General features: G+C 36.9%; 1 pseudogene; it reads left to right on the forward strand.

Moving 5' to 3' along the window:
• Window positions 1-30,990: 30,990 nt before the first annotated feature.
• LOC149840164 (geraniol 8-hydroxylase pseudogene) lies at window positions 30,991-33,397 on the forward strand (annotated as a pseudogene).
• The last annotated feature ends 38,692 nt before the right edge of the window (window positions 33,398-72,089 follow it).

Here is a 72,089-nt window from a genome sequence, read left to right on the forward strand (position 1 = left end):
TGATAATTATCGTCATCAATATATTTATTATTTATAATCTATTGATGACGATAATTATCATTGTCAATATGTTGCCAATACACTACAAGAAATCTGCGGATTAGCGACGGACGCTATCTGACGATAATCTGTCGCTAATCTGTTTAGCGACGAATTGGCGATGACTTAGCGATGGATAGCATTCATTGCAATTTCTTGGTCACTAATTAGCGACAAAACTGATCTGTCGCTACTTCTATTACTAATTCGTGATGGATTAGCGAATGTCATGATCCATCGCTAATCCGTCGCTAAATAAGGACTGATTTGATTTTGTGATAGATATATATTTGTCGATAATTCGTCACTAAAATTTCATGATGGATACGTTTCTATTGCTAAATTCTGTTGCCAATTTATCGATATATTAGCGACGGATTACATTTCATCGCAAATTATTGGCTGATTCAGTTTTTGAGAGAGATTAATATCCGTCCCTAATCCATTGCTACATTCATGATGGATATTAGCGACGGATAATATCCGCAGCTAATCCATCACAAAATTTTTAAAAAATAAAAAAAATGTATTTGAAATATAAACATCGAAAAAAAATTTCTCGTTATACAACTTATATAACCTGTGTATAAAAACAAAGTACACATAAAAAAGACATATACAAAGCAGATGAAACCAATTTAGCACAAACTATAAGTGAAACACATTTAACAACCCACTATAATCCTCGCCAAGTTCTAATTAGTTACAAGTAAATATACACAAAGAGTTTAGTTTAAAACAAGTACGCGAAACAAATTCAACACATGAATATATTCATCGCCAAGATTTGGAGCATCATCCTCTTCATTGTTTCGATCTGTCCCTTCATCCATGCCTCTATCAGATCCTCTACACTGATCATCTCCAGCATCCTATAAGAGAACCGAAATGTTAGTATTGATAAACAAAATATAATAAAATAAGTTATATGCAATGTACCTAATCTAAGGCAATCAAAGTAGCACAGTTGAATGACACATAGACTAGGAATAAAGTGAAAGACATTAATATAATTCACATATGTATTCTAAGGCTGACAAAAAAAATTCATAGTGATTCAATCATGCAGATATGTGTTCTAAGGTTGTCAAAAAAATGTCATAGTGATTCAAGCATGCATATATGGTTTATAAGGTTATCAAATAAATGTGTTATGTATCACAATCATGCATATATGTGTTATAAGGCAGTAAAAAAACTTTTATAATGATTCAATCATGCATATATGTGTTTTAAGGCAGTCAAAAAACTTTTATAGTGATGAAATCATGCTTATATGTGTTCTAAGGTTGTCAACAAACTTTCATAGTAATTAAATCATGCATATATGTGTTATAAGGCAGTCAAAAAACTTTCATAGTGATGAAATCATGCTTATATGTATTCTAAGGTTGTCAAAAAACTTTCATAGTAATTCAATCATGCATATATGTGTTATAAAGCAATAAAAAAACTTTCATAGTGATGAAATCATGCTTATATATGTTCTAAGGTTGTCAAAAAACTTTCATAGTAATTCAAGCATGCATATAAGTGTTATAAGGTAGTAAAAAAACTTTTATAGTGATGAAATCATGTTTATGTGTGTTCTAAGGTTGTCAAAAACTTTTATAGTAATTAAATCATGCATATATGTGTTATAAGGCAGTCAAAAAACTTTTATAGTGATGAAATCATGCATATATGTGTTATAAGGCAGTAAAAAAAATCACAGTGATGAAATCATGCTTATATGTGTTCTAAGGTTGTCAAAAAACTTTCATAGTGATTCAATCATGCATATATGTGTTATAATGCAGTCAAAAAACTTTTATAGTGATGAAATCATGCTTGTATTTATTCTAAGGTTGTCAAAAAACTTTCATAGTGATTCAATCATGCAAATATATGTTATAATGCAGTAAAAAAACTTTCATAGTGATAAAATCATGCTTATATGTGTTTAAAGGTTGTCAAAAAACTTTCATAGTGATTCAATCATGCATATATGTGTTTTAAGGCATTCAAAAAGCTTTCATAGTGATGAAATGATGCTTATATGTGTTTTAAGATTGTCAAAAAACTTTCATAGTAATTCAATCATGTATATATATGTTATAAGGCGGTCAAAAAACTTTCATAGTGATGAAATCATGCTTATATGTGTTCTAAGATTGTAAAAAAACTTTCATAGTAATTCAATCATGCATATTGGTGTTATAAGGCAGTGAAAAAACTTTCATAGTGATGAAATCATGTTTATATGTGTTCTAAGGTTGCCAAAAAACTTTCATAGTAATTCAATCATGCATGTATGTGTTATAAAGCAGTCAAAAAACTTTCATAGTGATAAAATCATGTTTATATGTATTCTAAGGTTGTCAAAACACTTTCATAGTAATTAAATCATGCATATATGTATTATAAGGCAGTCAAAAAACTTTCATAGTGATGAAATCATGTTTATATGTGTTCTAAGGTTGTAAAAAAACTTTCATAGTAATTAAATCATGCATATATGTGTTATAAGGCGGTCAAAAAACTTTCATAGTGATGAAATCATGCTTATATGTGTTCTAAAGTTTTCAAAAAACTTTTATAGTAATTCAATCATGCATATATGTGTTATAAGGCAGTCAAAAAGCTTTCATAGTGATGAAATCATGTTTATGTGTTCTAAGGTTGTCAAAAAACTTTCATAGTGATTCAATCATACATATATGTATTATAAGGCAGTAAAAAAACTTTCATAGTGATGAAATCATGCTTATATATGTTCTAAGGTTGGCAAAAAACTTTCATAGTAATTCAATCATGCATATGTGTTATAATTCAGTAAAAAAACTTTAATAGTGATGAAATCATGCTTATATGTGTTCTAAGGTTGTCAAAAAAATTTCATAGTAATTCAATCATGCATATATGTGTTATAAAGTTGTCAAAAATTTTATAGTGATTCAATCATGCATACATGTGTTCTAATATTAACAATAAAAATTTATTGTAATTCAATCATTCATACCTAACGAGCACCAGAGCTCATGTTGAATGCAGATGAAGTTCTTCTGTCCCGAAAAAAGTTGCACAATTCATTATGGACAAGGTTGGGAATGACTTCATGTAAAAAGTCACACATTGTGTCCTGGAGAAGCTGGCGTACACCATCCCAAGAAACAACAAGGTCAATCGAATGGTGGGAGTTGATGCTGGCGAGAGAACTCTGAGAGCCCTGACTGCTGGAGGCAACGACTGGTGTAGTCTTCATGTTACTTCCAAACCCAAACACACGACCCTTTTTAGGTTCACCGCTTGTAGTCACCCATGCTGCATGATCAAAAGACAGATGTTGAGTGGAGTCATCGCCATATCGCTCTACCATCTGCTGCTCATATGACTCCTACAAAGTAATGATTACAGTATAAATTAATAATTAAGAATTATAATATTTATAACAATGTAATTCATGGTAACTTGTATATTATAATATTTATTAATACAATAAATACATACCGTTGTCGCTCTTGCCTTCTCTGATACAAACTCTTCCGTGCTCTTACATTTATGTGTTTCAACAAATGCATCTTTGTAAGGCACAATGCCTCTTTTTTCGGCTTCTTGCAAGGTTAACTAATGAAAAAATTAATTAGAAAGTATGTAAAAATACTTATAAATTTGACATATATACATTGATGAGTTACCATTTTCTTTTGGTGGCTCCCAAAAGTCCTACAACCACCTGTGTGTAGATGGGCATCAGGCATCTTCACTCGATTTTGTGTAGCCTTTGCTGAGCAGTTTCAAAATTTATGGCTTGCCCACTTGTCGCACATTGCATCTGAATAATCTGTTCTGATAGTAGAAGGGCCATGGTGGCCCTTCCACTACAGTGGATCATCTATCCCACCAGCTTCTTTTATTGCTACATTCTTTATATTGTAAAGCATGTCGGCAAATCGATTGACAACCACCTTTTGCCACAGTAACCTCGCGTCCTGCTCCTCCTTCGCAGCCGCGAAGCGATTCGAAGCCTATAAATAATTTCAGAAAGTTAGTGCACATGACTATAACAAAAAATTAAATATGAAATACATTAGCTATAAACAATTATATACCATGAATGAAGACCATAATCTTTTCAACACCTCCTTCAGGTTGTCTTTCTATTGAGCAACCGGTCCTGGTTGATGCTGAAGTAGTGACTTCCTAATTTTTCATATTACTTCTTGTAGCTCAAACCTCGCGCTGCAAATGAATTGGTATACATTAACAATCGACTATCGATATATACTATTTATAAGATAAGTATTGGACAAGTGACAATATAATACTTATGGTTGACTATCGATATACACTATTTGAATGAGTCATCGCGTGTCAGACTAAGAAGACTCTACATCCGGCATTGTCTCATGATGTGTATGACTAGCTAGTGTAAGTGGGTCATGTGCAGACAAAACATCCTCTATAGAACAATGATATAGAAATTCACATAATACACATATAAACTAATCAACTGTATATTTATTTAAATGATATACCTATTGAAGTATTACGTGAAGATGAAGGCTGATACCGACTATCACTGAGTTGGGATCCTATAAAGATGATTAACAAGTAATAATTTTTATATCAACATATAAGCAAAAATATAATGAATTCTTATATTTAAATATAACACAAAGACATCTACCTAATGATGTCCCACGACCTTCACTTCGTCCTCGACCACTGGGTGCTCGACCACTGTGACCTTCATGAACCATATTCTAACAAATAAAAATGTTATTTGGATCAGTTATATAACTCTTGATTTTAGAATGGACATGACATATGCATGAAATATAAAGATTTAAAGGTCCTACATGAATCCGTTTTATAACTATATATGAATTGTGCATTTACATGCTAAGTATGCATGTAATATAACATGATATGCAATTCCATGAACATAGATACATAATCAAATAAAAAATAACTTCATGCAAGCATGCATATAGTCACATCAAATATTGCAATACATTCAAATCATTCATATCATAACAATGTCAAACATATACCTGTAGCAAACACACTTCAATATCCCGCTAACTACAACCATGACTAGCATGGTCTCCAAAATACAAATATAAAAGCATATGAGAAAGTGATGTTGTATGTATTACAAGATATATTTTACTAGCTCAAGTATGCTTTCTCATCACTTGCTTGACTTTTATATTCTTCTTCTTCCACCTCCTCTTCGTCTTCTTCTTCATTGGGCGCCCATTCACTTGGTATATCATTTGGATCACATTCTTCCATACGTGTGTCATCAGACAATGAAGATGTGACATACAAACCATGTGTGACATCATGACCATAAAAGGAGTCATACATATCATCTGATTAATAGTAATTACCCTCTTCAGCAATCTTGTCGTTCTGTAACTGATCATACTCGGGGTATTGTTTAGACTTCACCTTGCAAACCGCCCATCATTCATTTCTATCTAACTTCCTTGTATTCGAATATAAAGTATAGTAAACTTGTTGAGCTTGCAAGGCTAATATGAATGGTTTATATGTTTCAAACCTTGATTTATGATTCACCTCTACAATGCCTGATGCTTTGTTGACTCTTGTTGCTGTGGGATCAAACCAATGACACTTGAATAAAGTTACCATGTTATTTATGCCTAAGTCAACTCTATTATTTCTTGAATAACACCATAGTAGTCAAGTTCATTTTCACCATAAGTACTACCCTTGACACACACGCCACTATTTATCGTTGAGTTGTTTACACCGTATACTACAAGAAAAATGCATATTAGCAACAGATGCTATCCATCGCAAAATCTGTTGCTAACGTGTTTAACGATGGATTAGCAATGGATAGTGTCTGTCGCATAATCCTAGTCGCTAAACTGTGATAGAATTTATCTGTCATCAATCCGTCACTAATTAGCGATGGCTTAGCAGCGGATCATGTTCAGCGTTAATCCATCGTTAAATAGAGAGTGATTTGGTTATGCGATGGAATTTAATCCATCGCTAATCCGTAATGAGGGATACATATTTGTCGCTAATCTCCATCGCCAAACTACAAAAATAAGAACATATGAGAAAGTGATGTGGTATATATTACAAGATGTATTTCACTAGCTCGAGTATGCTTCCTCATCACTTGTTTGACTTTCATATTCTTCTTTTTCTTCCTCCTCCTCTTCGTCTTCTTTTTCATTGGGCATCCATTCACTTGGTATATAATTTGGATCACATTCTTTTATACGTGTGCCATCAGACAATGAAGATGTGACATGCAAACCATGTGTGACATCGTGATCATAAGAGAAGTCATTCATATTATTTGATTGATAGTAATCACCATCTTCAACAATCTTGTCTTCCTGTAACTGATCATACTCGAGGTATAGTTTAGACTTCACCTTGCAAACCGTCTACCATTCATTTCTATCTGACTTTCTTGTGTTCAGATATGAAGCATAATAAAGTTGTTGAGCTTGAGATGCTAATATGAATGGTTCATATGTTCCAAACCTTAATTTATGATTCACCTCTACAATGCTTGAGGCTTTGTCCACTCTTGTTGTTGTGGGATCAAACCAATGACACTTTGAATAAAGTTATCCTATTATTTAAACCTAAGTAAGTCAACTTTATTATTTCTTCAATAACACCGTAGTAGTCAAGTTCATTTTCACCGTAACTGCTACCCTTGACACACACACACTACTATTCATCATTGACTTGTTTACACCACAGTTTTTTGTATGGAATCGATAACCATTTACGATGTATCCATTGTAACATTGCACAACTTTGGTCGGACCATTTTGTAAATCACATATTCCTTGGTCATTAACATCACCATGGTGGACGTACAAACATAAACAATGACTGTAAATACGACCAATTAAGTAACATATTATTGTTTACATGGAAAGAATACATGTCATCGTCCTTACCAACTCTTTCAACCATGCCATAAACTTATTTTCACATTCTTTTTGTAATTCTGAATCAGTTAGATATGGAAGTTCTCTTCGCAACTCCAGATCAATTTGTCTGCATTTAACAAATAATTATATTACCAAAACATGTACGTAAAAAACTAAGTGTAACATATTATGTATACTTACTCGATGTAGGGGTCGATCTTTGAGCAATTAAAAATGATATAGATTTGTGATGCGTATTGCTCTCGATCTTCTGAGAGTCTTGATCGGCAACTGCCAAAGACTTTCCCAAGTAGTTTAAATATCAATAGTTTGTCAGTCACAATAACTTGTTTTCCATCATCATTACGAGGTGGGCAAGTGTAACATGTTAGAATGTGAGGCTCAAAGTACATATATGAGAAATTTAAAATTTCTTCTAAAGTGTATGCCTCATAAATTAAACCCTTTACTCTTGCTTTATTCTGAACCTTTTTTTTTATGTCAAATATGTATCTGTCAATAATATACATCTCGTAATACAATAAATTCAAATTAGCATTACGGAGAAAAATATAAAATAAATTTTAGCTTTTAAATGGGTACATCCACCGATATTGCACAAGACCACCAACCCTAAGTTCATATGGAAAGTGTATGATCACATGTTTCATAACATCGAAAAATATTAGAGGAAATATTTTCTCTAGCTGACAAGTAGTAGTGACGACAGAATCCTCAAGATTCTTTACCTCAACTACTAAAACTTCTAATGCACACACTGTTCTTAAAAATTGACTCAACTCGGATAATACCCCCCATATAAGTTTGTCTAACAAATCATAAAATGCTAGAGGAATCAACCATTGCATGATAACATGACAATCATGGTTCTTCAACCTATACAATTGGCCCTCGTCTATCTTCACAGTCCGAGCAATGTTAAAGACGTATCCATCCAGAAATCTCAATTGTCTCAACCACTGACATTCCTGCTTTACTTGATTTGGTTCAAGTATGTACCTTGCCTTTGGTTTCAATAATTTGCCATTGTACTCTTGGAATTCCAATTCTGATCTTTTATATATTACTTTTAAATCCATACGGGCCTTCGGATTATCCTTTATTTTCCCTTTGACATTCATTACCGTATTGAACACATTATCAAACACATTTTTCTCCATATGCATCACATCCAAATTATGTCATATTAATAAGGTCGGCCAATATGGTAGTTCCTAAAATATAGATTTCTTTGTCCAATTGTGATCCTTCCCAAATCCAAGGAAGAGCCTCGCACTACAGGCATCTATCAGTCTGTATGAAAAGTATCACAATCGTCTTAAAATCTCTATTCCCGACAACCGTACAGGTGGACCTTCTATTTCAACTGTGCCTGCTCGAAACACATTCCTTTGTTGTCGAAACGCATGAACACTGGGTAGAAATCGACAATGACAATCAAACTAACACGACTTCCTTCCATGCATCAATCTAAAAGATTTTATATCCTCCATGCAGTACGATCATGCCAACCTCTCATATGTGCTCTAACTAGATAACATACCATATGCAGGAAAGTCACTAATTATCCATAGAACAACAATCTTCATATTGAAGTTTTGTTTTTTGTGGGCATCGTACGTGAGAATACTGTCATTCCATAGTATTTTCAGTTCATTAATCAATGACCTTAAATATACATCAAGATTTTGGCCTGAAGAAGTCAGACCAGGGATCAATAGAGACAAGAAAAGATTTTGACACTTCATACACAAGCTTGGAGGAAGGTTGTATGGGGTGACAAATATCGGCCAACACAAGTATGGGGTTGATCTACCCCCAAATGGATTAAATTCATCTGTACATAAACCGAGCTTAACATTTCTCACTTCCATTGCAAAGTTCTGATGAGTATGATCAAAGTGCCTCCAAGCTTCTTCGTCAACAAGATGTGTGATCTTGTCTTCATCATATCAAACTTTATTTGCATGCCATATCACGTGTTTAGCTATCCTCGAAGATATATACAGTTGTTGCAATCTAGGGGTAAGAGAAAAGTGGCGGAGTGACTTGTATGATACTTCTTTTGACCTCGTGCTACCATTGCCCCTTGTCTTTGGCTTGAACCGAGGATGCCCACATGATAGATATGATCTGCTATTTTCTTGATCTTTGAAATACAACATGCAGTGATTTGGACAAACATCTATCTTTTGATATCTCATACCTAAAGCGTTTACCATAACCTTCTCACAGTAGAGATTTTCTGGCAATTTCTCATCTTTGGGCAATATAGTCTTCACAATAGAGCACAGACAGTCAAAACATGATTGACTCAAATTATACTCTGACTTCAAATTCAATAGTTGAAGAACTGCATACAAGATAGTATGACTCTCGCAACCATTCCACAGTGGCTCATCTGCATTTCTAAGTCATAAAATCTACTAGCTGCATCGTTTGTTGGTTCTTCCTCTACCCTAGTTGGTACATCACTAGGTCCTATAGCAGAACCTTTTACTGGTCCTGCGGCATCAAATATCAAATCCATATATAGATTATCGTGCACCACATCCACCCATGTGTCAAAATTATTCTAAAATTCTTCACCATGAATAGTCCAATTCTTATAACCACTAACAAAACCCTTCATGTATAGGTGATGTCTACCGCCATGAGGTTCTATAAATCAATTGTTCTTACACATCGTTCTTACACATTGTGCAGAGACATCTGATCCGGCCGGTGGGATCCATTGTACTAACACTTGCCATTGCGAATTTAATAAAACTGACAACGCCATCCATATATTCATGCGACACCTCATTATCAACTATCCTACGGTACATCCATTCACAGTTTGCAGCCATTTTGTCCTATAATGTTATGGATATTATCATCACCAGTTAAAAGAGAATCATAATAATGCTATGATGAAAAAAATATCTAATTAATCTATTAATTCTTGTTTGGTGATTGTTTGTGAGCAATTTTTTTGTTTCAGTTAATGCATAAATTTTCTTCTCCTCTATACCATAAACATGCTTAACATAAAATGCAATTTCATGAACTTTTATGCATGCATTGATAATTCAATATTTTTGTGTGTAACACCATCACATCATACTTATACACATCACGAGGATATTTAGAAATATGAAATTGCATTCCATAAAATGATACTTTCATTTAAAGCATATTTTCATGATATAGTTTCACATGGAAGGCATAATCAAATAGAAAATAATATTGCAATACATTGCATAATTTCACATGCAAACATAGATACAATTACATCAAACATTGTAATACATTCAAATCATTCATATCAAAACAATGTCAAACATGTACCTGCAACAAACACACTCCAATATCCCACTAACTACTACCATGCCTAGCATGTAATCCGAACTCCAAAATAAGAACACTTCTATTTTCATATATTAAAATCATGCTCAACATGATCTCCAAACTCCATCAAAGAAGTCCTAGTTATCCACAACTAAGTGAGTGTATGAACAGAAAAATGTTGCATCCAAGAAATTAAATAACATGTGATGCGCGTGCATCACTTACTCACCACAGATATTTACCCAATTTGCATTTTGCTTGTTTATTTTCGCATAGCATTTCAAGCCGCATGCAATGCTTAGCATTAAGGACCACATATTTTACTCTCTTATGCACCTGCAATGCACATTACTCTTGCCCGCCAAAGACAAAGACACAAGAAAGTACCAACCCGGTCGAGCAAACACAACGACAAGGGGCAGATCCCCCTGCCGTTGTTGCTTAAACAAGGGCAGGGGAGGGAGCCCCTACCAGAAAGTACCAGTGGCAGGGGTGCGGGGCCCCTTGCTAGCCGAGCAAACACAACGGCAGGGGGGGAGGATCCCTCTACCGCTATTGCTTAAACAAGTGCAGGGGGGCTCCGCCCCCTGCAAGCAGATCCCCCTACCACTGGAAAATACCCGTAGTAGGGAGCTCTCGCCCCTGCCGGTCGAGAAAACAAAATGGCAGGGGGGCAGATCCTCCTGCCACCCTTGCTTAAATAAGGGCAGGGGGGGCTCCACCCCCTGCTAAAAAATACCAGCGGCAGGGGGGAGGATCCCCTGCCACCCTTGCTTAAACAAGGTTAAGGGGGCAGCCCCCTTGCTGGAAAATACCAGCGGCAGGCGGGGCGGATCCCCTGTCGCCCTTGCTTAAACAAGGGCAGGGGGGTCTGCCCCTCTGCTGGAAAATAACAGCGGCAGGGGGGCGAATCCTCTGCCGCCCTTGCTTAAACAAGGGCAGGGGGTCCGCCCCCGTACAGGAAAATAACAACGGCAGGGGGGGGGATCCCCTACCACTCTTGCTTAAACAAGGGCAGGGGGTCCGCCCCCTTTCCAAAAAATAGCAGCGACAAGGGGGCCAGATCCCCTACCAGAAAATATCAGTGGCAGGGGGCGAGTCCTCTACTGACAAGTTAGAAAGAGGGACAAAGGGGAAGCACAGGTACGGGAGGCGAGCTCACTGGAATACTTTCCTATCAGTGGGTCATCGGAGAGCAGGGGCAGAAGGCAAAAGGGCAGGGGCGGAGATGGTCGGGGCAGTCACCGAAGAGCAACACAAGGGTGGTCAATGGAAGAGTAGGTGCAGAGATCATTGGGGCAGTCGTTGGATAGTGGGAGGTGGATGTGGTGGTCGCCGGATAGTGAGAGGTGGACGGGGCGGTCGCCGAAGAGCGGGAGGTGGCTAGGGCTGTCATCAGAGAGCGATAGGTGGTCGAGGTGAGCAGCACAGGGGCGATCAACAGAATAGAGAGTGCAGAGAGGGTCGGGGCGGTCACCGGAGAAAGGGTGGTGGCCGGGGCGAGCAGCGCAGATGTGTGTGTGTGTGTGTGTGTGTGTGAGAGAGAGAGAGAGAGAGAGAGAGAGAGAGAGAGAGAGAGAGAGAGAGAGAGAGAGAGAGAGAGAGAGAGAGAGCAAACACAATTTCGTGCCCTAGATGGGCATTTTACATAAAAAATTAGTGACAAATTCACGACAAAATAATTTCATCACCAACACCGATGCTAAATAGCGACAAAATAATATCTGTTGCTACGCCATCGCTAAGTTCTAACATATTTTGCGATTGAATAATATCCGTCGCTAAGTAGCAATAGATTAGCGATGGATATTATTCCGTCGCTAATCCCACAACTAATTCCAAATTTTGGGATGGCTCATTCTCTCTTGCTAATCCATCACAAAATTATGATGAATTATTTCGGTCACAAATTTCTGTCGCTAATAGACATTTTTCTTGTAGTGGTAGTCTTTTGAATGGAATCAATAACCATTTATGATATACACATTTTAACATTGCACAACTTTGGTCAGACCATTTTGTAAATCACATATTCCTTGATCATTAACATCACCATGGCGGACCTACATGTATAAACAATGACTGTAATCATGACCAATTAAGTAACATATTGTTGTTATCCGAAAAGAATGCATGTCATCATCCTTACCAACTCTTCAGACCATGCCCCAAACTTATTTTCACGTTCTTTCTCTACTTCTGAATTAGTGAGATGTGAAAGTTCTCTTCGCAACTCCAGATCAAATCATCTGCACTTAACAAATATTTATATTACCGAACCATGTACGCATGCATAGAACTTAGTGTTACATATTAAGTATATTTACTTGATATAGGGGTCGATCGTTGAGCAATTAAAAATGATATAGATTTATACTGCGTCATGCTCTCGATCTTCCAAGAGTCTTGACCGACAACTGCCAAAGGCATGCCCAAGTGGTTTAAATATCGATAGTTTGTCAGTCATAGTAAATTATTCTCCATCATCATTACGAGGTGGGAAAGTGTAACGTGTTGGAATGTGAGGTTCAAAGTACATAGATGAGAAATTTGAAATCTCTTCTAAAGTGTATGCCTCAAAAATTGAACCCTCCACTCTTGCTTTATTCTGAACCTTTTTTTTGAGGTTAAACATGCATCTGTCAATAAATTCCCAATAACATTAGAGAGAAAAGTATAAATAAAAATATACCTTTTAAATGGGTACATCCACCAATATTGCATAGGACCACCAACCCTAAGTTCATATGACAAATGTATGATCACATGTTTCATAACATCGATAATAGCTGGCGGAAATATCTTCTCTATTTGACAAATAATAGTGGCGACAGAATCCTCGAGATTCTTTACCTCAGTTACAACAACTTTTGCTGCACACATTGTTCTAAAAAATCTTCTCAACTCGAATAATACCCCTATATAGGTTTGTCTAACATATAAATGAATGCTAGGGGAATCAACCATTGCATAATGACAAGACAATCATGGCTCTTTAACCCATATAATTGTCCATCATCTATCTTCACAACCCGAGCAATGTTAGAGATGTATCCATCCAAAAATCTCAATTGTCTTAACCACTGGCATACCTGCTTTACTTTATTTGGTCTAAGTATGTACCTTGTCTTTGGTTTCAATAATTTGCCATTGTACTCTTGGAGTTTCAATTTTGGTATTTTACATATTACTTTTAAATCCATACGAGCCTTCAGATTATCCTTCATTTCCCCTTTGACATTCATTATTGTATTGAACACATTATCAAACACATTTTTCTCCGCATGCATCATATCCAAATTATGTCATATCAATAAGGTCGAACAATATGGTAGTTCCCAAAATATAGATTTCTTTGTCCAATTGTGATCCTTCCCAAATCCAAGGAAGGGCCTCGCACTACGAGCATATGTCAGTCCATATGAAAAGTATCACAATCATCTTAAAATCTCTATGCTCGACAACCGTGCAGGTGACCCTTCTATTTCAATTGTGCCTACTCGAAACACATTCCTTTGTCATCGGAATACATGATTGCTGGGTAGAAATCGACAATGACAATCAAACCAACATTGCTTCCTTCCATGCGTCAATCTAAAAGATTTTGTATCCTCCATGCAGTACGAACATGCCAACATCCCATGTATGCTCCAACCAAATAACATACCATATGTAGGGAAGTCACTAATTGTCCATAGAATAACAACCTTTATATTGAAGTTTTATTTTTTGTGGGCATCGTATGTGAGAATACTGTCATTCCATAGTATTTTCAGTTCATTAATCAATGACCTTAAATATATATCAAGATTTTGGCCTGAAGAAGTCAGACCAGGGATCAATAGAGACAAGAAAAGATTTTGACACTTCATACACAAGCTTGGAGAAAGGTTGTATGGGGTGGCAAATATCGACCAACACAAGTATGGGGTTGATCTACCCCCAAATGGATTAAATTCATCTGTACATAAACCCATTCTAACATTTCTCACTTCCATTGCAAAGTTCTGATGAGTATGATCAATGTGCCTTCAAGCTTCCGCGTTAACAGGATGTGTGATCTTGTCTTCGTCATATCGAATTTTATTTGCATACCATATCATGTGTTTAGTTATCCTCGAAGATATATACAATCATTGTAATCTAGGGGTAAGAGGAAAGTAGCAAAGTGACTTGTATGACACTTCTTTTGACCTCGTGCAACCATGCCCCTTGTCTTTGGCTTGAACCGAGGATGCCCACATGACGAACATGAGCTGCTATTTTCTTGTTCTTTGAAATACAACATGCAGTGATTTGGATAAACATCTATCTTTTGATACCTCATACCTAAAACGTTGACCATAACCTTTGCACGATAGAGATTTTCTGGCAATTTCTCATCTTTGGGCAACATAGTCTTCACAATAGAGCACAAACGGTCAAAACATGATTAACTCAAATTATACTCTGACTTCAAATTTAGTAGTTGAAGAACTGCAAACAAGATAGTGTGACTCTCACAACCATTTCACAGTGGCTCAACAGCATCTCTAAGTAAGTCATAAAATCTACTAGCTGCATTGTTTGCTGCTTCTTTCTCTACTCGAGTTAGTACACCACTAGGACCCATAGCAGAACCGCGACATCAAATATCAAATTCACATATGGATTATCGTGCACCACATCCAGCCGTACATCAAAATTGTTTCAAAATTCTTTACCATAAAATATATAATTCTGATAACCACTCACAAAACCCTTCATGTATAGGTGATGTCTAACGCCATGAGGTTCTACAAATCGATTATTCTTACACATCGTGCAGGGGCACCTGATCCGACCAATGGGATCCACTGTACTGACACTTGCTGTTGCAAATTCAATAAAACGGTCAACACCATCCATATATTCAAGCAATACCTTATTATCAACTATCCTATGGTACATCCATTCATGATTTATAGTCATTTTATCTTATAATGTTATAGATATTATCTTCACTAGTTAAAAGAGAATCATAATAATGCATTGATGAAAAAATATCAAATTTATCATGCATTGTTAGTAGATATAGTGATTTGATATATATATATATATATATATATATATATATATATATATATATATATATTACAAAGATATTTAGAAAGATGAAATCACATTCATAACACGATACATTCAATTTAAGTATGTTTTCATAATACAATTTCACATGAAGAGCATAATTAATTCAAAAATAACTTTATGCAAACATGGATACAGTCACGTCAAATATTATAATACATTCAATCATTCATATCGCAATAATGTCAAATATGTACCTGCAGCAAACACACTTCAATATCCTGCTAACTACTACCATGACTAGCATGGACTCTGAACTACAAAAATAAGACCACTTCTATTTCCATACATTCAAGTCATGCTCAGCATGATCTCCGAACTCCAGCAAAGCAGTCCTAGATATCCGCAACTAAGTGAGTGTGTGAACAGAAAAGTGTTGCATCCAAGAAAGTAAATAACATGTGATGCACTTGTATCACTTACTCACCACGGGTATTTACCCGATTCACATGCTTTTGCCTTTGCATTTTTTCTTATTTCTTTTTGCATTGCATTTTTAGCTGCATGCAATGCTTAGTACTAAGCATCGCACAATTAGCTCAGCTACGTACCTGTAAAGCACAAATATACAATACAATACAATACAAAATGATCTACTCATCCCTCTCACAAGGAGAGAATGCTACAACTGCACACACACATAACGACCAACTTATCATCACCCGAACATACCTTCATGATTCGCAGATACAGGTCAGAGGCGCGACAAGATGGATGGAGCTCGACTGGTACACGATCGCTCACCGCTATTCCTACATGAACAAGGGCAGAAAAGAAAAAGAAGAAAAAAAAACACAAAGAAGAGCCAATGGGGAATCTGGTACCGACCGATAAGAACCGCGACAGTGGAGGGCCTTCGATTCAGCACTTGTCAGGGAGATGAAGTGAGTCCCAATGACCGCGACAGTGCAGGGTGGAGAAAAGAAAGAAGGGGAAGAAAAGGAGGGATGGGAGGTCAGCGATGGCGCCGCTCTAGTGGTCTGCGGATGAGGAAGGAAGGAGGTGAGGAATCAGGGAGGGGGAGGAAGAAGCGAAGGTCGACGATGGCACTGCTCCGGTGACCTGCGGACGGGGAAGGAAAGATTTGAGGAGAGGACTTGGGGAGGGAGAGGAAGAAGAGGATGTCGGCAATGGTGCTGCTTCAGTGGCCTGCAGATGGGGGAAGGAAGGAGGTGAGGAGAGGACTCGGGAAGGGGGAGCAAGAAGAGGAGGTCGGCGATGGCATCGCTCTGGCGGCCTGCGTATAGGAAAGGAAGGAGGTGAGGAGAGGACTCGGGGAGGGGGAGGAAGAAGAGGAGGTCGGCACACGGCGGTGGTTGGCGGTGGCACACGGTGTTGGTCGGCAGTGACACACTACCGCTATTCCCTCACGCAGTCACTGTTCGTCACCCGAGTTCTGATTACAATATATAAGAAGGATCTTTTAAGGCTTGAAAATCAATGACTTAGATTTTTTGTAAACATGAAGCATAAAAAATCACATTTCTTGATTTGATTACGATGATCTAATAGTCGATTCCAAGCAAATGCACTACACCAAATACATCTGCAGGGTTAGATTTGCAAAATAAACTATGAAAATATTGGTTCATTCTAGTTTACATGTTTTGTTTGTTTATGTATTACAACTTCCTTTAATCCAGGGTAACTAAAATATGTAAACCAGTCAAATATGTAAACTAGCAAGCACCGTGATTTTCATAGTTTTTTTTTTTAATTTTATCGTACAAATACAATCTAAATAGACTCTTGGATCATCCGATTATGATGTATAAGAAGAAACTTTTAAGGCTTGAAAATCAATGACAAAATTTTGTAAACATGCAATCATAAAAAAACACATTTCTTGACCGATTACAATGACCCAATAGTAGATTCCAAGCAAACAGACCATGCCAAATGCATCAATTTGCAAAATTGATGATTTGGACTATCATTATTATTAATCTAAAATCGATGATAATTATTATCATCATTATTAATCTAAAACTGACAATAATTATCATCGTCAATATACTGATTAACTAGTTTAAACTAAAACCGACCATAATTATCATCATTAATGTATCTAAAATCGATGATAATTATCCCATTTAATATTGATCTAAAATCGATGATAATTATTGTCATCAATATGCTGATTAACTAGTTTAATCTGAAACTAATGATAATTATTGTCAATAATATAACTAAAATTGATGATAATTATCATCATCATTATTAATTTAAAATCGATGAAAATCATCGTCATCTATATGAATCTAATGCAACGATAATTATTATCGCACTTAATAAAGAACAGATAATAAATATTGTCGTTGATGTTAAAATTTCATTTTTTCCTAAATCTTTTTGCAGGAGGGCTCGCTTCTTTTCATTTTCTCTATTTTTCTTTTCACTTTTTCCTAATTTTCATTCTTCCCTCTTTATCTCCCTACCCCTTTCTCCCTTTTTTGTTTCCTCCTCGATGGTTGCAACTATGAGCATTGGCTCTTCGTCATGAAGTTCTCAAAGAACCCGGAGCCCTTCAAGGATGAGATAATTGCCACCTACGTCAAAACCCTAGCCATCATCGTCAGAAGGTACTATCTTTTTGTTATTCTTGGCTTTCCCTTCTTTCAGTTTCTTTGATTTCTTGTTCTGAAGGAGATACTTTTTCTTTTATTCTTTTTTTTTTTTGAATCTGGGGGTTAATTAGCGAGGCGGAGGCAATGAATAAGATCTACTCTGTGTGCATGACAACATGTACCAAAGTTGTTTTTTCTTTGTATAAAGTTTGGAATTATGAGAAAAAACACTGTGGTAAGTTTTTTTTTTAATGCTCGCACACTTGTGTAAAGAGAATCAGAGTTGTACTTTATAAGAAAGAGATAAAAACTTTTTGTTATCTCTTTAGTGCTATATCCATGCATTCTTTCTAGAATATTTTGTTCCCACTGCATCATTCTTGTAAATGGGGTATTATATTGTTGTCACTTGTTATTTTATCAAATTTATGCATTGTTTACGACTAAAGTTCCTCTTTTATGTGTTTCTAGCTTTGCAAGGCATTGGAGTCCTTGCACCATTACTAGGAAGAACTAGAGATCATCAACCATTCTTTTAAAGTAGGTGAACATATTTAGCCTGTTGAGAACAAAGAGAAACTTAGATCACTCAGTGCTTGTAAGTTTCCTGCTTCAAATTTCTTTGTTTTTAGCATCATTTTTTTATTACTGACTTAGAGGATGAATTAGGCTAGGCAATTTGAAGTACCATTTGTCCTCTAGTTGTTCATCTTTAATCTTTTGTAGGGACTACTAGTACTTGCATCTCTCTCACTCATATGGCTGCATTTGATGTGCTGAAATTTTTTATTTTCTAGTTCTACTATTTAGGTTGAGCAAATATAAAATGTTCTGTTATGCAAACATAAGATGTTTGTGTTTGAGGATATAGTGCATATTCTTATATTTTACTAATTATCACTTCTTATTATGCATTATTAAAATTGTTGTAATGATTGTTGTTATGGACAATTTTCAATTATATGTATGATTATTTGAATTAAATGAAACTTCTAAAATAATAGGAAAATTTGAAATTTGAATTGAAGTTTGAAGTATTCTGTAATAGTAGAGTTTGAATTATCCTATTTTTCTATAAAATTGAAGTGTTCTGTAATAATTGAAAGTGTTTTGTAATAATCGAAGAGCAATTTCTATAAGAACAAGAAAATTTACATGATTCCATGCAAATTTCCCAAGAATTAAGCAACTTTCCATATAACTATGCAAAATTTCTATGAAAAATTGCATGATTCCATACACATTTCATTCTAATTGAGCAAATTTTTATCAAACTATACAGAAGTTCTATATAAATTTGCATGATTCCATGCGATTTTCCTTCTAATTATATGAATTTCTATTAAACTATGTAAAAGTTCAATGCAAATTCAAACGATTCCATGAGATTTTTCTTCGAATTCTGTGAAGTTTCATCAAACTATACAGAAGTTCATACAAATTTGCATGATTCCATGCAATTTTTTTTCTAATTGATTAAATTTTCATCAAGCTATGCAAAAGTTCTATACAAATTTTTACGATTTTATGTAATTTTCCTTCTAATTGAACAAATTTTCATCAAACTAAGTAAAGGTTCTGTGCAAATTTACACGATTCTATGCAGTTTTCCTGATAATTGTGTGAATTTTCATCAAACTATGCAGAAGTTCTATGCAAATTCACAAAATTCCATGTGATTTTTCTTGTAATTGATCAAATTCTTATTAAAATATAATTAAAAAAAGAGACTTTTATGATGATTTTTATCATTGGCTATATCAAAGTTAATAACGATAATATTTATCTTTGGTTTTCTTAATATAATTGATGATATTTATCGTTGGCTATTTGAACATATATAACTTCAATATACATACGACAATAATTATCGCTGAGTTTAATCTATACCTGGCGATATTTATCATCGGCTTAAAATAATACAGACGATGATATTTATCATAAGATATTTTTGAATATATGTCTTTTAATATAAATTCAACGATATTTATCATCGAATTTAATTACTATTATTGACTATATTTTTCATTTGCTATTTGAATATATATGATTTTTTAATACCTTTATGATGATAATTATCATCGACTTTTAATATATAACCAATGATATTTATCGTCAACTTTCAACAATATAGGTGACAATATTTATCATCGGCCTTAGTTAGTATAGCCGACAATAAATATCATCACCTTTAATTACTATTATTGGTGATATTCTATAGCCAACTGTTTTATACCAACTATAATATATCGACAAATTTATTTTTAGATACACGATGATATATAAATATCATCGAAAATAGTGATATAAATGACCATAAAGGGTTCACGATACAGGCGATAATATTTATTGTCGTTTATGTTATTGGCTACCATAAATCATATATTGCCAAAGATAAATATCATTGGTAATGACCTCTTTTTTCTTATAGTGTAGAAATAAGGGATGTGATGGGTGAAGGTCCTTGAATCTAAACCCAAATCCATTACCCATTTTATTTTCTAGATCCAAATAGAGATCCAAACACAATTTAATTTTAATTTGGATTGCATCCGCTCTCATTCCAATCAAGTATGTTGATCCATTTGGGTCTCTTATATCCAAATAAGGATCGAAACACATTGATTTAAAAATACCATTTCGGGTGGGTTGACTCATGTGGATCCATTAAGATCCAAACCCAAATAACTTTTGGATTTATTTGATCCGATGTATTCCACTTGGATATTCTGAATTCAGAATTTTGTAAGTGGGTTTTGATCGGATCTTTATTAAGATCCAAACCCGAATACTTCTTTCAATTTCGTAAATCCAAATTAATACTTAGATAACTTTTGGATTTATTGGATTCAATGTATTCCACTTGGATATTCTGAATTCAGAATTTTGTAAGTGGGTTTTGATTAGATCTTTATTAAGATCCAAACCCAAATACCTTTTTCAATCTTGTAAATCCAAATAAATACTTAGATAACTTAGATTTATTCTCTCTTAAATCCTTAAACAAATTATTTAATTATAAATTAAATATAATCGATGAATAATAGCTAACTAATTAGCCTAAAAATGGAAAATTAAATTAAATACCAAAATATTTTCCTTTTTTATTATATCAAAATTCCAAAAATTTAGCGGGTATTACAAATCCTCTCTTTCGAATATCAACTACAACCTTGTCTAGTAATAATTTCTACCAACGGGGGCTTCAATTGTTTGGTAGGAACTCTTAGTGCACTCCACCATGTGTTGGGACATCGCAAGTTCAAAACCCAAAGGTACCCTATCTTGCCTATCAAAATAATAATAATAATAATAATAATATCCACTTTAGGTTATTTGCATGCACTCTCATTGTTCTCTTGTGACCAACTTTGTACAATTGTGTCTAGAGTTTGTTTTGCTTTGGTTGAGTCATGATGTAAGTGTTGAGTCACTTGTAACTTTCACTAAGCCACCCTTGCACTTTTGTTCAGGTTGATCAATACCCTAAAGGGTTAGCTTGTAGATCTGAACTGTAATAAGCCCACAGGCAAAATTGTGAATGAATGCAAATGTGTTGAGATTTCTTTGTTCACCCTCAATGTGATTACTTTCAAGTGATTGCATTTTCTTTCCCTCTTTTCTCTTTCGCTCTCTTGCACTCTCTAACATCAAAGCTTTTATAGTGGCAAGCGAGAGACCATAAGGCTTGCGACGGTAAAGAATGATTGTCGTGCTGCACTGACCTATTGAATAAATAGGCCCGTGATAAGTGATACCAGAGCCCGTTTGTGAGCTAGAGAAGGAACTCCAGAGTTAGTGTCAAGAGACGCACCGACACACTGCAATTTGTGAGCAAGACATCGTGGCATCCTAATACAACTAGGTAAGGCAGTTGCCGAAACCGAGGAGATGGGTTTACCTCAGAGCCATGAGCAGATGGCCGAGACTGTCAATAGACTGGTGGCTGATGTGACTGCATGAAGAAGCAATTTCATACATATTTGAGTCATTCAGAGGATTGGACAATGAGGTGAATAGCTTATGAGAGCAGGTGAACTTGCTGATGGGACAAATTACTTTACTGACTACGATAGTAACCACCCTGCAGACTAAAGTAGGAGAGATTTAGTTAAAGAATTGCACTTTGTAGCGGATGGTGACCTTAAATGGAAAAAATGGTGATAGGCCATCAAAGATAGATGTGCCGAGGCCAACGAAGTTCAATGGTTCAAGGGATAACAAGGCCATAGAAAACTTTCTGTTCCAAGTGGATGATTACTTGGACATTTAGAATATATTGGCTGAGGACCTCAGAGTGAAGGTTGCAACAACTCTGCTCGGTGTAGATGCTATAGCCTGGTGGAGACAGACATGAAAAGAGGGCATTGCATAATTGATACCTTTGAAGCCTTAAAAAATGAGCTACACAACTACTTTGTTCCAAAGAATGCACAGAGGCAAGCTTATCAAATGTGGCAGAACTTAAGCACACTGGATCGTTGCAAGACTATGTCAGAACATTCTGGAAGCTCATGCTAGATGTACCTAATATGTCAGATAAAGACAAATTCAACTAATTTATTGTAGGGCTATAACCATGGGCACAATCCAAAGTAGAAAAGAGCAATCCCAAGACTTTGAAAGATGCGTATGTGACAATCAAATGCCTAGTGGATACTCAGCGCAAGACCTTCACTCTATCAACCAACGTCAAGAAGAAGCCTGGCCATGGAGTCAAGAAAGAAGATCGACATGACAACAAGGGTGAAGCATCGACCCAACACCATTTCAACAAAAAAACAGAATTACAAGAAGTACAATAATAATGCAATAAAGGCTGGGTTGTAACTTGTTGGTTTTGTGGTGATAGACATATCGCAAGGCAATGTCCTAAGTACCTCATGAAAGACGATGAGCAATCCAATGTAGTGCAGGCAGAAAGTAGCGACACTGAGGTCATGCAACTAAGGATAAGAGTTATGCAATCGATCAACACAGTAAAAAGTTGTGCAGTTAAAAGCATATCAGTTAGCAAAGAACTCATGTATCTAGAAGTCATTAAAAATGAAAAGTCTACTACGAAAATGGTAGACTCTGGGGCCACACATCACTTTATCTCATGGGAAGAGACAAAGCGGTTGGGCTTGAAGCCCAAGCCAAAGCAGAGGACTATCAAGATGGTAAACTTTGAGGCTAAGCCCATCCATAGGGAAGCAAGGGATGTACTTATCCAAATTAGGAGTTGGATCGTCAAAGCCAACTTCTCAGTGGTGACCCTAGACAATTTTTGAATGATTTTGGATATGAAGTTTCTTCGCAGCTAGAATGCAATGCTGCTGCCAAAGTTTAACTCATTGACGATCATGGGGCACAACTCTTCACACACGGTGCAATGCCTTACTTTTGAAGGCAATTCTTTAATTCTACTGCCATGCAATTAAAGAAGGGTGTCAAGCGAGGAGAGCAAACATTCCTAGTGGTCGTGCACACAGAAGACGAGAAGGTGGAAGCAACAGTGCCACCGACCCTTGCCCCACTGTTGGCGGAGTTTCGAGTAGTGATACCCTCAAAACTACCAAAGCATTTGTCGTCGATACGCGAGGTCGACCATAATATAGAGTTGACCCCAGGGGCAAAGCCCTCTACCATGGTCTCTTATCACATGGGACCAATTGAATTAAATGAGTTGCACAGGCGACTAGATGAGATGTTAGAAACATGCATTGTTCATCCTTCGAAAGTACCCTTTGGTGCCCCTATACTCTTTCAGGTGAAACATGATGGTTACAAAAGGCTGTGTGGATTACCATGCATTAAACAAGGTCACAGTAAAAAAAAAAGTATCCGTTGCCACTAATAGCGGGCTTATTCGATCAGCTTGGCAGTATATGTGTCTTTTTGAAGCCAGATTTGCGATCGGGTTACTGGAAAGTGAGGATTGCAGATGGCGATGGGCCCAAGATAACTTATATCACTCGCTATGGTGTTTACGAATTCTTAGTGATGCTATTTGAGTTGACTAATGCTCTGGTCACCTTCACGACATTAATGAACAAGATCTTCTACCCCTACTTAGACAAGTTTGTGGTAGTCTATTTTGATGACATCATGATCTATAGTAGCAGCATAGAGAAACATATCGCGCACTTGCGAATAATGTTTAAGGGATAATGACCTCTGTGTCAAGCGAGAGAAGTGTCTCTTTGGCCAAAAGGAGATAAGCTTCCTTGGCTACATCGTGGGAATTGGTTTGCTGTGCATAGATGGGCAGAAGATAAGCTTCATTCATGAATGGAGTCTGCCAACCAAAGTGCCAGAGTTGCGGTCATTCCTTGGCTTGGCAAACTGCTATCAATGGTTCATCAAGGGCTACTCCCTCATTGCTGCACCCCTCACAGATTTGCTGAAGAAGAATCAGGTATGACTTTGGATAGGAGCTTGCCAAGATGCCTTTGATGGCTTGAAGAAGGCCTTGGTGAGGGAACCAATGTTGCGGTTGTTGGACCCCACAAGCGCCTTTGAATTCCACACAGATGCTTCAAAATTTTCTATCGGCAGAGTTATTACGCAGGAGGGTCATCCGATTGCTTACGAGAGTCGAAAGTTAAAATATACAGAGTGGCGCTACACTGTGCACGAGCATGAGATGACAATCATCGTGCACTACCTCAAGACCTGGTGACACTATCATCTAGGTGCCCAGTTCGTTATCAAGACAGACAATGTCACCACGAGCTATTTCCAAATGCAAAAGAAGCTGACGTCCAAGCAAGCTCGATGGTAAATGTTTCTGGCTGAGAAAGACTAACGTTGTTGCTAATGCCCTGAGTCGCAAGGCAGAACTGGTGGTTGTGCAAGTAGAGCCTTATGAAGTTTACTTTGAGGGTGCATTGATGGACCACATTCGTGAAAGAATGCAGCAGGTCCCGATGACCCAACACCTTATCTTTCTGGCACAAGCGAAAAAGACTCGACGATTTTGGCTATGGTATGACCTCCTTGTGACTAAAGGGGAACATGTCTTCGTGCCGTGATGGGGAAGTCTTTGTTACGAACTGCTTAAGGAGTGCCATGATATACACTATGGGCTAGTAATCCAGGATAGGAGCAAACTATAACACAACTTGAGAACGATTACTATTAGCTGCAGATGAGAGACGATGTGGAGGGGGGTACGTGCAAACGTGCCTCGTCTACCAGCAAGACAAGGGGACCAACTAGAAGACTGTCGGCATCCTTGAGCCTCTACCTATTCCAGAACGTCCTTGAAAAAGCATTTTCATGGACTTCATTGTTAGTCTGCCAAGGGTAGATGACATCAGCTCCATCCTGGTGGTGGTGAATCATTTCTTTAAATACGCCACCTTCATACCAGCTTCTAAGGAGTGCCCCACAGAGAGGACTACAAACATGTTTGTCAAGCATGTTGTGAAGCACTGGGGTGTACCAAGAAGCATTGTGAGAGATCGCGATGCTCATTTTATGGGTAAATTTTGATGTAAAGTATTTCAATTACTCAGCTCCGATCTGGTATTTTCAACAAGTTTTCACCCACAAATGGATGGACAAACAAAGCGCATCAATAGACTATTGGAGCAATACCTCAGGCACTTTGTTAGTGCCAATCAGAAAGACTGGGTGAAGCTCTTAGACGTTGCAATCTTTAGAAGAGCGAGTCTTCAGGCCACAACCCGTTCAAGATAGCTATGGGGCAACAACCGCTGACCCAGCATACTCTAGCTGCAAAGAAAAAGTAAGGCCATCATTTGCCTATCAGTTTGTTCAAGACTGACACAAGTAGATTGAGTTGGAAAAGACATTTCTGCACAAGGCGGCTAAGATGATGAAAAAGTAGGCAGACAAACATCGTTGACCTACTGAGTTTCGTGTTGGAGACCAGGTGTTGGTGAAACTTTACCCAGATCACATAGGCATCTTCCATAGGTGGCACCGCAGACTGATCAGGAAGTATGAAGGACCATTCACTATCACCAAGAAAGTGGGCAATCTGGCGTACAAGCTGGACCTGCCCCCAGATTTCACGGTGCATCTGGTGTTTCACGTGTGCAACCTGAATTCATTCTATGCGGATGAGAGGGATCCAGAACGTAGCATGCCATAATGTGCTTCTATCATATAGAGGGCCCCAACAACACAACAGACCAAAAAGCATCTCAGCAAGATCCTTCACCAAAAGGTCAACTACTTAGGCAAAGTGCAAAAGTATTTTGTGCAGTGGGAGGAGACAGTAGAACCGACGTGGGATCCAACATTTTGGATGAAGAGCTGCTATCCAGATGAAGTCAGGGCCTACCATGAAACAGATGACACCGAGGGCAACACATAATTTGAACGGAGAAGCCTGTTTTCCCGTGACCTACCTTGTAAAGTTGCGTCTAGATTCCGTTTTGCTTTGGTTGAGTCATGATGTAAGTGTTGAGTTACTTGTAACTTTCTCCGGGCCACCCTTGCATTTTGGTGCAGGTTGATCAATACCCTGAAGGATTAACCTATAGATCTGAACTGTAATGAGCCTGCGAGCAAAATTGTGAATGAATGCAAATGTGTTGAGCTTTATTTGTTCATCCTCGTTGTGATTACTTTAAAGTGATTGGAATTTCTCTCTCTCTCTCTTCTCTTTCACTCTCTTGCTTTCTCTATAATCAAAGCTTCTGCAACGGCAAGCGAGTGACCAAAAAGGCTTACGGCGGTAAGGAAGGACCGTTGCATTGCACTGACCTATTGAAGAAATAGGCCCTAGACACTCGTACTCTCATGTATTTTTGTGAGGCCTTCTATAGCAACGCAAACATCGATCCGCTTTTTCCCATAGAAAGAGAAGTCAACTTTCAATGCAAATCTCCCTTACTGTGGGCAGGAGTTCAAACTCATGTTTTGTGGAATGGAAGACAGGTTTTGTAGCAGAAAAACATGTATTCTTAGGCATGTCAGGTCTGGCTTGAGTTGGTTTCTTGTTTATTTTCGGGGTGACTATGGGAGAGAATTTTTATATGGACTCCCAAGGGGCTCACTGAATCCTTAGGATAAGGGCTTGTTTGGAATTTATATCTGGGATGGGCGTTTATAGAGTTTATGCATTTGAAAAAGTGGCAGCTGCTAAATCCATGATTTAGTGTAAATATAAAGAAGAAAGGGCCTCACTTCCCATACCAAATGCATAAATGCCCATCTCAGCACCGAGATTCCAAACAGAACCACCAAGGTAGTTTGACCAAGATTTTACCCCGGGACCACCAAATGCGTGAGCCCATCACAGTGACTAGATTCCAAACAGGCTCTAAATGTAGTCTTCCATCCATTTATAATGCATCTATTGGTAGAAGGCGGAGCGGTTCCCAATTGAAATGTGTTGTGGGCACTCTTTTGTCTCGTTCACTGTCTTCCTCTCTTATTTTGGGAAGGGGCATGAACCGTTTTAGCAACTTGGCCTTGAATATTTGAAATATGGTGAAAACATGAATATTTTAGTCATTTTAAATGACTGAAATACCAGTCATATAAAACCACACCCAGCACGAAGACCTGGTCGAGCTGGCTCAGCCTGTCATACCTACGGTCATTGTGCCAGCAGCGTAAAACTCGGAGACTAGGACCCCAGTCCCCCAGTCCCCCAGGCCTATGCAATGCATTGGCTTGCCTAAAGGGATGACGCCCCCATATTGTCTATTTCCCAGAAAAAGTTTATGTTTTAAATCTTTATTCATTTGTACACATTTTTTTCCCATTATTTATTTATTTGTTTTGCCAATATTTTTGCCAAGAAATTAAAAAACAAGAGAACAAAATATTTTCATATTCTGGCGAGAATTTGACTGTCATTTTAAATATTTGTCATCATGCGCACAACCAAGGCTCTATCATAACTAAATTTGGTTTTGATAGCTACCTTAATCAATTCAAGCCAGTTTTGAACTATATTCAGATGTATAAATACTCCAATGTTTATGTGGATAACTAAGCTAAAGGCATTCTAAGAGAGAGAATCATGTGCAGTGAATGAGACGAAAGAGGGCAAGTTGATATATGTATACATACTCTATAAGAGGAAATATATATATATATATATATATATATATATATATATATATATATATATATATATAGAGAGAGAGAGAGAGAGAGAGAGAGAGAGAGAGAGAGAGAGAGAGCTGCAGTAACTCATGTGCAGTGAATGGTCCGAAAGAGGGCAAGTTGATAAAATGTTCGTCTCTCTTTCCAATGTAAAACAAGAAAATAATGAAGGATGTCTACCGGTCTGATTTGGCTGGGACAAGATAAAACCGAATCGGATTCAGAGTCGTGAAAAAAGATCAAACTGAATCCAGATCCTACTAGTCCAAAACCTGGTATTTGCACAGTCACATTGGGATTGGATATAAATGCAAAATTACTGCCAAATCTGAATCCGATTTTTAATCGGATCCAGATTTGATAACCAAATCCAACTAATGGGTTTTGAAGGAAAGACGTAAATGACTCGTGGCAATTTGGGGTGGCAAAACCTGACACGACCCGCCAACCCGCCTCTTAGGCGGGTTCGGTTGGGCTTAAGCCAACCCATTTAATAAAAGGGTCGACCCGCGCAACCTGTTTTTTAAACGGGTCGGGTTCGGGTTGGGGGTATGCCAACCCACCAACCCGGCTGACCCATTTAATGAACGGGTTAGGCGGGCGGGTCAACCCGCCAACCCGTCTGCCAACGCCACCCGCAAACCCGGCCCGTCAACCCACCAACCTGACCCACGAACCTGAGAACCCGTTTACCCGACCCAACCCATTTATTAAATGGGTTGGCGGGTCGTGTCGGGTTACCCGTTTATTAAACGGGCCGGGTTCATGTTTGCCACAGCCGACCCGTTTAATAAACGGGTCGGGTTTGGGTTGAGGTATGCTGACCCGCCAACCCGTTGGGTCGACCCGCCAACCGGACACGATTGCCACTCCGCAATTGCCTTTCTGCAATAATTACGTGACTAATGTGATTCTTTTCTTTCTCCAATAGGCACATGACTCATGTGCCTCTTGCCTTACTTGAGGAAAGAATTAGCAAATGCAAGAAGCACATGTTGAACAAGTAGGGTTGATGAACGAGCCAAACATGATAAACAGATGGTGCCTTCAAGCTTGTCTCATTAATGTGATGAGCTAAGCCAAGCTTGAGCCCAAGTTAAACAAGCCGAGTTCAAACTGGCTCGTTTACCAAAAAAAAAGGGTTTCAAACCAAAAAATAATTATAAAATTTAGATCTGATCCAAGCTCAAACTGATTGATTACAAAAGATACATTCCTTCAAAGTTGTAAGCAATAAGATTTGAACTCTAAACTTATTGCTTGCAAGCAAAACACTCCCAAGTTATACACCCTATGATATAAAACATATTTATCACTAGCTAATGAGCCTAAGCATGCAAGCCAAGCCGAGTCAAAACTCCTGTTTGTGCTCAGCTAGCTGACCCTATTTCATCGGTTTGAATGAGCTCTTTACGAGCCAAACAGGAGCCAAGCCGCTGCAGCTCGTCTCACTTCTACCCTCACAATTGGCTTCTATTTTCTTATTCGGGACCCTAAAATGGATAACAAAAGTTGCCCGGATTTATATGTGACCAATTTGGCCAATGAGTGATACGAGAAAGAGAACAAACAGTGACCAGAGGTCCCCACCGTCAGTGCACCCATTGTTTGTTATTGAAGGCCCATGAATGCTGCCACGTGATTGGTATAATATCCCCCCCCCCCTCCCAAAAGGGACCAGTAGGTGGGTCCCAACCACCTATTGGTCCCAACCACCTATTGGTCCCAACAACCAGTTGCTCCAAACTACTGAAATCTGTTTAACTCATGAGTTTTGATCAAAGGAGCAGCCAAGTGACATGCCTGATATGAGGCCCATGCTACATTGTCACGGGCAGACTTAGTGTGCAACATACATAGTGCAGACTTCTCCACTCCCTGGATCCCTCCTCTCCACTCATCCCCTATGTTCGTACCCAAAGTTTGGATTTCATTAATGCAATTTGTTTTGATCACTGACATAGACGTCATCTACATCATTCATTTAGTGAAAAGATTGACATTTAATTAAATCGCTGAAATCCGAGTTGCCTGCAAGTTTCTTTTTGGCGATTAAAATATCAATGGTTGATAACACGAAATTTTTTAATTTAAAAAATTTCGTGTTGTTTCTTAGAAAAAATATAATCCAAGAGTCAATTCTTATTAAATCCACCAAGCTGAATCCATCTATAAGGTCAGATTTGCTGGAAACAACTGGCATCATAAGATTTAAGAGGGTTACAAAGATGGTAGATGAGACGGGATGGGTGAAACCAAACTCTCCAACTACCAGTTTGCACGCACTTTGCAATCCCATTGAAAAAATAAAATAATGAACACAGATCCAATCATTTGAAATATGATGGGTTCCACCATGCATTCAATCCTAGCCATCCAATCAATGGTTAGAATTCAATGTAGGATGGAACCCATCCTATTTCAAATGATGGGATCAGTGTTCAGAAATAATCGATAGGAGCAGATCCAGAGTGCTTTACAAAGTAAACGGGCCACCCGTGGTAGAGATTTTCTGTGTTTGTGTGTGTGTGTGTGTGTTTTTTGCAGAAAACTGTTAACGTACGTTGGTAATTTTATGTGTTTAACTGTGGCCCGAGTACTTTCACCTCAGCATGAATCCAGAAAATTTTGCTATAAATTAAGAGGAATACGAGCAAGTGAAAGAAAGAGCCACAGAAGCTTCAAAATGGTTGCTTTGAATGATCTTATCTTTTGGTTTCCTGCTGTGTTAGCGTGCATCTATGGCTTTCATGTCATTTCCAGAAAAATAAGCAAGCTCCCACCAGGCCCGACGGGCCTTCCATTGGTTGGTTCTATCTTCGAACTTGGCAAGATGCCCCCATGAGTCGCTCACTAGGCTCTCTAAGCAGTTCGGACCACTCATGAGCCTTCGACTTGGATTCAGAACCACCGTGGTGGTCTCCTCTGCTGAGATGGCCGAACAGGTGCTACAAAAGCATGACCAGGCATTTGCGGGCCGAATCGTCCCGGACGCCATTGACGTATTCGACTACCCCAAATATGCACTGGGGCTAAGTCAGAACGTCCCGAGATGGCGAGAGCTAAGAAGGATTTGCAACACGGAGTTATTCACGCCCAAGAGATTGGACGCAATGAGGGGCCTCCGGGAGCAGAAGGTGCAGGCCCTCCACAGGCACGTCCGCAAAGCGTCTGCCGAAGGGCGCGTGATCGATATTGGCAAGTGTGTCTTCGCCACTATCCTCAATTTGGTGTCTAACACCGTCTTCTCAGAGGATGTGATCGATCTGGATTCAGAATCGGCCGGAAAATTCAAGAGCATAGCATGGGGGATCTTGGATGCTGTCGGAAAACCGAACCTCGCCGACTACTTCCCGGTGCTAAAACTGATCGATCCTCAGGGTTTGCGGCGAGAAGTAGCAGTTCAATTGAAGCTATTGTATGTTGTCTTGGATGAATTGATCGACAAACGCTTGGAGTCTCATGCTGCATCAAAGGGGCACAAGAAGAGTGATGATTTCTTAGAAGTCCTCCTTGAGCTTAGTAGGGAGCCAGGCTCCAACTTCGCGAGGGAGAGCATGTACCCCTTGTTGACAGTAAGCTTCTTCTAACCCTAATTTTAGTGTTTGAATAACTTCAGGGAAAATTTCTTTTAGGATGCACCCTTTTCCTGATAATTGCAAAAAGAATCTCATGTTTTCTTTAAAAAAATCTTTCAAGACTGAAAACATTCACTGGAACTGTCAAATTAAAATCTGAGATTTCATGATTAACATCCATGTAAAATGCCAATTTTAACTAGCTTTGGTCTGAAAGATGTCTTTTACCTATTTTTTTTTGCAACAAGAGCAGTTTAGTGATTTGATTTTGTCATACAACGTAAGGTACTCCAGTGTCCAACCATAGTGACAAATATCGCGAGATTTATGAAAATCTTGCGATAACATTGGGAGAAATTGCCTGAAAGTTTAAAACAACAATTTCTCGTGAGATTTTCAAAATATCGTGATATTTATAAAAAAACATAAATACCGTGATTTAAACATGATATTTATGTTCTAGATGGCTATTTATCATGAAAAACCCATGTATTCTTATTTTTAAAATATTTTTTTAATAGTTTTTTTATAAAAATATTTTTTAATTTATTTTTTTATTGTCAAGATTTTGCAGAGAAAAATGGAAGATTTATGAAAATTTTTCAATTTCTCACAAGTTTTTGAAAAATGAGATTTTGTCGTTTTTAACGTTTGTCACTATGTCTCCAACTATGGTCTCAGTAATTTCAGTAAAAAGTTGGGTGATAAAATGTGTCTCCGGAAAACACCAGTCTCTCTTTTCGGAAATTTCAGGTAAAAGGTGAAACTCTAAATGAAATTTCTGTCATTTTTTAAATAAACGACACACTTTTTGTCTCATCAATATATATCCACCGAAATTTCAAAAAGGATCCAATGCTTTTGACATAGGATGGGTCGTATAATCCTAGCCGTCCAACTGAAGCATTTGCATGCATGTCTAGGATCATCAGTCCACAATGTGAACCAATCCAACTGGACAGCTAGGATTGAAGGCAGGATGAAACCCATCCTATGTCAAATGATAGGATCCGTACTCCCAAAAATTTCAAATAATTCTCAGTTCTTAATCCAAGTTATGTCACATTGACACGCTATTTTGGTTATTTATCTTAAACAAAGTTTGGCAAGCTTTTCCTTAGTATGTATATATTGTGACCTGTATAATAAACAGGACCTCTTCGTCGCTGGAAGTGATTCAAGCAGCGGCACCGTGGAGTGGGCAATGAGTGAATTACTTCGCCACCCAGAAAAGATGGCTGCTGCACGTTCTGAGCTGAAACGAGTCATTGGAGAGGGCCGTTTTGTAGAAGAGACAGACATCCCACAGCTCCCTTACTTGCAAGCAGTGATGAAGGAGACCCTACGATTGCACCCACCTCTTCCTCTTCTCCTACCACATAGAGCAGATGTAACCACAACGGTAGTTGGCTTCACCATCCCTAAGCATGCTCAAGTGCTTGTCAATGCATGGGCTATCGGACGTGATGCCACATACTGGGAAAACCCGACGTCTTTTCTGCCTGAGAGATTTATGAGTTCGGACGTAAATTTCAAAGGGAAGGATTTCCAATTCATTCCTTTTGGATCAGGGAGGAGGATATGCCCTGGCATGCCTTTCGCGATGAGTATGGTCCATTTGGTAGTTGCTTCTCTTGTCCATTCATTTTCATGGAAACTTCCCGAGGGCACACTTCCTGAGCAAATTGATATGGAGGAGAAGTTTGGATTAAATCTGCACAAAGCTGTGCCTATGAGTGCAATTCCGGTGTTGGAAGTATAAACCTATTTTGGGTTGTGATTCAACTTGATTGCTGTTGAAATTATTGTATCGCTAGGAGTTATGGGTAGTTTTGTCAATGCACCGTGTGTTGAGATTTAATGGGTAAAGTCAGTACTTTTATAATGTAATATGGGGCAGCATGGGCATGAAAAAAGTGTTAGCGTGAGGTTATTATGTAGATTACCCATTCACATAATGGGTAACTCTCAAGTCATGTATTGGATGCTGTGGGTCACGTAGTGGGATATGCTGGTGTGGAACCATTGAGATGGCATGCGAGGAGCTTAGAGGAGGTTATATAAGTTATGAGTAATGCGTGTTAAGGCATGAAGGCAGTGCTTATAGCGGTGCATGTCATTAGTAGTCATTAAGATGAAATTCTGTAGTTAGAGTTGTGGCTCATGAAAGAAAGGTCCACTCTATATATACCTATGAGGTATATAATTTGAGCAGTATTATTCAATAAATTAATGTTTTTTGAGTTTTTATCCTTCTTGAGCCTTTTCTTTGTGTGAAAGTGAGAGCCCCCACTAATTTTCATTCATCCCTCACCCTTAATGGAAACGTAAATGGTTGTAACATGCTCCAGACCCAAATTAATGCAAATCCAGTGATTTAGGCTCCAGAACAACTGCACAGAGTCTCAAAGACTACAAAAATTTGTGCCCCCTATGAGTGTTTTCCTCTCCCTTAATTGTGACATAAATGGTTCTGATATCAATTAAAATGTAGTGATAACATTTGGTAATCTCACCATGAGGTGAAAACACCTTTGAAAGTCATAGCCACAAGTTGTTTAATCAGGCCTTGTAGATGTGTTATCATGTTTCAAATAGTAGGAACTGGCTTTTGAATCGTGATTTTCAATAAAAAACATGATTTTATGACCCAAGAAAATATCACTCATTGTAGTCCGTTGATTTTTGAAGCCTTAACAAAACATGCCTACGTGTGGCAATCAGACAATTCAAAAGTCCTTTCTCACTAAGAAAAATATATAAGATCACATTTGTAATGTTAGTTTCATGAAAAACAATAAAAAAACAAATTATAAAAGAGACATTTGTACCTTGTCACAATTACTAAATGTTATACTCTTTCTTATATATATATATATATATATATATATATATATATATATATATATATATATATATATATATATAGAGAGAGAGAGAGAGAGAGAGAGAGAGAGAGAGAGAGAGAGAGAGAGAGAGAGAGAGAGGTCCAGTATGATCCAGCTCAAAGTAGATTCGGACTTGTACTACATGAAATCAGCGCCGAGTGGGACGACCTCTTGTGAGTTTGATATTGAATCAGTTTCTTAGGTTTTCATGGCGATTGCCAAGCACCCATCTGGCCTAAAATAGATGAAAAATGGAAGACAAGTTCAAATAGTTGGCATTTGGGATGAAAAAATTGGGAATGAGAAAAATTGAAACGCACTAAATGAACTTTGATTGCTGATTTAATATTGAAGACAAAGCTGAAATGTTTGTTGGCTGGGCTCACAATCGATTCCTAGCAAAGCTTTATGATGGGTCCAACTACCAAGCTATGGCATCAGCACCGAGCTGGCCAAGCTTGACACGCCAGGTTTTTAGGATGACCTGAACCAGACAAGGGCTCCTCAGTGATTGTTATGGGTATGTCAAGGTTCAAGGCTTATCGAGTCTAACCACATGGCTAGGCTAATGGCTTGTCTGCTTGACTTGCTATCTATGGGAGGGATCACCAGGCTCTATTCAAGCCTGAAGCGAGCCCAACTCAAACATTTAAAATTAGTTTTTTCTATTGTTTCTATCATTAATGAGGTCACTGGCAACCAGTTGATATGACTGGTAAACGAGACAAAAAATTGAACAAACCATGCTTGAGCTGGCAGGCTTAACAAAAGATATATCTTTTTTTTTTAAATAAAAAATAAAAAACCTTCTGAGTCAAGCTCAAGCTAGAGAGGCCTCATTCTAGCTGCGTGACTAGGATAGTTATGGAGATTTCCACCTCTCTACATCTCAAAAGTAGCCTATGAAAAACTGAAATCCACTCTATAATGGAACCTCCTTGCTGGCTTGGTGTGGACTGAACAACAAGAGGGAAGATCATCTCCTTCATCTATGAGAACGATGAGTCCACTGGCCGATGATTAAAGAGGTGAAATTTTCTACCATTTAAAGGGGTCCACTAGTTGCATTATTGTACACGTGGTGTTTGGAAATTTTAGCTATTTTACTTGCATAATTTTAGAGAGTAAGCACATTTTTAAGTCGCTAGAGAATCATAATTTTACCTTCCTACAAGTTAAATTATGAAAAAAAAAGTTTCCCGCTATAGCTAAACCTAGCACATCTAGTAAGGACCTCATCTTTGAGGTAGTTTGATCAAATCTATCTTCATCTCCGAATGATAGTTCAGATTGTGATGGCATGTGTATATCAGCCAAATGTGCATATCAGCCAAGCCAGAAAATGAAAAGACGCAACCTAGCTATGGGACCAACGTGAGTATGCTGCACATGTATAAACATCTCAAATTTTCCTCGTTCATCTTTTAACACCCTCCTTTCACAGATGCCAACCCTGTAGACCAGTGTAGGAGTCTAACCCTAGGTCCATCCTAGTTTAGGTGTCATTTCATCTCCTTTTTACCAGTAAAATTATCATTTTACCCCTAGGTCACCTTAGATCCTCATCAGTACGACCCGACCAAGCTCATTTTTAAGTTTAGAAGAGTTAGAATGTCATTCATTTATAACTCACCTAAGCTCATGGTGAGTAAATCTTATTCATTTCTCATCACTTCAGCTAAAATTGGTTCATTTCTCGAGAAATAAGCTCATTTCTAGCTCAAATTCTAGCCAATTATCCCAGAGTCAATTATTTTCAGTCGACCCTATTTTCTTGAGTCTAACTTAAGCTCATCAGGAGTTCAAGTAGTCCGGTTCTAGTTAAAATTCATTTCTCACAGTCTTGGAATTCACTTTAGCCCATTTCAGCTCGTTTCAGCTCAGTCTGGTCAGTTCAACTAGTGTCTAAGCTCTAGATTTAGTTCATCTCAGTATAACTGACCTTCATTTAAGCTCAAACCTAGTATATTTTTGTGATCCACTTCACTTCAGTGTTCATTTCTCATCATTTCTTTGAGAATTGTGTCATTTATCGATCATCCAGTATAAGAGTTTAGTTGAGTCATTGTCTTTTTAGTTAACCTGAGTTTAGAAACCCTAGAACCCAGTTTAAACCAATTTAAACCTCATTTTTCAGTGTCACTCTTCGCCCTACGGGAACAATATCGTTTTTCAGAACATCTTATCTGATACATCAATTTTATCATTTTCTCAAGCTGATATAAGTGCCAATCTGAGCTCGGATCAATTCCTTCTCTGAAATTTTAGCTATATCTGAGATCCAATTCATATTTGGATCCGATCCAATATCAGATCTGATAATCAATATCTAATTTCTATTCATAGACATGAATTTTCAATTCCTTATCTTTGCCAGGGGTCTGAGACTTTAAATCCCTCATCCAGGGTTTTCAATTCATAGCCATTTCATGTCATTTTATTGCATTTCATGTCATTTTATTGCATTTCATGTCATTTTATTGCATTTCATGTCATTTTATATAATTTTCGAGATCCAACACTCTTGTTTTCAAAATATCAAATCCAGACTCAATTTTAAAACTTTTCCTTCAAAACTAATTTTGAAAACTTGGGTTTTAAAATCAATTTTTGGCATTTGGCCAACCCCCAGGGCTTTATATCCCCTTTATTTCAAAAACATTTCCTTAGAAAATGATGTAGATTCATTTTAAACTTGATTTTAAAGCAAATTTCTAATTTTTACCAATTTTCTTTAAGCGGGGCCCATCGTGCAGGGGGCGCCAACCCTAATTTTTCTACCTTTATTCATTTTTATTCTATTTTAATATTTTGTCCATTTCAAAATATAAATTTTTTTACAAATATAGGTGTCTTTTAAAGCCCCTTGAAAATCTTGTTTTTAACCCCTTTATTTTCACCCTTTAAAATCATTTTTGAAAAACCAAATATCTGTAAACACCCCAAATTTTCACCCTTATTCAGTCCTTACATTTCATACGTCATTCCATATCATTGCATACATTCTGCATACCATTTTATTGCACTGCATAGCATTGCATGTCATTATATCTCATTTTCGAGATCCAACACTCCTGTTTTCAAAATATTTAATCCAGATTCGGGTTTTAAAACTTTTCCTTCAAAAACAATTTTAAAACTTGGGTTTTTAATCAACATTCTATCATTTTCCAACCCTCAGGACCTTATATTTTGAAATGTTTTCTCAGAAAACCATCTGGATTTGTTTTAAACTCAATTTTCAACTGATTTCAATTCTCAGATGAGACCCATCTAGGTGGTGTCACTTCTGGATTCCTTCATCTATCAAATTTCTCAAAAATTTTAGAGTCCTAGTTGCATCAGAACTCTATCTTTTTATCTTTTTAAAACATTTTCAAAACTCCATTTTGATTTTAAATCAGTTATGGTCATATCCCTTGTCCATTTCATCTATTTTAGCCAAAATCCTAGAGTCCTAGTTGGATCAGGACTCTTTTTCCAGAGTCCAGTCGGATCAGAACTCTACTTTTCACTACCTTTTTACCTGTTTTCGGAGAAAACCTTTCAAAATCCTTTGTTTTGGCCAAAATTTCAGAGTCTTAGTTGGATCAGGACTCTTCTTCAAGAGTCCAGTCGGATCAGGACTCTTCTTCAGAGTTTCAATTGGATTGAGACTCTAATCTTTTACAACTATTTTATCTATTTTCAATCAAATCTTTTAAAATCTTTCAAAATGAGTCAGAAATTCAGAGTTTTAGTCAAAACAGGACTCTGTTGAGAGAGTCCTAGTCGGATCAGGACTCTGATCCTGATTTCAATTTTGAAAGAATCTTTCAAAAATCTTTTCATCTATCAAAACTGTTACACTTTTATCAAATAATTTCAAAAGATTGAGGTTTTATCCCAGAGTCCTGATCAAATCAGGACTCTACCTCAGAGTCCTGATCGAATCCAAATTCTATCCAAAATTGATTTTCATACTTCATTTTCACTGGTTTTCAAAAGCTTTGCCCAAATTTCATCACTTGCTTATCATAAAACCAAAATTCTTAGAGTTCTGATCGAATCAGGACTCTTTCTCAGAGTCCTAATCAGATCCGGACTCTGAACCAAAACTTCAATTTCATCCTGTTTTTAACTGTTCTTCAAAATTCTCTCATTTGTTTTCTCAGAAAATCCAAAAAAAATTGAGAGTCCTAGTTCAATTAGGACTATGTCCTCAGAGTCTCAGTTGAATCAGAACTCTGTTTTATTCCAATATTTGTTATTGTTTTCACTGTTTTGACAAGTTCTTTAGTCTGTTTTTCAGAAAATACCAAAAAAAAATCTAGAGTTTCAGTCCGATTAGGACTCTGTCCCAGAGTCCTAGTCCAGTCAGGAGTTTGTTTTGAAGTTTGTTTTTACTTCTATTCTCATTATTTTCTGTTTGTTTTAAAAAATTAGGTTATTTTGCAGAGTCTAGTTAATTCAGGACTCTATTTCAGAGTCCTGATTGAGTTAGGAGTCTAACCCTGACAATATTTTCTGACTTATTTCATCATTTTTGATAAAATCTTTTCAGAAACTCCTTCATTTGGATTTTAAAACCCAAAATCTCAGAGTCCTATAAATCCAGAACTCTAACCCGGAGTTTCAGTTCGACTGAGACTCTATTTTCAAAGATTTTGAATTTCAATTATTGATTTTAACCTCTTTTCAAAGTTATTTTCAATGTTTATTTCAAAACTTGGTGTGGGCCCACTCAGTTGACACCATATCCAGAGGAGTTCTAACCCAGTTGGAACTCTATGCCATTTAAAAAATTTTAATTTCAAGTTTGCTTTTGAAAATCTTTTGAAAACTCTCTCAATTTCAAGTTTTAAAATCATTTTTTTTTTAAAAACTCAAGTAGGGCCCACTCGGGGTGGCGCCACTTTTGAGAAAGTCAGGGTTAGTCTAGGCTTAGTCAGTGTCTTGGTTAGTTTTAGAAGTTTAGAATAGTCAAAATCTATTTTGAAAACTCATTTTTAAAGTTTGGTTTTTAAACTAGTATTTTTAGATGTTTTTAAAACTTTAAAAACCCAAATGTGGAAAAATGCCAAGTCGCACCACATTTGGGGGCTTTTTAGGATTAGCTAGGGGTTAACTAGGAACTAATTAGGATAATTTAGACTAGGGGTAGATAGGTAACTCCACCCCAAAATCGCCCCCCTTAGAAGAGTCCAAAAATTTCAAAATTGTCAATTTTCAAAACCTAAAAAATTTCTATAAATAGAGACCCATAGGGGGTCAATTTTTCCAGCTACCACTTTGGCAATTCTTGGAGATTTTCTCTCCTCTCCAGCCCTTCCTCCATTTCTGCAAGCATCAAGGTAATATTTTTATATATTTTTTAGTTTTATTCAATACTTTTTCATGTTTTAAATCAATTTTAGTCATTGGTGCCTTCTATTTCATGGATTTAACCATGGATTCAAGTCCAAGAACCTCAAGAGAGGTTCAAGAAGATGATCTAACTCTGTTTTGATGTTTTTTCAGAGATTCTAATTCATTAGAATCGATTATAGTGTGGTTTTTTGTGTTCTTAACCATTAAAACATGCGATTTACCCGTTAAATGGGTAAAATCCATGCTTTTTAAGGTAAAATCAAACTCCAGCCAATGATTCCCTGTGTTTATTTATTTATTTTACTTATTTATGTCTATTACATGTGTTTTAGCATAGAAATCAATTTCGTTTTGCTGTTTGGTATTTTTTTATTTATTTTCATTAGTTAAAGCATGATTTATTAGGTTTTATCAAATTTCTGTGTGTGTTTAGTTTAGAACAGAAAAGAGCATGCTATTTTGGATTGAAATACTCACTGTTAATTTCTGATTTTTTTATATGTGATACATGGATGTGTAAACAAACTACTGTAAAAAAAATCAGAGGTTTTGAGATTCGAGAACCCTGTCAGAAAAATCAGACATCAAATCAGTATTTTCAAGCTTTAAAATCATTGTTAAAATCAAAAGGGTAACTTGCTGTTATGTTATTTTCTTCATCCAATATCCAATTTGAGATCTGTAAAATGCTCTGGATTCATGTTGAGATGATCTATTTACTGTGAAATTTTTGTAATTTTTGGTCTCTGTTTAATATTTTTCTTCTGACAGAAAGTCTGATTTTAAATTTAAAACTCGTTAGGGTTTACCAAAACCTTAATCAGACTTGTAATGACCATAGATCTCAAACTACAGATCAGATTCATGATCTGTAAAAAAGAGTTTCATTATTTTTCTGTCTACTATTCACTGATAAAAGTTTAGAAATTTTTAATTAAGTTTGATATTTATTTATGTATTTTAAATCCTAAGTAGCTGTTTTAACCCCTGTTAGATTTGTTATATTTTAGTTCAGATTGCCGGAAGGGTTTCTCCCTAACCGGAGATGCTTTTCCGATTTGTGAAAAGGAAAACCTCTGTTTTTATGTCTAGTTTTTCTATGTAAAAATTCAGAAGTTTTCATGGAGGATTGGCTCCTGATTCGGGTCTAACTCTGAAACTGGTTTGTGACCTAGGTCAAAAATAGCATATTTTAGGGTTTTAATGCAATTTTCGGATTAAAATAATGTAAAAAAATTATTTTTATGATTTTAATATTATTTTAGAGACATAACAAGTGCAGATACCATATTGTATGAAATTTGGAATCCGTTTGAAGCCTGAATTAATCAAATTGCAAAACAGGGCACCCGCAGGATCCCGAAACACTGTCAAAATCACATTTTTTGTGATATTTCTTGATTTTCATGCATAAATGTGTGTTTCTAGGGTTTAATCATGTCTAGAATCATATTAGGGTGTTTCATGTTTGATTTTGTGTTTATTTCAATCATAAATCTCAAGTTTTTACAAAAATCTATTTTAGAAAACCCTGATTTCAAGGCCATAGTCTTGCTATCAGGGTTAATTTGGTCATTTGACCTTAATTTTGAAATTCTAAACCCTAATTTTCATACTTTTAGTTATTTCATATCATATTTGAGTTAATTTATTATTATTTGTATTTCAAAATTTGCATTTTTACAAAATATCTTTCTAAAAACCCTGATTTCAAGGCCATAGTCTTGCTATCAGAGGTATTTTGGTTATTTTGACCCCAATTTCGAATTTTCAAATCTTATTTCCATTATTTATTCAATTTTATTTCATATTTCATATTTCATTAAGTTTATATCAGGGAATCATGGAAAAAGACTTATATCTAGCAAAATCCAGTAATTTCTAGATATTACTGGATAAATCTAGAAAAGCCAACATATCTTCACTAACAAGTTTTCTAGTTTTGCAGGAACATTGAAGACTTTATTTTCTGTATTTAAATTTGATTAGTGATGTAAATTGTAATTAAATTTGGAATAAGAATTTCAATTTCTGCATAGATTAGGATTTGCATTGCATGTAGTTTTAAACTTTGATATATAACTGCAATGTATGCCAATTCATGCACATTCTTTACAAATCCTCTGTGGTCCACACGGATGGCACGTGCACTAGCTCTTATGGAGTTGACAAACTTGGTGGAATTTGTATTTATGGCCATAGTCAGAATACGAATGAGATCCAGATTTGTAATCTTCGTATTAGCCAAATTCAACCTACACTATTAGGCTAACTTCAAAATGCACTGCATTTCTCAAAAATACAAAAGGATTTTCTCAAAATTTTCCAAGTCTTTTTCAAAAATTGATTTTCTCAAAACAATGAATTTCCAATGATATTTCAAGCTTTTCCCAAATTCAAAATCCTGATTTTTCAAGTTACATTTTCAATTCCCAAGTTCTAATTCAGAGAAATCAAATTTTCCAAAGTTATTGGGGTTTTCTCAGAAATTCATTTTCACAAAACACTTGGATTCTTCATAAATCGATTTTCATTTTCCTCAGAAATATTCTTTCACCATGATTCACGATTTTCCAAGTGACATCTTTTCCAAAAATTTCCAAGTATTTCCAATATTCAAATCAAACATCATGATTTCAAATATGGATTTTCAGAAATTCATAGCACATGCCTGATTCATTGTGCATTTAGGAAATAGAACATGATTTAAACAAGTTGAGCAAAGTTAAGCACACAATTGATCCTTGGTTCAATTACCCCTGGTAAAGGCGCTAGGAATGATTGAACCTCGTACCGACAGGCGAGTCTCATTCTTCGGAATTATCCTGTATTTTAAAACGGAGGCGAGTTATTTTCAAAATCTTTTTCAAAGGTCAGTTTGATTTGCAAAAGTAAAAATTTTGCGATGATAACAGGTTTGGCGACCGAGATGGGACCTGTCTTCGCCTGATCAATTGTGTGCTTGACCTAGTTCAAATTGTCAAAATCGTGTTCCATGGAATGTCAGGTTTTATTTCATGATATCATGTAGACCTAGGAGCCTAGACTCAAACCCAGCTGACATGAATTGCATATAGACTAAGTATGGTTTGGTAGGACCATATTGAGGAGGAAATTTTCATGCTCACATAGACTTAGGTCTAATACAACCCTCCTCAATCTAGGTTTGATTGAAAACAATGTTTGCTTCTTCAAAAATTTTTAGAATCTCTACTTCTTTAGGTTTTAGAGCCTTCTGATTTTCTTGCATGTGATCATATTTTCAAAAACCACCCCACCTATCTCTACCCGGTCTTCACGTTGCTGGGCTCTCTTCTAGAACCATAGTTCGGGACAGAGCCTCACAACTGGGCCACTTATTTGGGCTAACGCCCCCTGCCACGTACCAAGGGCTATAGTCCAACGTATATCGGCAGGTGCTCAATGATGTTGGAAAACTTGAACCTAGAACCAGAGAAATTGATTTTATGCCACGTACATCGAGCCTCGGCTCAAGTATATAGGCATAGCATGATTAGACACAGACGATCTGAACCTTAGTGTTAGGATTAAGGTCCTACAGCTATTTCAAAACGTGTGCATCTAGAGTCATCTTTTAGGGAATGTTGTATGTGCATACTTGATTGTACAGGATGTGATTGAATGTTAGCTTCTTTTATTCCATTTTATTACATTTTATTACATTTTTCACAAGCTTTCCAAAATACTGGACGATTTTCATAAATCTCTAAATTTTTTCATCTGTTTTCATATACTGTCTGAAATTTCCTATTTTATTCAAACCCTGGACGATTTTTCCAAATTCTCCTTATTTTTTTTAAAACTCCAAGTGATTTACATTCTTTCGTTCTTCTGGATCTCGAATTTTCTGCTTTATTTTTATCCTGCCTGCATCCTTTTAAAATCTTTATATTTTCCCAAGTCTTATTCCAAATTTTCCATGTTTTCCAGTCTACTCTGATGGCATCCAGTCAACTTGATTCAGTCTTTTCTGAGGGTCACATTTCCTATGAGGTGAGACAAGGTCTTCCTGAACATCGAGTCCTCTTCACCGGATCCTTCTTTCCCCGGTGGTATTATTCATGGCTCAAAAACTTCTCTCGTATGTTTCCGGACCATTTGGACGATTGTGGATTGGAACTGGCATCCGCAGTAGGAAAGCATACAGTTAACAACAATTTGATCCACGCACTGGCAGAACGGTGGAATTCGAGCACTAGTACCTTCTGGTTCCCATGGGGGGAAATGACTTTGTTGATGGACGAGTTCTCAGAGATTATGGGATTACCTAAATCAGTTGGTCAACCTGGAGATCCATTGGAGAAGCAATTTTTGATCAATGTCAAGGTTCTGGATCCCCGAGACGCTTTAGCTCACATGACAGGACGCAAGTCTTGGCCATTGATTGAGGAGAATGGAAGCAAAAATGTGGACCTGCTCGAAATCTAAAGACAGTATGGGGCATTTGTGGAAGTCAGTTCTTTATCACAAACAGCCTGAGAGAGAATCCAACATGCGATGGTCTTATGCATTATGGGATTAGCTCTCTTTCCAGATGAACGGAATTATATGGATATCAGGATAGTTCAACTTCTGTGAAGGTGAGAGAGTCGTCAGACCAGCCGCCTCTCTATAGCCATGGCCGCACTCGCTTTTCTATACCGAGGGTTGACCCGTTTCACGCTCGGAGAATCAATTCTAGTCGAAGGGTGCACCTATGCATTGCAATCTTGGTTCCTCCGGCATGTGCCAGCCCGAGCCAGTTCATTCAGATACAATGGTGAAAAGCTCCTTCCAGTTGCACGATATCGGTTCTTGATCGATAACCTTCAGGAGGAAGAAGTCGTATGGGACTACTTTGATCGTCAGGAATCACTTCCCATATATACTTATGCATATGGCAAGCAGTTCAGGCTACTTGGCCCCTTCTTCTGCGCATACTACCATCCAGAGGGGTGTGTCAGGCAGTTCTCTTAGAGTCAGAAGCGCATAGAAATTCGCCCACTATCAGGGATCTTGCCAGAGTTCGATCTCACATCAGATCAGTGGTTCGGAGCATACCATTCTGTCAGACATGGCTGGGATTCCTTTGTTACTCTTACTATTTTTCCTGGTTCTAGAGTGTCCTCTGATTATCAGGAGTGATGTAAAATTGTTCGTCCCCCTCCCCTTTGTCAAGTTTATTATTAATAAAATCATGTTTTTCCTTCAATACAATTCCTTTACTTTTCATCTTGGTTTGACGACCTCGCCTAGGTAACACGACATATTTTCAGTTGTTTATTTTGCAAAGAATAGCAACACAATTGTCGTAACTCCAACGACTCAGTCCCTAGTAATGGGATATCCTTCAAATTGTCTACCAGATATTCATCAAATATTTCCTATTCAAAACCATTTTCAACAGCTAATCCTCAATTTTGCCCTGCAGAGAGCACTTACATCCTTACATGGTTCAGACGAGGTCCGGAAAGAAGACCTCCCCAATCCAGCCTATCAGTTCTCTGTCAGCTTCAACACAAGAAATGGCCTCTTCACAATCTGCCGGAAACAGAAGTCAGCAAGCTAATGATGACATCGACCCACAGATGTACTCGTTGTTTCGAAAAATGCTGAGCAAGGTATTGTCTGAGGAAACAGAGGCCGGTTCAGGAAAAGCCCGCAGTAAGAAAAAGGTAAAAATCCGAACAACAAAGAAGAGCGTAAAGATTACCAGAAAGCAGAATCGTCACGAAGAAACATCTGATGAATCAGCAGAAGATATTGATGGCGAATATGAAACTCACCAGACATTTAGAGGGTCTACTCAAAAGCAGGAGTCAGCCTATAAATTTGGGAGTCAGTCAGTCAATGACCCTACTCAGCCACAACTCCGAGATGTGATGAAAATAGTCAAGGATCTGCAGGCCCGTGACAAGGGTAAAAGGGTCTTTACGAGCGAAGACTTTTATGACAGACTGAATGGAGATGATGATCTTGACAATCTCCCCAAGAAATTTATCAAATTCGATGGTTCGGGTGACCCAAAGGCACACCTCGCCCTTTTCTTTGCAGAATGTTCTAAGTTCAGAAGGAATAACCGAGCCTTATTCCTTTGTTTCCCTCGCAGTCTGGAGGGTATTGCAGCAAAATGGTATTCAGAGCATATTAATCCCATAGAGCTGAAAGAGTTTGATAAAGTGGTCAATTTGTTTATTGAACGCTTTTTATTCAATGCCGAAGCCCTCCTGACTCTCAGCCACCTCTGCAGTCTGAAGCATAAAGAAAATGAAAAAGTCAGGGATTTTATTCATAGATGGAGATCTGCTTGTAACAAGATGTATGATCCAATATCAGGACACACACTATCCTTAATCCTAAATAACTTCTCACAAACCCTAAGGGGATTAATTTCCACCGCTCCATCAAAAACCTTCATAGAACTGACAGAACGAGCCGAATGACTCAAGTTGAGTATAAAAAATGGCTCTTATGAGGGCTTCATGTTCAGTAAAAACAGCGGTCAGCAAGAATCAAAGAAGAAAACCCACTTCACATACTCTGCCAATAACAGCAAGAACCAAAGTAAAGGAAATGGGAAAGATCACAGCTATGGTTCCGAAGGGTCAAATCCCAACAAAAGTGATCAGAAAGGCAAATCGATCCCTCAGTATGACAGACAACCACAACAGATTCTTGATCAAGGGTCAAAATCTCAAGAAAAGCCAAAGCGTGAAGGGTGGAGTTATAATCGCAGATTTACTCCTCTAGATCAGTCTCTTAAAACAGTCCTAGAATATATGCTCAGCAGTGACATGATTAAGCTCCCAAGGGTAACCGATCCACCAACAGTTATGGGTAAAATGAAAGACAGATTCTGCAAGTTCCACCGAACAGTGGGACATGACACTGAGAACTATTTCGTTCTAAAAAATATTATACAAGATTATATTGATAAAAACCTATTGGTGGAAGGGCCCGAAGGTGAGAAAATGGAAATACTAAATCAGTCGTTCCTCCAGCATTCAATTGCAGTGATATCTGATCATCCTTTTCAGCCACAAGATCACATCCAACCGTGTCCTAGCAGCGATATCGATGTACAACATCAGGTGTTAGTGTTGCATAAGGTTCAGTCCAATTCCCAGAAGATGGACCTCGTTTCAGCTCTCAGTAAGCTAAAAGTTTCAAAAGAGCCTACTAGGGTGTCCCCAGAAGTAACCAAAAGAATGTCATGGTTTCCCAAGGGCTTTATCAAACCTGTTTTAGAAAAAGAGAAAGCATCAGAAGAACAGGTTGATACAGTGCAAAGACCAATCACTGCCCTCTCTAATATCCCTATTCTTGAGTTGGCGCGTGCCTCTCCCAAGCATCAGCAAGTCCTGGACGATTTATTGCGGAAAATCAAGGTCAAGTCAGGCATCACACCTAAAGACATGGCTCAGATCGTTAATCAAACCATGACCAATGCTCCCATAACCTTCTCAGATAAGGATCTGCCCAAGCCTCACGCGTTTCATAACAATGTTTTGTACATTATAGTGCGAACCCGGGGAATGACTGTACCCCACGTGCTTGTAGATGGAGGCAGTAGCCTCAACATTTGCCCCAAAATGACTGCCAAGGCTCTGGGCATAAAAGAAGAAGAATACACGCATGATCCAATCACCATTTATGGATTTGATAATCACGGATAAACAGCAAAGGGTAAAATCTTTTTGGAAATATTCATCAACTACTCGGTTCACACGGTGCTTTTCCATGTTGTCAATGTACCGCCAACGTATAATCTTCTATTGGGAAGAACCTGGATTCACAATGCCAATGCGGTGCCATCCACCCTGCACCAGTGTATTAAGTGGTCTAAAGGTGGCATGATCACTACTGTCTTGGGGGAAGATCCAGAAGAGAGGCTGCCTCAACTTATGATTCCTCAACCGACCTATACTACTGATATCCCTAGCATCAGGGAGAGCGAAGAAGTTGTTCTTAGCGAAAGTCTGGAAATGTTGAAGTTAGAGGCAGCACCGGAAGCGAAGTATACTACAACCATGGTCCAATGGCAAGGGCCACATTTCTTCAAAATCGGGGGTCGTCTCGATTACAACACTTTCAAGGACCATCCTCTTTTCCCGCAGTTTGTAAGAGCCAAGAAAGGGTTTGACCTGTTACTAAAGCATGGTTATCAGCCTTTCAAAGGTTTGGGCAAGAACGAAGATGACCGACTAGAGCCAGTGGTCCCGGACCATCATCCACGCAGAGAAGGATTGGGATTCATGGGCAAAATATATCTAAAAAATATTGTCTTCGTTAAGGAGATTCATGAAAAGCTTCTACCATCTGTCTTTCTCCTTTTCATTCATTTGATTTCTGCAATTTGTAGGGACAATGTCCCATTTCAGTTCATTTTAAATGACATCATTTCAAGTCTTCAATAAAGCTATCAATTTTCTCGTCTAATCTGGATGCCATCTTTCTCTTATTCCTTTGCAATTTGTCTTCAAAATTTCAGAATGTCTTCCCAATCAATAAGGACATTAGTCATCAATTCGTCAATCACATCGAAATCTGCAAAGATTTATCAAGTTAGGGCAAGAGCGGAGGACAGTAAGGTCACAAAACAGTCAGAAGAAATGGCAGAATTTGATTCAGCGCTTCCAAAATTGCCAAAGTTTGCAGCGATTCAGAAACAGGATGAGCCATCGACCCTAGTTCAGGATCCAACTGAAGACATCAATATTGGTTCAGAGGATAATCCTAAAATTCTCAAGATCGGCTCTTGTTTAAGCACAGATGAGAAGGAGAAGCTCATCAATTTTCTCAAGCAATATCAAGAAGTGTTCGCATGGACTTATGAGGATATGCCAGGGTTAGATCCTAAATTGGTAGAACATTGCCTCGTCTTAAAGCCTGATGCGAAGCCAGTTAAGCAGAAATTAAGAAAGATGGATCCTCGAATCGAGCAGCAGGTCAAGGAAGGACTTGAGGATTTGCTTAAAGCAGGATTCATTCGAGCAATAGATTATCCGAATTGGTTGGCAAATATCGTAGCAGTTCCCAAAAAGAATGGTAAAGTTCGAATCTGTATCGACTTCCGTGATCTCAATAAGGCTACTCCTAAGGACGACTATCCGCTCCCAAATATTGATCTCTTGGTCGATAGCACGGCTGGTCATGCCACGTTCTCTTTTATAGATGGATACTCCGGATATAATCAAATCAAACTGGCCGCTCATGACCAATCCAAAACATCATTCACTACACCCTGGGGCACTTTCTGTTACACAGTCATGTCGTTTGGACTCAAGAATGCCGGAGCAACCTATCAACGCGCAATGGCTGCCATATTCCATGACCAGATGCACAAGACCATGGATGCATACGTTGATGATATCCTAGTCAAATCTAAGGAAGAAGAAGACCATATCGATGCTTTAAGTCAGGTCTTCAAGCGACTTATTCTTTACAAGCTAAGACTCAACCATCAGAAGTCTGTCTTCGGAGTTGAATCCGGCAAGTTATTAGGCTTCTTGGTCAGCAAAAATGGGATAGAAGTGGATCCCGCTAAAGCAAAGGCCATCATTGATATGTCACCCCCGACTACTCTCAAAGAATTGCGTAGTCTCCAGGGACGTATGCAATCAATTCGGAGATTCATATCCAATCTTGCCATGAGATGTGAGCCTTTTAATCATTTGCTTAGAAAAGGAGTGAAGTTTGAGTGGGGACCAAAATGTCAGCAATCGTTTGATCGTATCAAGAAGTACCTTCTTAACCCACCTGTTCTGAAGCCACCGAAATTGGGGAAGCCTCTTTTGTTGTACCTTTCAATTAACCAAGCCGCTTGTGGTGGATTCTTCGCACAGTACGAGGAAGACAGTCTGATTGAGCATGCCATCTACTATGTAAGCAAGACTTTTATTGATTACGAGAAGAAGTACTCCCAGATAGAGAAGACATGTCTAGCACTAGTTTGGATGTGTCAAAAGTTAAGGCATTACTTGTTAGCATCAGAGGTCAATATTCTTTCAAAACTTAATCCTCTCAAGTACATTCTCGAACAACCATTTCTCACTAGACGGATTGCCAAATGTCAAGTCCTTTTGATGCAGTATGACTTGAAATATGTTTCTCAGCAATCTATCAAAGGCCAAAGAATTGCAGACCAATTGGCAGATTTTCCTCTGGCAGAAGATGTTAAAGCTGAGGATGATTTCCCCGATGAGCGGATCTACAATGTTCAGCAATCTCCAGTTTGGAACTTATTCTTCAATGGTTCCAAGAATATAGCCGGCATATGAATCGGCATCTTACTGATCACACCGGAGAAAGAGATGATCCCCTTTTCTCTAAAACTAGATTTTCAATGTACCCATAATATGGCTGAGTATGAAGCTTTAATACAAGGTATGAAAATTCTGCAAGACTTCAATGTCAAGAGAGTACACGCTTTCGATGATTCATTGTTCATCGTCAGCCAAGTCAAAGTTGAATGGCAGGTAAAAGACCAGAAGTTGCTTCCTTATCAAAAGATTGTTCTAGCCCTCGTCAACAATTTTGATGAATTTCAGCTTTTCCATATTAAAAGAGAGTTTATTCAAATAGCCGACGGTTTGGCCAGCCTAGGCTCCATTATGTCTTTCAGAAGCAGAGAATTTTGTCGTTCATTTGAAATTGGCAGACTTGATCAACCTGCTTTCATTTCAGTAATGCAAGTTAACCAGGCGGAACAGAAAAGGAAACCTTTGTACCAAGATATTAAAGATTTCATTGAAACTGATGAGCTTCCACCAGAATTATCAAAGAAGGAGCAAAAAGCGATTCAGCATATGTCGGCCCGTTATTTTATTCTCACCAATGTTCTTTATCGTCGTGGGTTCAGTTCTGAGTATTTTAGGTGCTTAGATGAAGAAGAAGCCAAAGAAGTCGTGCGAGAAGCGTATGAAGGCATTTGCGGTGGTCATGTTGGCTACCAAACCCTTGTTAAGCAAATCATTCGAGCAGGATATTATTGGAAAACCATGTAGCAAGATTGTTATCGCTTTGTAAAGAAGTGTGTTTCGTGTCAAGTGCACACACCTTCCATTCATGCGCCAGCTGCGTACTTGCAATCAGTCGTGTCTCCATGGCCATTCTCTATGTGGGCCTTCGACGTCATGGGACCCATCACTCCTTCCGCTTTCAATGGTCATAAATATTTTCTTGCCGCAACAGAGTACTTCACCAAATGGGTTGAAGTTGTCACTCTGCGTATGGTAGAAGGTCGACATGTGGTCTCGTTCATTCATAAGAACATTCTTTGTCGTTTCGATATACCGCACGACATTGTGTCAGATAATGGTACTCATTTCAAGAATGAGAGAATGAAGATCTTTTGTTCGAAATTCAGAATTCATCATCATTTTTCAGCTCCTTATTATCCCCAAGAGAATGGCCAAGCAGAAGCGACGAATAAAAGTTTGATCCGCATCTTGGAAAGAACCATTGAAACGGGCCGTGATTGGCACAAGAAAATCCATGATGCACTATGGGTATATCGAACCACCATTTGAACCCCGACCAATGCAACTCCTTCAAAACTTGTTTATGGGATCGAGGTGGTGCTACCCCTTCATGTTCAAAAACCCGCTCTTAAATTTGCATCTCTTCTAGAGCTACCACTTGATCAGTATCAGCAACAGAGATTGGTACAGCTAGATCTACTCGATGAGAAAAGACTTAAAGCAGTAGAGCATGCCCAGTCTTATCGTCAGAGGATAGCAAGGCAATATGCCAAGTCAGTCATCGAAAGAAGATTTCAAGTTAATGACCTGGTCCTTAGATCAACGGCTCATCTCAAGCATCGTCCGCGTGACAAATGGTCACCAAACTGAGAAGGTCCCTATGTGGTGAAAGAAGCGCTACCCCGTAATTCATATCGTCTGATTAATGCAGACGGGGTAGAACTATCCGACCCCATTAATGCTCGACATCTGAAGAAATTCTACACCTAGAAAATCTCTATTCTACCTTTTGTATGCTTCAAAAATCCTTTCAATAAATGATCAATTACTTTTCTATAATTCTCAGAATATACTGGGGCATTCTTGTTATAAAGTTGTCTTTTATTCAAAACAACCTGTGTGCAGGAAGGATCTAATAAATCTCTCATTTTGCACGCATGTGCACTCAGTTGCACCCTTTGCATTTGCATTCATCTGCATTCATTTTACATCAAGCTTTTTCACCCATTCAGGATAAGGGATAAATCCTGAGACCTCGACATGGCGTTCGAGTCATCGTCAGTTGATAATCTTTTAAAACTCAGTGCTCGTACTCATAATCTTTCAAAGCTCGGTGCTCGTACTGGTAATCTTTTAAAATTCAATGCTCGTACTGGTAACCTTTTGAAATCCAGTGCTCGTACTAGTAACCTTTTAAAAAAAATCCAGTGCCCGTACTGGTAATCTTTGAAAATCCGATGCTCGTACTGGTAACCTTTTGAAATCCAGTGCTCGTACTGGTAGCCTTTTTTAAAAATCCAGTGCCCGTACTGGTAATCCTTGGAAACCCAATGCTCGCACTGGTAGTCTTTTAAAATCCAGTGCTCGTACTGGTAATCCTTTAAAATCCAATGCTCGTATTGGTACTTTGTCAAAGTTCGGTTTTCATACTAGTCACAACATAACTCTCACATTGAGGTTCAAACTCAATCTTCAGATCTGCGAACCAAATAATCTTTATCAGACCTTTAGTTCACTCCATTCTGTTGATCTGACCTTCCGGTCACCAATCTTGTCAGACCTCTGGTCATCCATTTTACCAAGCAAATCTTTAGGTTATCAAATCCTATCAATATCGATCATATTTGTCCGACCTTTGAGTCGTATCCTGCAATCATAGTCTTTCAAGATTCGACTTTTATGTCGAATCCGTCTGCCAGTTAGTTCATTATCAATCTTTTCTCTTGCGAGAGACCCCTTTTCCAGGGAGCGTTCGAGGGAGCTCGTTCTTTTCGCATGTCTTTGTTGTTTGTTCGTTGAACACCTTTTTCTAGGGAGAGTTTGAAGGGACTCGTGCTTCACGAACAATTTACAAAACCCTTTTTCCAGGGAGAGTTTCGACGGAAGCTCGTCTTCCTTGTAACCCTAAATGTCTTTTGTTAGGCCACCCCCGTCGTCGAGGACCCTTTTTCCAGGGAGAGTGTGATGGACTCGTTCCTCTATGATATCCTTTCAATCTTTGTTAGCGACCACCTTTCCATAAGAGAAGCCTAGAAATAAGGAGTTTTGACGAAAACTTTATTTCTCTTCGAAAGTTCGTTTTGCAAACACCTCCTCTTTAGGGAAGAGAGGAGTATCTTTTTATTACCCATTCAGGTAAGGGTCAAGCCTGAGTCTCTCCTTTGGGGAAAGGAAAGGAGAATCTAGCCACAGATGTGTCATTTAGATCTCAAGTGATTTCTTTCACCAAGGATTTCAGGAATATTTTACCAATTTGCCATGAAAAATAGTTGTTGATTTCAACATCTTTATCGCATAAATTGTACCTCAGCATACCTTCAGTATTACTTCCGAAAGGACAAAGCTTTTGCAAAAAAGGATTCAAAATTCAAAATCTTTCTATTGGCCAACCAAAAGGATGACGAATAAATCCGTGATATGGCCGATAAAGAAAATTCAATGTTGTTGCAAAGCCATGAGTGATCGATATTGATCGCAGCCAATGGCACACTTTTAAAGATTATTCTTGGGAAATTAAAATAGTCAAAATATCCTGGGTGATACAGAAAAATCCACTCAATCTCCATATCTCCTCAATCACCTAAGCTGCAATTAAATATCTACAAAAGGGATCTCTCAATTATTGTCAAGATGAAGGCGAATTAAGCGAGTAGACCCCCGAAGCCAAAGAAGATTTGGATCATTTCCAAGATGACAGAGTTTGTGACGGATCCTTCCAGGGAAAGTCCAAAGCATTGTCGAGATGAAGGCATATGCGATGAACCTCCCGACAATCCCTAAAAGGTATTTAATTTCTGCTATCACCAAGAGATTTTCAACCAAAGAGCCAATAACCGTCAATATAATCCCTGAGAGAAAAGAAGGATCAAAACATCTCTGAGATGAAGGAGTTTGTGACACACCCTTCCAAAAAAGAAAAAGAGAGAAGAGTCAGGACAACTCCAAAATGAAGGATGATGTAATTCCCAAAAAATCCAAGAGAGCTCCAATTCTGTTAAAAAGAGAGTGCAGAAAGATCATCATGAGAAAAGAATCCTAGGATATCAGACGGCTGAATCTATCAAGAATCTCTTTTAATTTTGTGAAACTCTTTTATCAATATTCTTTCACCAATAGCTCTCGCAATATCAAGAATACATTCTTTTCCGTCCATATCAAGGAAATTGATAGCTTCCTTGAAAGAAAGTCAATGACAATGATATTCGAATTCGAATCTTGATTCTACGGAGTTAAGTCAAGTTAGAGGTAATACTTCAAGTAGACAAGAAGAAAATTTTTTCATATATATGTGCTTATCATTCTTGAATTAACTATACTTTTTTTTTTTATCTTATTGGCAATCTTTTCAAGTTATCCTGACATGAAGTAAGAACTTGATGTCTATTTTGATGTATCTAGGCGTTGTTGTTATCCCTTTTAGGATCGGATGATGGGAGTTGTCCAAGATCCTTCCCTTCTTGTTTTAATCTGAGTGTCTGGGCTCTCAGATTCACACACTTCCCTGTGCTCCCCACTGTCCCACCGTAGACAGTTCCCGTTCAGGTTAAGGGTTAAACTTGAATTTTCCACAAAAGGTCATCTGTCTTAAAAGCCATTCAGTCTCAGCGATGAGATGCCCAAGATCAATCCCTTTTCAAGCTTTAGGGAACCCCTTTTCTTTCTTTTGCAAACCCCTCTTGGATTTATTGTGCAAAATTCGAAGGTCCCATCATGGTTTCTTCATTTGAGGATTCCGTTTATCGTCCCCTTTCAGGTTAAGGGTTAAGCCTGAGCCTCGTTTTTCTACGAGGTATCGTCCCCTTTCCGGTTAAGGGTTAAGCCTGAGCCTCATTTTTCCATGAGGTATCGTCTCCTTTTAGGTTAAAGGTTAAGTCTGAGCCTCATTTTTCCACGAGGTATTGTCCCCTTTCAGGTTACGGGTTAAGCCTGAGCCTCGTTTTTCCACGAGGTATCGTCCCCTTTCAGGTTAAGGGTTAAGCCTAAGCCTCGTTTTTCAACGAGGTATCGTCCCCTTTCAGGTTAAGGGTTAAGCCTGAGCCTCATTTTTCCACGAGGTATCGTCCCCTTTCAGGTTAAGGGTTAAACTTGAACCTTATTTTTCCATGAGGTATTTCATTTCTCGTCCCATCCAGGTTAAGGGCTAAACCTGAGACTCATTTCGATGAGGTGATTCTTTCTTCTTTATTCTCCATCCCATACCTATCATGATCATCGTCAGAGTTAATTCCTTCATACCCGGTCAGATTCTCCTAACTGGGGCATTTTTTTTATATATATAGTCCAAATTTGGTATGTTTTCTTTGTCACTAAGCTCGGCTTACCACCAGCTTAGTAGCAAAGAGAGGCATCTGTAAGCACCCCAAATTTTCACCCTTATCCAGTGCTTACATTTCATACATCATTCCATATCATTGCATACATTCTCCATACCATTTCATTGCACTGCATAGCATTGCATGTCATTATATCTCATTTTCGAGATCCAACACTCCTGTTTTCAAAATATTTAATCCAGATTCGAGTTTTAAAACTTTTCTTTCAAAAACAATTTTAAAACTTGGGTTTTTAATCAACATTCTGTTGTTTGCCAACCCCCAGAACCTTATATTTTGAAATGTTTTCACAGAAAACCATATGGATTTGTTTTAAACTTAATTTTCAACTGATTTCAATTCTCAAATGAGACCCATCTAGGTGGTGTCGCTTCTGGATTCCTTCATCTATCAAATTTCTTAAAAAATTTAGAGTCCTAGTTGGATCAAGACTCTTTCTTTTTATCTTTTTATCTTTTTATCTTTTTATCTTTTTAAAACATTTTTAAAACTCCATTTCGATTTTAAACTAGTTATGGCCATATCCCTTGTCCATTTCATCTGTTTTAGCCAAAATCCTAGAGTCCTAGTTGGATCAAGACTCTTTTTTTAGAGTCCAGTCGGATCAGAACTCTACTTTTCACTACCTTTTTACCTGTTTTTGGAGAAAACCTTTCAAAATCCTCTGTTTTGGCCAAAATTTCAGAATCTTAGTTGGATCGGGACTCTTCTTCAAGAGTCCAGTCGGAACAAGACTCTTCTTCAGAGTTTCAATTGGATTGGGACTCTAATCTTTTACAACTATTTTATCTATTTTCAATCAAATCTTTTAAAATCTTTCAAAATGAGTCAGAAATTCAGAGTTTTAGTCAAAACAGGACTCTGTTCAGAGAGTCCTAGTTGGATCAGGACTCTGATCCTGATTTAAATTTTGAAAGAATCTTTCAAAAATCTTTCCATCTATCAAAACTGTTACACTTTTATCAATAAATTTCAAAAGTCTGAGGTTTTATCCCAGAGTCCTGCCTCAGAGTCCTGATCAAATCCGGATTCTATCCAAAATTGATTTTCATACTTCATTTTCACTGCTTTTCAAAAGCTTTGCCCAAATTTCATCACTTGCTTATCAGAAAACCAAAATTCTTAGAGTTCTGATCGAATCAGGACTCTTTCTCAGAGTCCTAATCAGATTCGGACTCTGAACCAAAACTTGAATTTCATCATGTTTTTAACTGTTCTTCAAAATTCTCTCATTTGTTTTCTCAAAAAATCCAAAAAAATTTGAGAGTCCTAGTTCATTTAGGACTCTGTCCTTAGAGTCTCAGTTGAATCAGAACTCTGTTTTATTACATTATTTGTTATTGTTTTCACTGTTTTGACAAGTTCTTTCGTCTGTTTTTCAGAAAATACAAAAAAAAATCCATTATTTCAGTCCGATCAGGACTCTGTCCCAGAGTCCTAGTCCAGTCAGGAGTCTGTTTTGAAGTTTGTTTTTACTTCTATTCTCATTATTTTCTGTTTGTTTTCAAAAATTAGGTTATTTTGCAGAGTCCAGTTAATCCATGACTCTATTTCAGAGTCCTGATTGAGTTAGGAGTTTAACCCTGACAATATTTTCTGACTTATTTCATCATTTTTGATAAAATCTTTTCAGAAACTCCTTCATTTGGATTTTAAAACTCAAAATCTCAGAGTCCTATAAATCCTGGACTCTAACCCGGAGCTTCAGTTCGACTGAGACTCTATTTTCAAAGATTTTGAATTTCAATTATTGATTTTAACCTCTTTTCAAAGTTATTTTCAGTGTTTATTTCAAAACTTGGTGTGGGCCCACTCAGTTGAAGCCATATCCAGAGGAGTTCTAACCCAGTTGGAACTCTATGCCATTTAAAAAATTTTAATTTCAAGTTTGCTTTTGAAAATCTTTTGAAAACTCTCTCAATTTCAAGTTTTAAAATCATTTTTTTTTAAAAACTCAAGTAGGGCCTACTCGGGGTGGCGCCACTTTTGAGAAAGTCAGGGTTAGTCTAGACTTAGTCAGTGTCTTGGTTAGTTTTAGAAGTTTAGAAGAGTCAAAATCTATTTTGAAAACTCATTTTTAAAGTTTGGTTTTTAAACTAGTATTTTTAGACGTTTTTAAAACTTTAAAAACCCAAATGTGGAAAAATGTAAAGTGGCACCACATTTGGGGGCTTTTTAGGATTAGCTAGGGGTTAATTAGGAACTAATTAGGATAATTTAGACTAGGGGTAGATAGGTAACTCCACCCCAAAATCGCCCCCCTTAGAAGAGTCCAAAAATTTCAAAATTGCCAATTTTCAAAATCTAAAATTTTTTTATAAATAGAGATCCATAGGGGGTCGATTTTTCCAGCTACCTCTTTGGAAATTCTTGGAACTTCTCTCTCCTCTCCAGCCCTTCCTCCATTGATGCAAGCATCAAGGTAATATTTTTATATTTTTTTAAGTTTTATTAAATACTTTTTCATGTTTTAAATCAATTTTAGCCATTGGTGCCTTCTATTTCATGGATTTAACCATGGATTCAAGTCCAAGAACCTCAAGAGAGATTCAAGAAGATGATCTAACTCTGTTTTGATGTTTTTCCAGGGATTCTAATTCATTAGAATCGATTATAGTGTGGTTTTTCGTGTTCTTAACCATTAAAACATGCGATTTACCCGTTAAATGGGTAAAATCCATGTTTTTTAAGGTAAAATCAAATTCCAGCCAATGATTCCCTGTGTTTATTTATTTATTTTACTTATTTATGTCTATTACATGTGTTTTAGCATAGAAATAAATTTTGTTTTGCTGTTTGATATTTTGTTTTATTTATTTTCATTAGTTAAAGCATGATTTATTAGGTTTTATCAAATTTTTGTGTGTTTTTAGTTTAGAACAGAAAAGAACATGCTATTTTGGATTGAAATACTCACTGTTAATTTCTGATTTTTTTATATGTGATACATGAATGTTTAAACGAACTACTGTAAAAAAATCAGAGGTTTTGAAATTCGGGAACCCTGTCCGAAAAATCAGACACCAAATCAGGATTTTCAAGCTTTAAAATCGTTGTTAAAATCAAAAGGGTAATTTGCTGTTATGTTATTTTCCTCATCCAATATCAGATTTGAAATCCGTAAAATGCTGTGGATTCATGTTGAGATGATGTATTTACTGTGAAATTTTTGTAATTTTTTGTGTCTGTTTAGTATTTTTCTTCTGACAGAAAGTCAGGTTTTAAATTTAAAACTCGTTAGGATTTACCAAAACCTTAATCAGACTTGTAATGACCATAGATCTCAAACTACAGATCAGATTTACGATATATAAAAAAAGAGTTTCATTATTTTTTTGTCTAATATTTACTGATAAAATTTCAGAAATTTTTTATTAAGTTTGTTATTTATTTCTGTATTTTCAATCCTAAGTATCTGTTTTAACCCCTATTAGATTTGCTATATTTTAGTTCAGATTGCCGGAAAGGTTTCTCCCTAACCGGATATGATTTTTCCGATTTGTAAAAAGGAAAACCTCTGTTTTTATGTCTACTTTGTCTCTGTAAAAATTCAGAAGTTTTCATGGAGGATTGGATCCTGATTCGGGTCTAACTCTAAAACTGGTTTGTGACCTAGGTCAAAAATAACATATTTTAGGGTTTTAATGCAATTTTCGGATTAAAATAATGTAAAAAAATTTATTTTTATGATTTTAATATTATTTTAGAGACATAACAAGTGCAGATACCATATTGTATGAAATTTGGAATCCGTTTGAAGCCTGAATTAATCAAATTGCAAAACAGGGCACCCACAGGATCCCGAAACACTGCCAAAATCACATTTTTTGTGATATTTCTTGATTTTCGTGCATAAATGTGTGTTTCTAGGGTTTAATCATGTCTAGAATCATATTAAGGTGTTTCATGTTTGTTTTTGTGTTTATTTCAATCATAAATCCCAAGTTTTTACCAAAATCTATTTTAGAAAACCCTGATTTCAAGGCCATAGTCTTGCTATCAGGGTTAATTTGGTCATTTGACCTTAATTTTGAAATTCTAAACCCTAATTTTCATACTTTTAGTTATTTCATATCATATTTGAGTTAATTTATTATTATTTGTATTTCAAAACTTGCATTTTTACAAAATATCTTTCTTAAAACCCTGATTTCAAGGCCATAGTCTTGCTATCAGGGGTATTTTGGTTATTTTGACCCCAATTTCGAATTTTCAAATCTTATTTCCATTATTTATTCAATTTTATTTCATATTTCATATTTCATTAAGTTTATATCAGGGAATCATGGAAAAAGACTTATATCTAGCAAAATCCAGTAATTTCTAGATATTACTGGATAAATCTAGAAAAGCTAACATATCTTCACTAACAAGTTTTCTAGTTTTGTAGGAACATTGAAGACTTTATTTTCCTTTATTTTATGTATTTAAATTTGATTAGTGATGTAAATTGTAATTAAATTTGGAATAAGAATTTCAATTTCTACATAGATTGGGATTTGCATTGCATGTAGTTTTAAACTTTGATATATAACTGCAATGTATGCCAATTCATGCACATTCTTTACAAATCCACTGTGGTTCACACGGATGGCACATGCACTAGCTCTTATGGAGTTGACAAACTTGGTGAAATTTGTATTTATGGCCATAGTCAGAATACGAATGAGACCCAGATTTGTAATCTTCGTATTAGCCACATTCAGCCTACACTATTAGGCTAACTTCAAAATGCACTGCATTTCTCAAAAATACAAAAGGATTTTCTCAATTTCTCAAAATCAAGTCTTTCAAATTCATATCCATTCATTCAATTTGCATCATTTTCTTAATTCAAATTCCAATTTCAATTCAGAGAAATCGATTTTCTCAAAATTTTCTAAGTCTTTCTCAAAAATCGATTTTCTCAAAACAATGAATTTCCAATGATATTTCAAGCATTTCCCAAATTCAAAATCCTGATTTTTCAAGTTACATTTTCATTTCCCAAGTTCTAAATCAAAGAAATCAAATTTTCCAAAGTTATTGGGGTTTTCTCATAAATTCATTTTCACAAAACACTTGGATTCTTCATAAATCGATTTTCATTTTCCTCAGAAATATTCTTTCACCATGATTCACGATTTTCCAAGTGACATCTTTTCCAAAAATTTCCAAGTATTTCCAATATTCAAATCAAACATCATGATTTCAAATATGCAGTTTTAGAAATTCATAGCACATGTCTGATTCTTTGTGCATTTAGGAAATATAACATGATTTAAACAAGTTGAGCAAAGTTAAGCACACAATTGATCCTTGGTTCAATTACCCCTAGTAAAGGCGCCAGGAACGGTTGAACCTCGTACCGACAGACGAGTCCCATTCTTCGAAATTATCCTGTATTTTAAAACAAAGGCGAGTTATTTTCAAAATCTTTTTCAAAGGTCAGTTTGATTTGCAAAAGTAAAAATTTTGTGATGATAACAGGGGCCCACATGGGTGGTGCCACATTTGATGATATTTAAACCCATTTAGGTTTAGATTAGTGTTTTAATTAAGTTAGAGTTTGAAAAATCAAGGCCAAGCTCATTAGGACTCCCTAGAAAAATTGCCCCCCCCCCCCCCCCCTTTATTGTCTATTTCATCTAATTAAGAGAGTTCCAACTAGATCAGAACTCTCGAAACACAAGTCATTTTTTTCTATAAATAGGGCCCTATAGGGGGGGTTGACCCCCTCATGCTTTCCTCTCCTCTCCTTCTCTCCTCCAAGCTCTAGCAGCCTCCTTCATTAAAGATCCAAGGTGAGCTCTTCCTTCCTCTTGCTTTTTTATTATTTTTTTTTTGTTTTCTTTGATCTTCCATTAAATCCACCATTGCTGCCCCTCTTGCTTGGATCTTTTCCCTTTTTTTCTTTCAAAAATCCATGTTTATGGTTCAAGAAGATGATCAACTGAGTGTTCAATGCTATTTACACATTTTTGATCCGTTAAAAATGCTTATATTATGTTTATTTTGTTAATGCCCGAATAAAAAAGGTGATTCGACCCTTCTATGGATCGAATCCCTCTTTTAATGGCTAAATCGAATTCTCCACCATGCTTTCCTGATTTTTTTATTTTTATTTCATCATGCTCATGCATATTTTCATTATTTTATATGTTAATCATGATTCATAGCCTTAGTAACACGTTTTATTAATTTTGTCACGCTCAATCAAGTTTTATTTTGTTCTAGGATTTTAGATTTTATAGTATTAAATTCTGGTCATCTGTTCATGCTATTATTTTTTCTATTTATATTTATTGTTTAAATCTGAATTTTTTATGGTATGGAATTATGCATATGTCCATGATTTCCAGTAAAAAATCAGATTTTTTAGAGTTCTATAAACCTATTTTCAAAAATCAAAGTCGAAACCTATTTCTTGCACTGTTAAAACACTATGCAGAATTGGGTGCTACTTATCGGGGTCATATCTCTCTCACCGAAAATCATATTTTAAATTCGTCAAAAAAAGCATCTTCGTCAAAGTGTCTAGTTTAATCTGTGAAATTTTTAGGATTTTCTATGGTCGATTGCTATTTTTCTATAATCTGACATCAACACCTGTATTTCTTGAACCAACAGGCACGGTTCAGGCTCAGGTTCATCTTGTCGGAGCGATTTCTTCCTAACTGGAGATTGTATTGATGATTCATAAAAAGTGACCGATATCGATCCGTCTGTGTGTCTACTTTCTGTGCTGTAATTTTTATAAATTTTCACCATCATTTTCTATTTTCTTGAAGTCTGAAATCAAAGTTTGTGTTTTTTAAATCATCAGGCCCGATTCAAACCCTGGGCCATCTTGACAGAATGATTTCTTCCTCACCAAAGATCATATTTCTGATTCGTAAAAGGGTTTTTTCTCATCGTAGTATCTAGTTTGTGTCTGAGTTTTTTTTTAAATTTTGATGACTAATTGCTATATTTCTTTAAACCCGAAACCAGATCTATCTTTCTTGTATCGTTATGCATGGGCTAGAATCAAACGCGTTTTTTCTGGAGTCGTATCTCCCTAACCAGAGATCGTATTTCTGATCTATAAAAAGGGTTATTTTCATTAATCTCACTAGTTAATTTTTGTCAAATTTTATAAATTTTTATTGCTATTTGATATCTTGTTCTTCTCTAACACCGTGATATGTACGAAATTGTTGGTAAAAATAATATATTTTCCTTTTTTTAATTAATATTTATTGCTTAAATAATCATAGAAATTTATTTTTTTGATTGCATATTATTTTTTGATTGCATATTATTTTTTGGTAAAGGTCATTTGACTTGCAAAAGTAAAATTTTGTATAATAATAGGTTTGGCGACCGAGATGGGACACGGTCTTCGCCTAATTAATCTAATGATTTGCTCTGTTCAATTCTCAAAATTGTTATTCTAATCAATGTCAGCTCTATTTCATGTGAATCTAGTTGCCTAGAATCAAACCCAGCTGACATGAAAACATATAGACTTAGGCATGGTTTGGTAGGACCGATTGAGGAGGCAATATTCATGCCCACGTAGACTTAGGTCTCATACAATCCTCATCAATCTATAATTTGATTGAAAACATTGTTTGCTTCTCATAAACTTTTCAAAATTCTATTTTTTTAGGTCATTAGAGCCTTCTATTTTTTTGCATGTTGATCATTTTTGAAAAACAACCCCACCTATTTTTACCTGGCCACCATGTTGCTGGGCTTTCTTCCAGAACCATAGTTTGGAAAAAAGCCTCACAACTGGACCACCTATTTGGGTTGAACCTCTCCTACCACATACTGAGGGCCATAGTCCAAAGTATATCGGCAGACGCTCAAGGATTTTAGAAAACACGAGCTTAAAACCAGAAAAATTATTTTTATGCCACATACATAGGGCCTCGACTCGAGTATATCGACATAACATGATTGGACACAGATGATCTGAGCTTTAGAGTTAGGATTAGGGTCCTACGACTATTTCAGAATTTGTGCATTTAGAGTCAGCCTTTTAGATAATGTTGTATGCGTATACTTGTTTATGTAGGATGTGATGTGAATGTATCTTAACCATTTTTTGTTATTTTCCCTTTATTTTCCTTATATTTTTTAACAATTTTATAAAATGCTGAATAATTTTTCAAATGCTCTGTTTTTCTTTAAAACTCTAGGCATTTTTTTCCTTCTTTTCTTTTGGATCTCGAATTTTCAACCTTGTTTTGATCCTTCCTACTATTTTCCTTAAAAAATATGTTTTTTTCTCATTAATTTCAATCATGCTATCTATTTTGAAAACTCTTCACCTTATTTTTCTCATATTTTCTAGTAAATTCCTTGATAATTGCAATGGAAAATTGTCCGCCCACCTTCCCTTTTTTTCTCTGATTCTATTCAGAAGAATCCTTTTGTAGATCACTTTGTCAAAAGATATCTCTTTTCCTTCAAAATGACATTTTCTTCATGGTTGACAACCTTGCCTGGGTAATAAGGCTTACCTTAGTTGTTTATGTCTTTCAGAGTAACAATGCAATTGTCGCAATTCCAGTGATGACCCAATCCATGGTAATGGGATATCCTTCAAATTATCAACCTGATTCTCACCAAATATTTTCTCTCTATTCATTTTCATCCAAATCGTCATCCTCAAATTCTAACCACCCACCTCATTTCTCAGAGAGCATCAGTATTCTCGAGTGGTTCAGACAAGATTCAACTAGAAGATTGCATCATCTCAGCGTGTCAGTTAGAGCAGTAGTAGCAAGCAAGAGATGGATTCTATGAGATCCATCAGTGGTCAGGGTCAGACAGATAGATATGACATCGATCCCCGTATATCAGTTGTTTTAGAAAATGATGTCTGGGCAAGCTGAAGCCAGTTTCAGAAAAGTTCCCGTCGAGAAGAAGGCAACTTTCACCTTCTCCATAAACACCACTTGCAACAACAACGGTGACACAGGAGGTTCTAAGCTCGATAGAAGCAACATTGAAAGCAATAGGAGAAACACCTTCAAGCAAGACAACAAGCCATTCCAATCGAGCTCTCACCAGAAATTCCTACAGAAAGAAAAGATAAAACGTGACAGTTGAGGCTATAATCGCGAGTTCACTTCCCTGGATCAGCCACATGAAAAAGTTCTTGAATACATATTGACTAAGGGATTGGCCAAGCTCCCAAGAGTCTCTGATCCTTCCATGGTCATGGAAAGATTCAAAGATCAATTTTGCAAATTTCATCGGACGATGGGACATGACATTGAGTATTGTATCGACAATAATCTCTTCGTTGAGGACGAAGAAGAGGACCAGTCGACTGTCTTGACCAAGCCTCAACAAAAACCAAGCACTCAGCAAAAGATAACGCGATGGTTGGAGCCATGATCGCAAACTTACCCCACTGGATCAAACACTCTAGAGTGTTCTCGAGTATATGTTGGCAAAGGACATGGTAAGACTTTTGAAGGCCGTTGATTCCTCTGTCACCATGGGAAAATAAAATAATCGATTCTGCGAGTACCACCAAGCAATGGGGCATGACTTAGAACATTGTTTTGTCTTCAAGAACATTATCCAGGATTGCATAAGCAAAAGACTTCTTGTAGAGGACAAAGAGGAGGATCAACCAGCTATCTCGCCGACACCTTTTTTGGATGTGAAGAAGAATGATGATGCCAATGCTCTATCATCTCTTTCATTTTGCTTCTGTCATTTTGAAGGGACGATATAGTCCCAATTCTTTCCTCAATTTGTTATTCCTCTTCCAATGCATCAATAAAACATCAACTTTCCTCATAGTTGGCGCTATCTTCTTTATATATTGGTGTTCTTTGTCCTTTTACAATATATCTTTTGTGAGGAGTGACCTCTTTCAGAGTACCTCCCAAATCAATCAAAAAGCTCATTGCCAATCTTTCTCCTGTTATCTTCAAAGAGCATTCTTCAAATATCAATTATTTATCCTTTTATTCAATATCTTCCACACTAGTTACATTGAGGCATTTTTTTTTTAAATTTGTATTTACCTCAAAGCGTCCTATATGCAAGCAGGATCAAACAAAATCTCTCACCATCTATCTGCATTCATTTGCATTCACTTGCATTCATTTGCATCATTTTACATCAATTCATTACCCATTCAGGATAAGGGATAATCCTGATATTCCCAATAGTTTTCTATGACAATCATGAGGGTGAAAATTGAAAATCTTTCATTATAACCACTAAGCACTTGTAGAGTACCGGTCTTCTTAAAATCAACCCTCGACTTGAGTTTTCCTCCAAAACTATTTTCACTAGCCTTTTCAAAATCAACCCTCGGGTTGAGCTTCCTTTCAAAACTATTTTTGTTGGTCTTCTCAAAATCAACCCTCGGATTGCGTCTCCTTTCAAAACTATTTTCGCCTGTTATTTCAAAATCTACCCTCGGGTTGAGTCTCATTTTAAAACTACCTTCACCAATCTTTTCAAATTTGACCCTAGGATCTAGTATTTTTCTCAAAAGCCAGACTTACCGGTTCCTCGCGATTGATTTCCTTTTAAAACTAGTCTGTTTTTCAAAATTCAACCCTGGAGTTGATTTTTTTTCCAAACTAGTCATTTTCCTAAACCAGTTTTCAAACTGGGCCCTTTTCAGAATCCAACCTCAAAGAGTTGGCCATCTTCAAAATCCAACTTTCGAGTTGGTCTAGTTTTCCTTCAATGATCTGAGTTCCAACTCAGACTTTCTTTCAAATCTAACTTCTGAGTTGGTTTAGTTTTTCTTTAACGATCCTAGTTCCTACTCAGACTTTCTTTCAAATCCAGCTTTCGAGTTGGTCTAGTTTTCCTTCAACGATCCGAGTTCTGACTTGGACTTTCTATCAAATCCAACTTTTGAGTTGGACTTTCTTTCAAAAATCCAACTTCCGACTTAGTCTAGTTTTCCTTCAACGATCTGAGTTCTGACTCAAACTTTTTTTCAAATCCAACTTCTGAGTTGGACTTTCTTTTAAAAATGCATCTTCTAAGTTGGTCTAGTTTTTTTTCAATGATCTGAGTTTCGACTCGAACTTTCTTTCAAATCCAACTTCTAAGTTGTTCTAGTTTTTCTTCAACGATCCGATTTTCAACTCAGACTTTCTTTCAAATCCAACTTTCGAGTTGGTCTAGTTTTCCTTCAATGATCCGAGTTCCAACTCAGACTTTCTTTCAAATCCAACTTTCGAGTTGGTCTAGTTTTCCTACAAAAATTCGAGTTTTGACTTAGACTTTCTTTCCAATCCGACCACTGAGTTGGTTCAGTTTTCCTCCAAAGATCCGAGTTCCAACTCAAACTTTCTTTTAAATCCAACTTTCAATTTGGTCCAGTTTTCCTTCGAAGATCCGAGTTCTAACTCAAACTTTTTTTCAAATCCAACTTCTGAGTTGGACTTTCTTTTAAAAATCCAACTTTCAAGTTGATCAAACTTACCTTTAAAATCCAGCATTACGCTGGGACTTACCTTTAAAATCCAACCCCGTGTTGGACTTTCCTCCAGAATCCTGCATTGCGACAAGGCTTACCTTCAGAATTCTAACTTTGTACTGGACATACCTTTATAATTCTAACTTTGTACTGAACATACCTTCGAAATCGAACTTCATGTTAGACTTTCCTCTAGAATCCAATTTGGTGTTGGACTTTCCCTTTTCCGAGATTCAACCTGCGAGTTGGGCAATTTTATCAAGTAGACCTCTGAGTCATCCATTTTACTAGTCAGACCTCTAGGTCACCCAATTTTGTCAAGCAGACCTTCGGGTCAACCACTTTTACTAGTCAGACCTCTGGTTCACCGATTTTTATCAATCAGACCTCCGAATCACCAATTTTTACCAAGCAGACCTCCGAATCACCAATTTTTACCAAGCAGACCTCCGAATCACCCAATTTTATCAAGCAAACCTTCGGGTCACAAATATTATCCAAGTCAATCATTTTCTGACCCACAGGTCGCATGTGCCAATTATGGTCGTGCAAGATTCGACCTTCGCATCGAACTCATTTTGAATTGGTTCACTATCTCATTTATCAGTCGCCTTTTCTTGCAAAAGACCCTTTGCCAGGGAGAGTTCAAGGAAGCTTGTTCCTTTCGCATGCAATTCACCATCATTCGCAAGAACCCTTTTCTAGGGAGAGTTTGAAGGAACTCATTTCTTCGCGAGTTGTTTGCAAAACAACAACCTCTCCATACACAAAGAACCCTTTTTAAAGAGAGTTTCGATGGAAGCCCGCTTTCTTTATGGCCCATTTACCTTTTACCTTGGTCATCCTATCATCGAGAATCCTCTTTCTAGGGAGAGTGTGATGGACTCCCTCCTTTATGACAATTTATTGACCTTATCCAGTCGATCACCTTTCCATAATAGAAGCCTAAGATTAGAGAGTTTTGACGAAAACTTAATTTTTCTTCGAAAGTTCTGTTTTGCAAATACCTCCTCTTCAGGGAAAAGAGGAGTGATCATGCATAATATTTGTATTTTATTAATCATTATATATGAATGATCAATGTTAAAATTGTTGTAAAAACTTATTTTTATCGTTAGTTTTGAGAAACCACATTAAAATGAAAATTATCAGAAAATCATATTTTTCAAAGCTTTCCCTGCATTTTTAGTGTTTTTATTAGATTTAGAATTTCTTAATTGTAGTTTAGTTAGCTTAGGTTTGTATTAGTTAATTTTTAATTAGTTTAGTAAGCTTTGATTTAAAAAAAAACATGTTTTCATAAGAGACCTTGTTTTGAAAATTATTGAAAATTAGCACTCTTTTTGAAAATTCAGATTTTAACCTAATTAGGGATTATAAATAGGATTAAGCGGGCTGGAGAAGATGTTTTTTTTTAGAAGCCTCTTGCCTCCCCTCCTTCTTGCCTCCCTCTTCTCTCTCTTCCTTGCTTTTCCTCTCTCTTTTGCCAATTTCTTTCTCTCCTTGTTCTCTTCTTCTTTTTCTTCCTCTTTTTCTTTAAGCTTCGAACCCTTTCGTCAACGACAACCTCTTCCTCTTCATCGGGGCGGTGCATATGCAGCTGAGATCAACCACTTTCTCCTCTTAACCAGTCCGTCAGAGGTGATCTGCAAGGTGAGCTTATTTTTTCCCATCTCCGTAGTTTAGGTTCATTCATCACATGCATATTTCTTGATTTTTTGCATCTTCATTGCATACATAGTAATCTGAATTTCTTTTTATGTATTTCATGCTTTGCATACTTAGATTCGTTCATGTGCATTGTAGTAGCAAGTTTCAATTTAGTTTTCTGTTTGATTTAATATCGGTGTGATTGTTCTTGATAGTCGGATATAAAAAAACTAATAAATTAAACTTTTTTAACTGATTAGCATTTTTTTACCAATTAAGGTTCAATCGTTTACTTTGAATAGCCACAACAATTAGGATCAGTCGGTTGAGTCCTTTAGCATAGCTGCGCTTTATAAATTCTTATTCAATCGATTTGTTTTTGTTTTTTTATGTTTCAACATTTTTTTTTATTCTCTGGTCACTGCATGTAAAATTTAGTTTCAGTCATCCCTTAATTTGGAGTTCAGTCATTGTTTTTATTGAGTTTTAGCAGTTTTTGTTTTTACTTAGGTTAGTGTGCTGTAGATAGAGTTGATTACTCATTTTCTCTTTTTGTTTGTTTTGCTACTTAGGAGACATGTTAATGTAGTTATGTATGTGATTGAAGTGTATAGGTTTAGCCATTATATGTGATTGAATTAGATACATTACTTTAGTTCTTTTGTGTACCTAGAATAAATCGAGTTTTCTTTAGCTAGCGTGGCTCGCTGTTAATAACTTATGTCAAGTAAATTGTTTAGAAATCTGTTGTAGTTCTTTAGGTTGGGTGAGTTAATTTTTTTTAGTTGATTTACATGTATTAGTTTTGTTAGGTTAAAGTCAGTTCAACATTCTTTTTAGTATAAAAATGATTGACGTTGAATTGTTTTACATATTAGCCTTGGTTGCTTGTTTTTTATTGTTTCAATTCAGTTTTTTATTTCTTTTTGTTTGCTTCAGTGTTTAAAAATTAATCGGAGTCTGTAGGTGTAAGTTAGGTAATTTAAATAGTCAGGTTTGCCTTTAGTGTTTTTAGTTTTGTTTTAAAATAATTATTTTTTAGTTCATTTGTATTAGACATTAGTTAGTCGTCTTACTTATTTTCAGCATTAGACGTTTAGGTATTTCATGAATTTATGTGTTTAGTTAGTCAACAGTAGTTAGTTTTGAAGTGGTTCATAATTTGTTAGAAATTAGTTATGCTATTTGATCTTGTAGTGAGTTTGCTATTTGTTTAGATTTTGTGTAGTCCTTTTCGTCATACCACTTTTTTTGTGTTTTTTGTGTTTTGCAGGAAAGCGTTGGAACGTGCGGTAGAGCTTTTTTTGCCCTCAAAGTACCCTCTGAGGTCCCCTCAAGCCCTCAGGAGTACCCTCAGAGGGACCACAAAGTGATGCAAATAAGAAAAGCAGAAGAAGGGAACAAGGACTCAAGCACTGAAAACTTTTTTGCTTTTATTTTTAGACTAAGTTTTCATTTTTAATTCAATTCAATTATTGGGTCTGTAATAAAACCATTTATTTATTTTGTTTAAGCCCTCTGCGTAGGGCCGTACTCCCTTAGTTAGTTAATTATTGAATTAATTCTTTTTATTTTGGTAATAAAGAGTAGTTTAGCTTGTGTGTTTGAATACAAGTATTTCTCGTTCCCTGAGATCGACCCAAACTCCACCACTCGTGCGTGTCGGTTTTTATTATTTGGTGTCTAGCTTTCACTTAGTTTTCATTAAAAATATTGTTTTAAAAATCATTTTCCAAAACTCACACCAAGGAGTATCTTTTATTACCCGTTCAGGTAAGGGTCAAGCCTGAGTCTCTCCTTTGGGAAAAGGAGAGGAGAATCTAGTCACGGATGTGTTTGTTGGATATCAAGTAATTTCTTTCACCATGGATTTCAAGAACATTTTGCCAATTTATCATAAAAAAAAAGTTGTTGATCTCAAACTTTTATTGCACAAAAATTTCACCTCAAATTACCTTCTATATTTTTTCCAAAGGGGTGAAGCTTTTGTGAAGAAAAAACCAAAATTCAAACTTTTTTCTGTTGGTCAACTAAAAAGATGAAGAAAAACCCTTGATATGACTAACAAGAAAAAATCAATGATGTTGAAAAGCCATAAGTGAATTGATATTGTTCGCAGTTATGACACATTTTTAAAGACCATTCTTCTGGTAATAAGGCAGCGAAAATATCCTACGAGATAAAAAAAATTCACTCAATCCCAATATCTCTTCAATCGTTCAAGCTATAATTAACTATCTGCAAAAGAGATCTCTTACCTATCATCAAGTTGAAGACTGATATATGAGTTAGACCCCTGGGGCCAAAGAAGATTCAAAACATCTCCAAGTTGAAGGAGTATGTGACGTGTTCTAGAAAACATTTAAATCATCGCCAAGTTGAAGGCTGATGTGATGAACCTCCCACCAATCCCTAAAAGATATTTGATCAATGCTATCATCAAGAGATTTCAATCAAAGAGACAATAGTATCAATATAATTTCTAGGACCAAAGAAGACTCGGATCATCTTCAAGTTGAAGGAGTATGTAATGTGTCCTTCTAGAGAAAATCAGAACATAGTCAAGTTAAAGGCTGATGTGATGAAATTCTTGCCAAATCCCAAGAGAGATCAATTTCTATGTCTTAAAAGAGTGCAAAAAGATCATCATGGGTAAACCCCAGATATCAAATTGTCAATCTGCCAAGAATCTTCTTTATTCATATGAAATTCTTTTATCAATATCTTTTTCATCAATTGCTTTTATGATGCTAAGAATATCTTCCTCTCTTTTCATACTAAGGAATTTGATAACTTCCTTGAAGAAACTCAACATTACCATAATTTGAATTTGATTCTAGATTCTATAGAGTTAACTCAGTTGGAGGTAATACTCTAGGTATAAGAGAAAATATATTTTTTCACAAATATGCTTATTTTCAATCATTTTAAATCAACTACATTTTTTTATCTTATTAGCAATATTTTCCAGCTATCCCGACATGAAGCAAGAGCTTGATGTTCATTTTTGACATATCTTGGCGTTGTTGTTATCTCTCATTAGGACATGATAACAAGAGTTTTCAATATCCTTTCTTTTTTTTTAATCTAAGTGCCTGGGCTCTTAGATTTGCACACTTCCCTGTGTTCCCCACTGTTCCGCCATAGATAGTTCTTTTTTGGTTCAAGGTCGAGCTAACATCTATATATTTCTAGCAAAAGGTCACCATAAAAGCTATTTAGTTTCAGCAACGAGACGCCCAAGATCAATCCCTTTTTGAAGCTTTAGGAAATTTTCTTCTCATCCTTTTGCAAACCCCTTTCAGATTTATTGTGCGGAATCCGAAGGTTCCATCATGGTTTCTTTATTCAAGGATACTGTTTGCCTTCCTGTTCAGGTAAGGGTTAAGCTTGAGCCTCACTTTGTGAGGTATTTGCCTTCCCGTTCAAAATAAGGGTTAAGCCTGAGCCTTCTTTGTGAAGTATTTTTCTTGCCATTCAGGTAAGGGCCAAGCCTGAGCCTCATTTCGATGAGGTGAATCTTCTTCTTCATTCTTCTTCCATATCTATCTTTTCAAGACCAAATTTTTTATACCCAGTTAGATTTTTCTAACTA

The sequence above is a fragment of the Nuphar pumila genome, chromosome 4 (assembly GCF_984573655.1).
Source record: "Nuphar pumila chromosome 4, dmNupPumi1.hap1.1, whole genome shotgun sequence".
Lineage (NCBI taxonomy): Eukaryota > Viridiplantae > Streptophyta > Magnoliopsida > Nymphaeales > Nymphaeaceae > Nuphar > Nuphar pumila.